General features: G+C 47.5%; 1 protein-coding gene across 1 annotated transcript; it reads right to left on the reverse strand.

Annotated features, from left to right (window-relative positions):
* Positions 1 to 21,216: 21,216 nt before the first annotated feature.
* Positions 21,217 to 51,464, reverse strand: LOC144166641 (solute carrier organic anion transporter family member 4A1-like). Its single transcript, XM_077696178.1, has 6 exons — positions 51,377 to 51,464; positions 49,618 to 49,813; positions 45,326 to 45,473; positions 36,780 to 36,985; positions 33,025 to 33,089; positions 21,217 to 21,473 (listed from the first exon to the last, which is right to left on the reverse strand). Exons 1-6 carry the CDS (start codon positions 51,462 to 51,464, stop codon positions 21,217 to 21,219), a joined length of 960 nt encoding a protein of 319 aa, XP_077552304.1.
* Between the last annotated feature and the right edge of the window lie 20,625 nt (positions 51,465 to 72,089).

Here is a 72,089-nt window from a genome sequence, read left to right on the forward strand (position 1 = left end):
ACGAAACTGCTCCGTAACTCAATGGGAGAGCTTCATATGCTGCGTTTGGGCGCCGCGTGGTGGCGCCACCCTCTCACTGAGGTCACTACTCGGGCGGCGTTGCGCTGGCTCGAACGGCGGAGCCGCGGCGAGTTGTGTTTGTTTTGTGCGGGGAAAAAATGTAACGTGCATATCGCGCTCTTGTGATGCGACTTAAGTAGTGCAACGACGATGCCGAACATGTGTTGCGTCCCGGGATGTCGTTCCGTGCACAACGATACCACAGAAAATGTTTCCTTGTTCTGTTGACCGAGCGACGGGCAGCTGTGTGAGAAATGGAGGGGCGCCATTCCAAGGCAAGGAACGGGAGATTTCATCTTCGATTATAAGTGTGCGACAGTGCGTGGAAATGCACTGTTTGTGAGAGCGGAATAGGCAATGTGCGCTTTTGAGAGCATCGTGGACCTAGAATTGTACAAGGCTTACTTAAAGCCGTATTTTTGTCATATCAGTCAGGTTGTAGCGGTGCTTCATTACCTGTTTGCAAACTTGTATTACCTTGCGCTCAGGCTCGCGTGTAAAGAAAGCTTTGGGACATCCTTGTGCTTTTATTTTTCATATTTCCGCGAATTATCCCTTAGGGTTCGTTTTGTTTGTTTTGTAACCGCGCGCGGCCGATTCTGGTTTCTTATCTGGCGTTTCAACCGGAGCGCCCGTTTGCTCTTTTTGTCGTACGTCCCGTCGGGCACTATTGTTTGATCTGGAAAGGGTGCCACCTTGTCGCTAACTTGATTTTTAGTTTCTTCGACAATGTTCTCGATCCAAGTTCCATGGATATGAAATTAACAACGTTCCAAGAGTAATGCATGCATAGCAAACGCCGCGCAACTCACTTTATCGACGTTCATCTGTTCACGTCACACTGCGGACTGCTTCTTCTACGTTTTTGTTTCATTCTAGTCTTTTGTAGTGCAGGAGATCGCTAGCTCGCTGCGTTCAGAAAAATTCCCCCGCATTTCCCCGAAGGGGAATATGAGGAAGTGCGAAGCACGGGGTGATGCTATGAGGGGGAGTTTGTTGAAGTTTGGTGGCATTGTGCCCGTTAGTTACATTAACACCCCCTCGTGATCACGTTCGGCTTAACACGCCTCGTTTGTCCCTCTGCGGAAATCTTGGTGAATTAACGTGTATGTTCGAGAGATGTTCGAGAGGGAATGTTCTCACGCACACACACAACACACACACACGCAAAGTAAAGTGAAACGACAGTATTTATTTAAGCACTTGTTTGTGTTGTCGTTGTATGCGACGGTCATTACGACCGCCTTGTGGTCGCTAAAGTGGACCGTTAAGGGTTGTTGCAGGACAGCCCTTACATTACAGTTCCTAGCAAAGGCCAGGTCTATATACCCGCCGACTGCCACGTGAGAGAATGCAGAACTAGCGGGTTTGTAGTATTACGTGTACACCACGCAGTTATCAAGCCGCTATAACGCCGCTGAGTCGCCAACGCACGCCGCTGACGACGTAGTTTGAATGCGTTAAAGATATAAGGCGCGTTACTAACACTGATTCCCGCGTCGCGTCCGTGGCTTAGTCGGTAGAGCGTCGCGCTGCGGCCGCAAAGTCCTCGGATCGAAACCTGGCGCTTGCTGCTGTTTTTTTTTTTGTATAGTGTAGTGGCCTGGCTGGCGCGCCGAGAGAGGGTGTTGCGAGCTGGAGAGTAGTAAAGGGGCTTTAGAAGAGTAGGCGAGGGGGGAGAGGAGGCGCTATGCGAGCACCCTCACGCGTCGGAAATCCGGCGCCGTTGCTAGGCACGGTAGCTAGCTCCGTTGCTAGGCTGCGGACGGAGGACGGCGGTGGAAGCAGGAGTAAGCCCGACTAAGAAGTGCTTCGCACTTAAAACTTTGCGTCGTTCTTGGGTACGTGGCAATATTCTGTTTCCTCCGTGTGCTGCACATTGCAGCGTGAAAAAATAAAGTTTTGTACGCTGGACCACGCTCTTTTGTCTCCCTTCGTAACATTGAATTTTTTTGTTGCGTGTGATAAAATCAGTTTCATTGTTCTTTTTTCGCTTCCTTTTTTTGCAAGGATTGCAAAACATGGAAGCAGAAAGACACATGGTGCATTAACATATATCTCTTCGTGTTTTGATCCTTCGCGTTTCTGCAGCGTTTTTAGATGTTCTCAAGTATGTACCCGCTCATCGAAACGACAATACTATTGGGCTATTTCTTTTAGCGTTCTGTGCATTTCAGAGCAATCAACGGATTCATTAAGCGTAGTCTGAACGACGCGTACTTGGTTTATTTCAGTTTTTTTATTGTATTATCGGTAGGACCGTAGCAGTACGTGACTACACAGCTACCGTATGTGTGGTATTTACAACTTTGCTTGAAGAAAAGAAGCAATATAGATTTAAAATCCGTAAACACGACGGCGCAGCGCTTGTGCCAGAGCACACAGAAGCCGTTGCCGTTCGCAACCGAAGTCTACGGTAACTTACTTCGAAAAATAAAACCCAATTTAAAGAAGGTGATAAACACAATAACTGGACTATTCATCGCTAACTACTACGAAAAAAACACACTTAATCAGCGCGCAGACACCAAAAGCAGTGAGCGTTTGCACGCCAAGAGCTGGCCAATACGCCGCACGCGCGGCGGCTGGATGACCTTCGTGCGGCGGTGGCGCCTGTAGTGGCGCGCGCGGTCCCTATATGAAGCGAGCGCCGAAGTTTCGTGACCAGTAAAGCATTGAAGGACTCTGCTAAAGCCCTGAACACGTACCTGTGCTGGCTTGGTGGTGTTAGGGGAGCTGCCCGTCAGTGTAACCAGGAAAACTGACCCGTGCTCAATCCTATTGCCATCCCTGTGGGTTAATGGCTTCAAGAGAACTTGTTTTTGCACGCCCATCGTGCGCTAAGAACGCTCCGAGCCAACTGTCATCGGGCATACTTCGGGAACAGGCGGAGAGAACCATTTCCTTAAATCGCGGTGAGCGGCTCTTGATAGATCCAAAAGCACGGTGCTTCCTAGAGATATTCAACAGATCAAGCGCTTCTGACTCCGGTGCAAGCTTTGAAAATTTTAGGGGCAATTTTAAAACCCGATTCTAAAGTGTACCAGCAAATCCCAATAGGTGTTTCCACAGCACTGCGCGTACGCGTTAAGCTACGTGCACACTAGTGTCGAACTTGCCGTGCCGCCCTGCCGACGGCCGCAGCCTTCACCCGCAGCGCGGCGCACGCCGCTTGCGGCCGTCGGCAGGGCGGTATCGGCAAGTTCGACACTAGTGTGCGCGTACCTTTTGTGTGCGTTCCGGCGGCGCCGGACCGCCGACGTTCCAGCCGTTCAATGTACAACTTCCACAAGAGCGATGAATTGCACGTGCGTTTCGAAACTCCCGCTCCATCAGTCGGTTCAAGCAATTCATGGTCACCCGTGCCTCCACACACCATGACGAGCGCGACTGGTGCTTTTCTCGCTTTTGCATTTGTGCGCTTTGGCTGCTTGAATTACCAAGTAGGTCGGGGCTAGTTACAGCTGACACCATTTTTTCCCGGGGAATAGCCTTTACGACACCCTGGTGAACAGCAGCGGTGACTGTGCGTTTCTTGCACGCTCTCCCCGACGCAGTCTCCGTCGGAAGGGCACTGCAGCGAGTTGTCACCGAGGGGAGTGTGCAGCACCAGGGTGGAGGCCGCGGAGCGCTTCAAGGTGTACCTCACCGGCGCCATCATCGCCGCGGTTGCACTCATCGTCTTCATCCTGACACTGCCACTGGGCGGCCGCCCGGACTGGGGCGATGGTGTCTGCGCCACCCCGGACTGCATTCGTCACGCCCTCGTGCTCGGTATTCTCGACGGAAGCCGGGATAACGACTCGGTTCCGGGACCGTGCGACGACTTCGGCACGTTTGTCTGTAAGGCGGCCAGGAACCGCTACGGCCGGCTAGCGGCAGACATCGTGTCCCAGATGATCCTCGACTGGGCCGCCAGGCTGAGAAACGAGACGTCTTGCCTGGGTACAAGTTCCGACAGCTTCTCGAAGCCAGCCGCACTGATGCAGGCTTGCATGTTGTGCACAGGCTGTGGAAAGGCGAGAGTAGAACGCCTCGTCGAATTCGTGGGCAACCGCAGCTTTGCTTGGCCCACTATTCGCGACTATCAGAAGGGGAATGCATTACTCAGATACAATTATGCGACGTCTTTGCGGGTAAGGATGCTCAAGTTGTCTCTTTCCTCTTCTAAAATGCTTCTGTCAGCTGATTTGAGAAGAAAATCTTGGAAAAGTGTCTCCACTAGCGCCCTAATATCCTAACTCTTCCCTTATACCTCTACCTGCACTACCCCATACTTAGTGCCTAAAAGCCTCAGATGGAGATGAACGACAAGACCCTTTCCCTTTGGCGCCAAATGCTTATTTCTGATTAATTATGCCCTTAATTCTGATGAATTATGCGCTTAAGACGAGGATGCGAGATAGTCGTATCCTCTGTGTGAGCGAAGGAGCTGGCCGAGAGAAAGTTCGCCTGCGGTGACGTCACGATCTCCCTCCGATTTCTCCGCTGAAAGGCTCCGTTGTGTGAAATCCGCTTGAACTCCAAAAACCAAATTTCAGGCGCTGCTCTTGGGCTCTCTGGCTGTTGTCGGTTCCCAAAAATGTGTACAAAACTATTTTTCCATCAAGGGGCTGCCAAAGTTCAGAAGCATTTGCTATAATCAAGAGATAATGATGGGAATCTGCAAATACATTTAGCTTAAAATTTGTGTACCTTCACTCGGCTTATCAGACCCAGACATACAATGCGATTCTGCGGCATAAATTTCTTTAGAGGCTGTGATGTGAAATTTATTTTGACTTCATTGGAATCAACGTGATGTTGCTAGGAATAACCAGCTGGTGCTCCCAGTGTTATTGAGTAAGCAAAGGAACGGACTGTCAGCAGGAGCAGAAAACTTACCTAATATCTTGTTTTCATCTGGGGTCTTCTGTCAAGACTCTTGCGTACGTCGTAAACCATCTGTATTTCGTTATAGCATGCACAACTGAATACCCTCTGTACAGGCTTCAGATCGGGTCAGCCGTCTATAACGATGTGTATCTGTTGGAGTTACAGTTGTTCACATGCACACTAGGCCGGTGACGTACCGCGTATTTGTCGTCATTCGGAATCATTCATTGTGGAGCATCTTCTCCAGTGGCTAAAGATGTCCGATTTGGTTTACCTGCATTGTCAAACAGCACGATAAAAACGAGGCTAAACGGTGCGTAGAAGTTCGAATTCTGCAGTTATACGTGTTTTTGTACTCATCTTACAGTGTATACTACAAGCACGCAAGTGCGTGGTGCCAACGGAGAAAAATAAGAATAAAAGAAAATTTTTCTTCTTTCCTTTCTGCTGTCCCCTGGCAGGCGGATAACTGAACCACATCCTCGCTTCGAGGCAGCCAATGTGGGAAAAAGCAAATAAAATCACTTCTGACGCACTTCGGTGCAGGGTATCACGTGGTGCCATTGTAACAATAAACCTCTCTTTGCAGGCACTTGTGGAGCTCTCCGTCGAGTGGGCCCTACCACTCTGGTTCCGGCTCGAGCTCTCACCCCCATCGCATCTCCGCGGTCGTCGCGTAGTCCGCATTCTTCCGTCGCCCATGCCACCACTTTGGGACGCCTTCCACCAAGACCTGCTGTCCGCCGCAGATGCGTACGTCTCCTACTTGTGGTGTTATAACGCCTCTATTCTGCGAATGCGAGAGCCATCCCAGCACTACTACAGATTCCTGGCCGAAAGAAGCGCAGACGTTCAACGTAACATCTTCGAAACCCTAAAAAACGCCACAGCAGTGGCAGTGCCGTTTCTTGTCCCATTGAGAAACTTGACTTCTTTCGTGCGAGGTGTGACGGTGGCCAACTGGTTGACGATTCTCCAGTCTGCGTATGCCGTCACTCCCAATGTCTCTGAACAGGATTTCGTCCTCTTAGCCAACGAGCGTTTCCTGGCTGCGATGGACAGGATCTTTACCACTCACGCACCGTGGGATATCTTCTACCACACGACCTGGTGGTTCCTGCAAGCTCTGGGTCCATTCGCGAGCGATGAGGTCTTCAGCTTCCTAAACAGCGACTCCGCGCGCAGGCTTTTCTTGCGGACTATGTGCACTGCCCAATCGGAGAGCGTATATTACGACTCGCTGGCAGCAATTAACAAAGACAAGTTCACCGAACAGCAGCGGCATGCAATCAGTATTCACCTTCGGAACGTTCGGACGGTCGCAGTTGAGAAAGTGAGTTCCCTTGAGAAAATCAGCAACGCCTCGAGAGACGCCTTGTCTGTCATGCGGGAGCAAACTATTGATTTCATCTGGCCTCAGAAAGATCTAGAACTAAAAGGTTCCCTCCGCATGACCAACGCCAGCACTGTAGATTACTTCAATGAATGGGTGGAGAGGAGGCGCCCCCTCCACGACCCCACCAACGCCAGCGAGTCACTTGCTGACGCCGCCAAGATTTTTCGGCTTGACGCCAGACACGTGACATCGTACGACCCGCTATCGAACGTCATCTCCGTGTCGGTCGCCGCCCTCGATTCGCCTCTCTTCTACTTGGGAGGCACCAGCGCCATGACCTATGGAGGTTTGGGGTTCATCTACGCCTCTGCAGTACTAAAAGCACTCGACACCGCAATGCTTATTGGAGGCGGCGACGGCGTCTTTGCGACCACAGATACAACCTCACGCGGAGGCTTACGGAACTTGTTACCATGCGTACACACCGACCTCGCCTTTCCTGAGCTTCCAGCGCTGCGCGTAGCGTACGAAGCGTACGCACGCTTTCGCAATGCTACCACGGACCTTCCTTTGAAAGGACTGGCTAACTACAGTGCCGAGCAAGTTTTTTTCCTCACGTTCTGTCACAGCACCTGCGAGTTCCGTGAATCCGGTTCTCCAGAGTCGCCGCGCTGCAACGAGGCTGTTACGAACTTCGAACCCTTCGAGAAGGCGTTCAACTGCCCGTCTGATTCGAAGATCAGCAATTCCACTAACTGCAGCCCTAACTTTTGAACGTATCGTGGGGTAAGGCTCCACACGTTCGAACAAATTTATTCCAATTAGTTTTCGTGGCGTGGGAGCATGTGGTTCACAGCCATCGTGCCGTATTTATTACGAGTGCTACAGTGTATGCTTTTATATTTTTGTGTTACGGGCTTCGTTTTTGTTGCTCATTTTCGTGCGTGCCTTGCAATTTGCATATCCAATAAATATACACGAAGGAAACCAATTGATGCTGTGGTCTTGGTATCAAGTGAACTTCCCCACTTCGTCGTCGTCATCATCATCATCAGCAGCAGCAGCAGCAGAAGCAGCAGCATATCTACGCCCACTGCAGGGCAAAGACCTTTCCCATTAATCTCTAATTATCCCGGTCCTGTGCTAACAGCGAACATTGTATCCCCGCAAACTTCTTGATCTCATGTGCCCATCAAACTTTCTGCCGCCCTCTGCCACGCTTGCCTTCTTTTGGGCTTCACTCTGTTACCCTTAATGACCAACGGTTATCTTGCCTTCGGAGAACATGCCCTGCCCACGTCCATTTCTCCTTAATTTCTACTAATATGTCCATAATATGTCCTGCCTTATTTATATGTATAAATGGAGTGCACTCTGCTAACAACCTCGATATGCGCAGATATCTCCTCCGGGGACGGGATGGATGGATGGATGGATGGATGGATGGACGGATGGACGGATGGACGGATGGATGGATGGATGGATGGATGGATGGATGGATGGATGGATGGATGGATGGATGGAGTTTCTCACTAGCTTACCTAGAGTGGAATCTGGCGCTAGCGTCAACGTGATTCGGCGGAAGCGCTCTACGCCTCCATGAGTGCCGCCATAGTGTGTAGTTCGGCCGGAAGTTCGGCATGGCATGGCCGGCAATGACTTCGTGGCTACGCAAATTGAGTTTTTGTTTAAAAAATTGCTGCCGAAAGTGCCGCTGTCAACAAATTTTGTTTTGTGTAAGGTACTGTGTTCGAGGTCTTATGCTGCAAAACAAATTAGAGGGTTACAAAGAAAAGAAAAAAGTAGAAGTCCTGCCTTTGGCTCGCGCTGCCAGATACAGCGGGCCGTCTCGGATATATTTTTAAGTTATTAGATTCTTCAAACTGGGTGAGGTTTTCTTTGATTTTTTTTGTAATATTTAGCTGAAAAAAAATTATTTATATTGTCTAAAGCTTTGTTCTTGCTCCCTCTCATTAGTCTCATTATCGTATGCTACGCGCCTTGGCAGGCGATGCAGCATTACAGATGCAAAAATGATATAATCCCGTTGTATTTATTTGTTTTGTCTAAGCAGGTATAAATTAACGTAGAAGTGAAGCCTGTTACCGCCAGTAAGTCAAGTACGCGCGCAAAGCATTATGAAATTGCATGAATGCTTCAAATGCAAATAAATACTGGCTTGTCGAGTTGCTATGTATGTTGCCCCATTGCGCCTGCCAAGGCAGTGCATGCTTCAAGGAGTAAGTAAACGCAGCGGCGGCGACGAGCGATGCGAAAGTCGTAACTGAATGTGTGCAGAAAATGGATAGTGTGGGCTAGCGTAGCTTATTTTGTGGCTGTAGTGCATAGGTCGGCAAAACAAAGAACTCACTCAAACTCAATCACATTTTTTTTATTTACGCTGTACTCAATCAAACTCAGACTCAAAAAGTTCGTCTGTTCACAAAATCACTCGTACTCACTCATCAAATACTCAGTTGTAATCGTACTCACTTGTACTCAAACTCATTTGTCCTCACGAGTATTCGTACTCAATCTGTACTCATGAGTACTCAATGAGTACTACTGCTCATGAGTACTACTAATGAGTACTACTCATTCTGCACTCACGAGTACTACTCATTCTGCACTCATGAGTACTACTCATTCTGCACTCATGAGTACTCAATCAGTACTCATGAGTACTCAATTTGTATTACTCACGAATAATCAACTTATCTGCACTGTTAGCTAGGTCGTAGCTCGAATGAAAGACTAAGTAGAAAAAATAAATTGTTTAATTGATTAGAAAAACACAGGTTACATATAAATCAGGACAGAGCAAGAAAACGTCTCTCGTTGGGCGACTTACTGTGCGAAGGCAAGTACACTGTACATGTGAGAAAGCGAAACGGAACGTAAGCACTCGCGTTGCGCCTGGCGTCTCGTCTTGTTCTGAGGCCGGGTCGGGCTCAGGGGAGCTCGGGGCTTGTCGGTGCGGCCGTGGCCGTAAACTGTTTTTCTGCGTGTCTTCGGGTGGCAGCTTTTGTCGCCCGTTTTCGTTTCCGGGCGCGCTGATACGTATCCTAATCGTGCTCTGAATCCGAAATGCGCCTGCCCCCTGGCACAATGAAGCGTTCGCGTAGATTGACGTCCGTTCGTATCCAGATCACTGTCCGCTTGTTCACAGATGCTCGATGCTGGCGTTTGTTTTTTGTTGTTCCAGATACTAGAAACTTCGTTAAGAGGGTGTTCGTCTCGTTGAGTTTCGGTGAATTTCAAATCTGCTTGATTTTATTGTGCCGTGGGATTCACTTCGTCAGACCTGAATTTGACAGTGTTTACGGCGTTGCGTTGGTTGCGCCGCTTCCGTCGGCGATTGTGTTCGTGTAGCTCGTCGCGTGCTTGATGCATGTGGGGGCGTAGACGTCTGGTTTGTCCGGTGGCGAGCTGCGCTGTGTAGGGATGGCATAGTTCGGCGCGTTGAGGACGTTGCTTGAATTGACGCGTGCGTTGCGTATGGTGCGGGAGCCGTTTGGCTTTTCGTTTAGTGTGCGGTAGCGGGGCGTTTTCGTAGGGTGGCATGGCTGATCGGTCAAAGTCGTTGCGGCTCCGTGCTCGCAGTCGCCGTGGTTGTTTCGGAAGTGAAACCGTTGTGGTGGGGAAGCGGGCGTAGTTCGTGCCGTCCGTTCGGTCCCACATTCCTCGGCGTCGCAAGCGTGACTTCATCGTCAGGGCATTCGATGCTTCGTCTGGATCGGGTTCATTCGTTGCCGTTCTTGCCGTGTCCGTGTCGTCGCTCAAGACCTCGTCTTTTGCCCGTTGTTTCGAGAATGCTATAATTGCTATCTCTCCCATACAAGCAGGATCCGTTTATCGCGAGTCCGCTTGCTCGCGGTTGCGTCCTCTTGTACGAAATGGTGTTTGTCATGTGAGTCTCGATCGGAGCGCGGGTGCCGGCGATCTTGTTAATTCTGGCTCGGACATGCCGCATGCGCTGGCCGTGTCGTTGCTCGTTGACGGACCCACTTGCACGAGTGTCATGTCGTTCGTCCGCTGGACTCGGGCCGGAGCAGCGGGTGTCGGAGAGCTCGTACTTTCCGGTAGGGTTGAACCGCGTGCGCTGGGTCTTTTGTTGCTTGTAGCCAGGTGATTTCTGCGCTTGTAACATTCGCTGGCCAAGTCCGGATAGCACATGCAGTGGGAGCGGAGGATGTCGCGAACAGCAGTTTCCTCCGTGTGTGCTGCGGCTTGGTGGCGTTCCGCGCGTTGTGCATTTCATTCTCCGTGGTCAGCTCCACTGGTTCAAGTTGGATGTCGTTCGTCACTTCTGGTGCGTTTCGTGCGCTGTGCGTCTCGTTTTATCTAGGAAACTCCCCTATAATTGGGGTGCGGTCGTTCGCCACGTATGGTGCATTTCGGGCGCCGTGCGTCTTGCTCGCTTGTCGTGGCCATATCCACCAATCCGGATGCGATGTCGTTGGTTGTGGTTGCGTGGACCCGCGACGAGACAGCACGTGCGGAAAATGTACGTACCGCCTCCGTTGCGTTCCGTGCTCTCAGCGTTCCGTTCGTGTACGTCTGTGGCGGAAGAGCGGGTGCCAGGAACGTGGTGCCTTCTGGCTCGTGCGCGCTGCGTACGTTGCGCGTCTCGTGGCTCGTTGCTGGAATGACCTGCGCGTGGGCGATGTAGCTCGTGGGCGATGTAGCAGAGCAACGTGTGTTCGTCATCTCGCCAGAAATGCGCTGACCTTCGATGCGTCTCCGTAATCGTGGCGATTACCTGGGAAAGGTCCGGTGAGCACGCAATCACAATTTTGCATGCGTCGTCTCGTTCATGTGCGTGCCTTTGTGCATTCTGCCTGTGCTCGGATCTCGTGCAGTCCAGGCACCGTGGAAAACGTGCGGCCGACTCTCGCCAGTTGTCTCAGAAAACTTTCTCGTTCATCACGCAGCCTTCTGCGCTCAAACAGCGCCGCTTGCATGGTCCTCTGCCGTTTGTTGTCGGAGGCAGCCTGAAGTAGCGTTGGCACATTCGTTCGTTTGGAGAGATGGCGACGTTCTTCGTTGTCCTCTAGAAGACGCAAGATGATGTCGTCCTTACGGCCAGAGCAGGGTAGCCCTCGTAATCGTAGTGCGCTCACGAACTGCTGTTTCTTCGTAGAGCATAGGACGTAGCGTTCCGTTGAAGTCAGCACTGTGTCGACCACCGCTGGCGTAGAGTGCGTCGGTGCCCCATGTCTGCGTGCTGCACTCTCGTAGTCATGGTGCGGTCCGTCCAGGTTGTTCGTCCTTTCGTCCTCCCGTGGCCTTAAATCATGATCCTGTTGACTGCAACATCTTAGCTAGGTCGTGGCTCGAATGAAAGGCTAAACATAAAAAAATAAAATTTTTAACTAATTAGAAATACTGAGATTACATATACATCAGGACAGAGGAGCCCGAGAAGAAAACGTCTTCCCACTGGCTTCCCAGTGGCTTCCCAAGGGCTTCCCACTGCGCGAAGGCACGTACACGGGAGAGAGCGAAACGGGACGTACGCACTCGCGTTTTGAATCGCGCGCTGAATCGCGGTTGAATCGCGGGGCAGTTGGCCAGTTGTAGAGAGGGCGCATTATGTACATGAAGCTACTTAACGGCGACCGCAGTAGCTCCCATGTGTACAGCGGGGCGTGATATTAAGTTGCAATAATGAATTATCTTTATGACGGACACAGACAGACAGACTGACAGGCCAACATTGTCGCGCTCAAGTGGCCGAAGAAAGACTATCGTCTTTAAAGGAGCCATGAAGACAAAATACAAGTTAGGTTTATTAGAAAGACGGCTTAGTCCCGATAACAATGATACCAATATCATCGCAATCTTCGAACAAATAACAGAGATATTAAAGAAAACGTGTGAAGCAGTCGCGACCCCCTAGCCAATTTCCCGCAACTTTTCTATGACGTTACGGAACCTTGTTTGTGCGATTGGCGGCCGCCTAACTGACCTGTTCTTCTTCTTCTTAGGTGGTTCGGGTGAAAAGGAACTGTCGCGACGACACATGACTGGACGTCTGTAATGGGGCCTCTAGTTCCATTTGAGCGCATCACTTGAATGCTAACGTGCAGTTAACGCACTGAAAATTGTTTTACTGTTGGCCCGTATGACGTCATTCTTGCTCATAACACGTCACTGTGGCGCAAAATTTGAAAGTTTTTAAATACTTCTTGCGTTTTTTTCGTTAAAAAAACATCTTTTGTGGCTGTAATGGAGCTGAGTGAGATACTGAATCCTAGTTCTTTCAAATTAAACGAAGTTGTATTTTCTCTTCATGGCTCCTTTAAAACCATCTGGAAAGAGACGCTGCCGCCGCTGTTCCGAATTCTGCGAACATTGCGCAACCGTACCCCTCACAACCGCCGCCAGCCCGCAAAGTAAGAGATAAACAGAAAGACAAAAACCGGCTAGCGCGCGAAAAGCCAAAGAGGGAGGTCCCGCCGCGAAAAAGGGACAGGACGGGCGCTACGCGTCTTTGTGTCTATTTCCGTTAACAGCTAGGCCAAAACCCACACGGGTCTGATCTTACTAATTTTTCTATGCGTGTGTGTGCGGTTAACCAGAGCACCTGACACAAATTTGCTGCACCTGGCGACGCGCCGACGATGGGCCCGATTCGCGCCTCGGTCAGCCAGCCCGCGGCAGACGTGCCGCAACTGGCGGCACACGGCGCCGCCGAGTCTACTCTCCTTTTCCCATCGAGACGGCCGCACCAAATCATGCTTGGGACGACCGGCCCGCAAAAGACACGCAGCGACGAGTAGACTCTGGAGACGGCGCCGCTGATTCGCCTCCCCTTTCCCATTCGTGGCTCGGCTGACGCAGTCACTTCGCCTGCATTCGCCGGATTCAAACTGCGGCCAGTGATAGTCCTGATTGGAAAGTTTCGAACTGCACGCGGCTGCGGCGGAACCCCGGGGGTATAAAACCAGCCTTGAAGCAGCGGCTGTGCGGCGGCATTTCATCGGAGGCCCTGAGTTGAGAAGTGCCTCTGCGCGAGCCATATAACGCTCTTGCTACCTTTGTATATATTGTATATGAATGCAGCCTAAAATCACCGTCGGCTCGACAACTTCATCGCTCTCCTCTGCGCCGCGTCGATGGCGGACTGAGCAGGGCAACGTCGCAACATCTATGCATCTGTATTGTTAACCTGTGGCTTTTGTATCTATGTTGTACAACGCGCCCCTTATGTAACACCCCCCTGTGGGGTCTTTAAGGAAATAAAGTGTAGTGAATCGAACAGTGGTGACTGAGCTAGAATGGCCCAGTCCCAACAGTGTGTGTGTGTGTGCGTGTTCGGGGGGGGGGGGGGGGAGAGGGTATCGGTCGCAGTCGAGGGCCGCAGGGCACCCAGTTGCTGCCGGTTCTTGGCAGCCGTTAAAGCAGTGTCGAACTGCTCTGCCGTGCTTCGTGTACTCGAGAACAAAGTTTGTAGACGCGTTTTTCGGAGGCGTGATAGCTTGCACTGACGTCACTGTATTGCCGTGTTGGTGGGTTGGTTGCACAGTGGAAATCTGCAGCTCTTATCTCGAGCAACGCGGATGAAGCTGGCAGCGATCGATCAAAAAGTGCGGTGACGTCGTTATGTGCAATTTAGATATTTTACGAGACGTTCCAAGATGAGAGCTTAAGCGACAATCCCGGCGTCTGGCGTTGGCGTTCATCAATAGTTGCTGGCGAGGGGTGGTCGCCCCGCCTGTAAACAGTAGTGAAGGTAGGGGAATAACAACCACCGAAATTCACCATCATCGTCAGCGCCCTCATTACACGGTGGCATAAACGAGAAGCGCCGAATCGGGTTGCCACTCGAAAGTAAAGCCATTCAAAAGCAAAACACTCCTCCAGCGGCAAGATGACAGAGCTCTTCGACAAAATATGTGAGGCTAAACAAGGCGCCGCACGCGTTGAACTGGATGTTATGATGTCCGATTCACAACTCACAAACGTGCTTAGGTGTACTCGGATATTTTATTTCCATTGCTGGGGCAAATTCCACCGCCGCGCGTGCACGCCGTAGTGCACGGTGGGGCTATATGCTCACTTGTAAATAGCACTACTCGAGACCATATTACTAGCGAACCTGAGCAAAATGTTTCAAAACGGGAACCTAATAAAACCATATGCGCGCACGTACATCAGCCAAACTGTCGCTCGAATACGCACAGTGAACGTTACAAACCACGCAGTCGGTTTGACGTGAGTTACGTAAATTAACTGCGACTGTTGAAATGAGCGGTTCGGCTCACGAAAATACTACTCAGCGTGACATGCGTCTACGGAAACTTCTGAAGACCGAAAAAGAGGGACTTCAGTGCGCCTAGTTCGTGCGTTGTTAGCAGCCTCCACCGCCTCTCCCCTAAAACAATTGCAAGGGAGCAAGCGCAATGAAGCCGCCACGCGTTCACAGGCCGCGTCAACAAAAATAACTGCGGCAGTCAACAAGTCCCATCAGAGAAGAGCAACTGAGGCCGCGTTTCCCGCCGGGCCCTCACCCCCTCCTTTTTCCCTCTTCACCGTGACCGACCCCTTTGCGAGCGACCGCCGAAAAACGCGCCCAACAGGGACCGGGAAAGGAGGGAGGTGCAGTTTTCGTTGTCTAATTTTACCATCCTTGACAGTTAAGCTGCATAGCGGCACCGCTAAATGTTTGCGACTCGTACACGCGCGTCCGGACTCGAGCTCGTGATAAAACTTGTTTGCACTACTGTACTCAGGAGTGCATATACTCATGAATACACAGTACTCATGAGTACACAGTATTCATGAGTATTGTACTCATGAGTGCTGTGTACTCATGAGTACTGTATACTCATGAGTACTGTCTATTCATGAGTACTGTGTACTCATGAGTACTGTGTACTCATGAGTACTCATACTGATTAGTACTCAAACTCATGAGTACTCATACTCATGAATACTGTACTCATGAGTACACATACTCACGAGTAGTGTACTCATGAGTACTGTACTCACGAGTAGTGGACTTACCCCTGTACTCACTCGTCATCGTACTCACTGTTTTTTTCTGGGTGTGTGATCACTCATCATCGTACTCACTCATGAGTTTGAGTACAAATGAGTACAAATGAGTGTACTCACGAGTGAGTACGCCGACCTATGCTGTAGTGTGGGCGGCGGCGGCAAGCGGTATGATGCGGTATATAACAGGCCGCTGGGACCCTCGAGCGCTTTTTTCTGGCCAGAAGCAGCCCACAAGCGAGCGGCAGCGGTGATACAGTGAACTGTAGCGACGAGCGACGAAGACATAGTACATTGGCGGCAGTGTATTATTTTTTTTTTGCTTGTCGCTGTCACCCAGTGCACTCTGCTGTTGTACCTTTTGAGTTACGTTATCGGAGTCGCTTGTCGCCGTCACTGCATGTGTCACCCCTTCATCTTAAGAAACTCGCCGCTAACGCGAGCACATGCGTTAAGTGCTAATCACGCTGTTATTTAGACATATCTGTGATAGCCATTGGATGCCAGAAAGCGGCATCCCGAAAACGGAAAAGCATAGCGAAAACAGAACTAAGCCACTTGCTGCCAATCCGATTCGCACACTACCCAGAATTCCCATGCCGGCGTGCGATCGCAGCGACACTTTCTAACATTGAGAAACTCGATGGATGGATGGATGGATGGATGGATGGGTGGGTGGGTGGGTGGATGGATGGATGGATGGATGGATGGATGGATGGATGGATGGATGGATGGATGGATGGATGGACGGACGGACGGACGGACGGACGGACGGACGGATGGATGGATGGATGGACGGATGGACGGACGGACGGACGGACGGACGGACGGACGGACGGATGGATGGATGGATGGATGGATGGATGGATGGATGGATGGATGGAAACTATTATTCATGGGATGGTGGGGCGAATCAGCCGCCTCGGTCAGGCAGCCGCTAAGGGCCACGATGATGTGGGCCGCCAGTTCCCGTTGCTGTTGGAGACTCGCCACAACAGCCAGCCACTCTGTTCGGTAAAGGTTCTGTTTTTAGGAGTCTCCCGAGACGTTCACACTAAACTTTCTTACATTTTTGCCCGACAAGGGTGTAAAAATCTTGTCTCATGGCTCACACCTTTAAAAGGTGTCTTGGATAAAAAACGGTGTACGGATGAAAAAAGGGTGCTCGCGTGAACACTATAAAAAAAGAGGTGTGGGCAGCGCAGCTACGCGTGACAATGTGGATCGGCCGAGCGCGCATCATGACATACAGACACATGAAACACGCACTAGTCATACCTTGGATCATAAATGAATTGAACAAGAAAGCCAACGGGATTCATTGGACAGCGAGTACGTACGTAGTTAATAATACATCTTATATTACTCTTATACCTAGCAGAGGAATGTCCTTTGGTAGAGTCGGTGGGCTGGTGGCAAAAGTTAGACATTTTAGTGCTAATTTTGGGATTACGGATTTTAATTTGAGCATATAGAAATCAGCATGCGGATTGGCAAAAACATTTTAATCGTGATGAGGTTATGTCCAAAAAGAGATGGAATTTAAACACCAAACACCTATTTGACATGATCTCAACACCCACCAAAAGGATGGTCAATATTTCAACACTATTTTCCCCAAAAAGGTGTACAATTGCAAATAAAGGTGTTGGAAACTAAGCAAAAGGGGGTAAAGAAAAGGGGTGTGAGAAAAAAGGTCTAAAAAAAGACCTCCAACCTTGGAGCTATTTTATACCCGTTTACACTGTACGACTGGACATTTTCTACATGGGCAGGATGTTATCCGCCACACGATGTTGAAAACAATACGACTTGGCACATTTTTTTTTACAAGTGAAGCTGGTTAAGTTTGAGCTAGGCTCGGTGGCGGTAGCAAAAGAATACCGAGAAAAAGAACAGCGCTGCCTTTAAATTGTGCACCGCCACAGATAGCGTTTCCTAACAGTGAAGCCAGCTTTCGAGCCTGAAGCCAGCTTTCGAGCCTGAAGCCAGCTTTTGAGCAAGTGGCGCATGCGTATGCACACCTCTTACTATACCATTCCAAAGGTACTAGTCTTTCGGGGATTTTAAAAGGCAATTAAAAATGGTGCGGCTTGCACTAGGGGTGCATGGCTGGAGAACCAGAAGAGCTGGGGGTCGATCTAGCTTGTGGGATCCGCTGTCAGTGAAAGGAACACACTGGAACAGCCCTGTAAAATGCAGCTATACTCGGCCTGACCCCTGAGCATTTAGGATATCCTAGCAAGAACATCGCAAAATCTAACAAAGCTTAGCAAAGCCTAGCAAAACTTAGCAAAACGTAGCAACAGTGCAACAGGCTAGGTCAACCCCCAGCTCGAGTGTTTTTGTCTTTGTGCAACTAAGCACCTTTTTAACACCATTTTAACTCCCTATAGAAAGTCAAGTTGTTGCGGTCGTCAACACCCCTTTGGCGACAGATTTTTTATTTTATTTTAAAAGTTCAAATTGATGTTTCACGTGCGAAAGCTAACCTTGACCCATGAGCCGCACTATATATGAAAACGAGCGATCATTGCAGACGAACAATTTTTTTGGCTTTTGCACATTTCTCACGAGGTGGAGAGCAGGTTGAGGGGATGTCTTGTACTTCACAGTGCAATTGTACATGCATACACAGTCTTAATCGATCAACAGCTGTACACCTTTTTCACACCATTTCAACACCCAACGAAAAAGCAATGGTGTGGGATTGGGTCAACCCCTTTTTTTCCGCACAAAAAGGGTGTGGAGCTACGAAAATGGTGTTGAGATTCATGGAAAAGGGTGTAAAGGGTGTAACACACAGTTTAGTGTGTTCTTCCATGAAGCCGAAGAAATAGAGGGTGGGGGTACGGGAGGCGACACAGGCGGCAATACATGGTGATCTCGTGGTAGCCCAAGAGGCTGTCGCGAGCTTACCTGGACGTGTTGGGACATCTTTCACCAACAGTTCCGTCGCTGTCCGCACGAGCATCTTCGATATGGCACTTTTCAAGCAAATCCTAGGGGAACTTCTGAAGGCTCATTTATTTCATCCCGACTCTCTACCCTTGTCATGAAGGAGCTCCCACAACTGCTCTAAAATATTCCACACCAACGGCATGCAGTTTCCGCGGACGACCTCATACCATAGACATCAACAGGCACCATTGCGGGTCAGCAAAACAATTTATGTAACGATCGACACCTCCCCAACGATGTCTCAAATCCAGAGGATTGAAGTTCACCCCTCAAAATATGGTTTGCTAATGCTCAGCAAGAAATCCCGCAAGACACAGAATACCAGAACTACAGCTTTAAATAAACAACCTCCCTGCTCCGATTGTCCCACACCTCCGAATATTGGGCCTCATGATATCGAAAGATTAATCTGGCTTACAGGCACTCTCCCAGCTTTCAGCGCCCCTCACCCAACTCATGCACGTTATCCAGGACGTCTCCGTTTTTGATTTCGCGAAGACGACAGTGCGAATCTTCAAAGCCATTACCATCAGGATGGCGTATGACACGCCAAACCTCGCCCTGAGCCAACCAGAACTACACACACTCAATGCCATCACACGTCGAGCATACAGGACTGCTATTGAACTCCCCGTTAGCATGACAACCAAAAATGTTGTGCTACAAGAGGTACAAACACATTGAAAGAAATACAAGAAGTCTACCATGCATATCAGTTTCAGCGACTCCACTGAAACCGCAACACTTCTCTATTTGCACTTGCTGCGCCACCACGACAAAACCAAGAAGTTCTAATTCTAGCGAACATTCCACAGCCCAATCTGCAGGACCCGTACCCCTAAATGTGCACTGTATTTTCAAAAAACGGCACACGCCAAGAGTTTTCATCATTCATTAGAACCATCATCGCGTATCAAGCTCTCGATACACAGTTACATCGCCCTGCCCAAACCAGAAAGATCACGCGGCTATACTCGGTGACAACTTAAGAACGGCACCGGAAGTTGCCGCTGTGCCTTATCACCGTAGCCGGATGTTTCTCCGAGCGGCGCAAGTAGGGCGTTACTGGGAATATTTTTAACATGGAGTGAGCCGTTCCCGTGATTTTTGGGACTTAATATGCTTAAAATGACTCCAGTGACTACAAACAAACTGCGTGAGACAAGGCAGACCATATCACGCATTCATAGTAAGCCCCTTTCAAAACGCACGCGCACTGACGTCACGGGTCCGGCGCTTTGGCGGAGTGATACACTACATGAGGTGGTACCGTTCTTGAGTTGTAACCGAGTATAGCGCCGGTATTACTCAAAGCAAGAAACTGGCAGCAGAAACCATTCTCACTACTTCCATCGAGGCTGCCTATGAAGCTGTCATCGCTCTTTCTGCCATAACCGGCCAGGAATTCTTATTACAGACTCAGACCAACTGCAGCTACTTTAACATCTCACAACCGGCACTGAACTCTCGGCGACAAGCAAATCCACTACCATAACTGCTATAGTATGTGGGCATATTCTGTTTCGCCATCCTCCATCTTCGTCGATATCAACTCAGCGCAGTTTTATAAGCACTAACGGAACTTCACATCACCTAATCACCGGGCCAAGGGTTCCCCGTTGAGGGAAACGGGGCGGAGACGGAGGACCAGAAAAACGCCAGGACTGTGCAACCTCAAAGCCAGTACCACACCCCACACAAATCGGTTTTCCAGCCCATCCAAAACTAACATAAAAAACAACCGTTTTCTGGCGCCTACAAACCAATTCGCCTACAATTCTGGCGCCTACAAACCACACATATGTACCTCACCCCAAAACCCACCACATGTAACTTCAGCTGTGTACCGCTAGTACGGTAATGCTAGCAAGCACCTACTCTCACACTTAATCTCAACCTTAACCTACGTGAACAACGGAAGCGCTGTACTGAAAGAGTAAATGTGAATGTTCTCACATCGTGTAAGTGGCCGCGGGCACTCCATGACGCACTGCTTTATGAATCGTTGGTTGGTTCAATTGCGCTGGTGAGAACAGCAGATGGAGTAAAAAGGACACATGCACTTGACGTATGGACTGCGCAATCTATAAGTCATGTGTATGCGTCTTTTTGTGTAACCAATGTGTCCTTTCGTATAAGCAACGATGTATACCCAAGTAGCCCGCCACCAGGCGTAGCTCAATTTTAATGAATCCTTCGCTCTTCATAGCTCTCACATTGTACTTGGAGACCATGAGGGAGAGCCACGTAAACTGGTTCATGAAAAGGATTCGAACTAACTTCACGAGAGCAATAAACACTGCCAGCACTGTCTAAGAAATTCTGAGAGCATTATTAAGCGTTTTCGAGTAAAACGTGGCCCACATGGAGCGAATTGCGCCGACAAACTTCGCCGAGCGACAGAAGCCGCCAGGAAGTGCTGCGAACCCTTTGCCCGCCTAGGCCTCCTATATTGCTGTACAGTCGACGACAGAGGAAAGAATGCTCGCCGCTGTGTATTAAGCAGAGCTATATAGCCGATGAGCTGTCTGGGCCGTCTCCGCGATCCTGCGTTTTTTCGCCGACTTCGAAACGTGTGGGCCACGCGTAACAATAGCTACGGCATCAGTGACAGGAGACTGACAAGAGGCCCAAACTTCAATCGTGCATGTGCTCGTTAATGTGAACACCATGAAGCATACACAGCTGCTATGTCGAAGTAGCTCAATATTAGCTATCCCCAATAGGTCATCGTTTCCCAGTGTGCAAGGCCCTCCTTACACGGTCAAACAGAGAAAGTGGCGACGCTGTACAGATGCTCCGCGCTTTCTCAAGCAAAGTTCCGGTTGTCACAGCTCGTGACTGAGACCATCTCAAAATTAATTATCGACACGGAAGTTTGTAGTGATTATATTGGTTTAATACGTCTACCATCAAGGGGTTTTCCCACCGGCGCGGCAGCGACCAAGCTGTTCCTAGCGTTTCCATTGCCAGGTGGCAGGCTATTTCGTGAGCTTCTGGCCCGTGCGTCCCGCCTTCCTCTCGGCCCGGATTCTGGCGTTGCGTTGGTAGGCAAGCATGGAGAGGTAGAACAGCACCGTGCTCGTGATTATTATGGACAGCAGACCGTAGAACAGGCCCCTGGCCATGCCCTCGTTTGCGTAGGCTACGCAGTTGCCCACCGAACCACAGGAGTGCTTCCACGTGAGGCAGGACTGGTCCACGATGCCGCCGAAGATCACTGGCGCGGGGATCGAACCTGCCGGGACAGTGCAAAAGTCCGAATCAGTATGATTCCGACGCATTGGCAGGAGGTTGCTGTATTTTAAGAACAGCTGATGCGGGAGAGTGCCTCATATACTGCCAGTGTGTATGCGGAAAACACTTTTATTCACCTAAAAGGGTGCTAAATGTGGCAACCACAGTAGTCACCCGGCCTCCTGGTATGTATCCCCGTTGTGTGGCACGTTTTGTACAATTCATTCATTCGAGAAAAAAACGGCCAACCCAACTGGAGCTTTATCAAACAGATGTTGCTCAAACAGAAAAGTTGGGTTATATCACATACGGAATTCCAAGCAGAGTTTGCAGCCTTCGCAGTACTAATCAGTGAAGAAATTAGGAGCAGGTCTTCATATACCATACAAATAAGTCTTTTTGAGTACAATGTGTTGAACAAAATAAGTTCTTTTAAACCAAGAAATATGCTTCTTCCTTTCAGGTTTAAGGTTATGTACTTGGAATCTTAATCATTATAAATATTGTCACGAGTAGATGAAAAGAAATAGATTTAATAAGCATATCCGTACCAGAAGGAACACGTTAAGCCACAGAGCACAGCTACTTAAAACCAAGACCGAACGGGAATCTCGCTCCTTCAGCTTTTCTTCTTCGACCATAGGTACCGTGGAACATACCCAAGTGGCAAAATGGCAAGATGATGACCCCACGATAGGTTTACACGATACAATCCCTGTGTCATTACCCTGCTCCTAGAAAGCATCGTCAGGATGCCTTCGAAACTCATGGGGTAGGCGGGCTCAAAGAGAGAAAAAAAGAGAGGCCGTATAACGAAATCACACCTTAGCACAGGGTCACATTCGTCCACATTGGAGTTCAACAAACGTAATACGGCTTCACCCGGGCGACATGCACAACCTCAGCATGCGTCGTCGTTCGAGGAGAGCGCACTCTTTCTTCAAGAATAACTTAAGTGGTCACAATGCTGATTCGATGGAAAACTTTGTATGGGCCAAAGTAGCGTCGCAATATCTTCTCGGAGTGACCTCGTCGGCACACTTAACCACACTTAAACATGCTCACCCGACCAGTACGTGACTGCTCGGTTCCGGACGTTGTACCGCTGCGCATGGAGCGCGCTAGTTGGCCTGTGGCTTCTGCACGCTGAGCGATTTCTTCCGCGTCCTTGTAACTTTAGCACACTGTTCAGGAAGTACCATCGAATCGAGCATAGCGATGTCATCTCAATCGTGGACTAAAGTGAAAGAACACTAACGCGCAGCTCCGTGCGTCGCGGTGTTATATGCAACTATTACATTCGGAAGTCTGTCATCCCAGTTAGAGTGGTCAACGTCGACGTTCATCGAGTGGTCTACGTCGACGTTCATACGTTATCATTTTGTTTATTTGTTCAGTGAGTCCGTTGGCTGGGGAATGTAAGACGTTGTTTTGTGGTGGGTGGTGCAACACAATTTTAGGATTACGTTAATTATTTGTGCCGTGAACGCAGTTCTTCTATCAGTGGTGACTACTGTCGGCGGAATATGGCGAAGTACAATGTTCTGAATGAAGAACTTGGCAACCCATACCGCAGTTCCCGGAGTAAGAGCCATGGTTTCGCAATAGCGAATGAGATAATCCGTAGGAACAATGATTCGCCTGTTGCCAGACGATGACAGTGGAAAAGAACCAAAAACGTTACATGCCTAGTTGTACCTTCTGTGGATCAATTGGCTGCGGAAGTCCGGCTGGTTTGGTAGGGGGCGTCTTGCGCCTCTGACAGTCTCGGCTAAGTCTGACGTACCGTTCCACACTCTCGGACAGCTTTGGCCCGTAGTACTTTTGGTGTCAGATAATGAATGGTAGCCTACCATTGTCCACGAAGAAGAAAGCGTATGACAGCTGCATCTTACCGGTACTCACCTACGGGGCGGAAACTTGGAGGCTTACTAAGAGGGTTCAACCTAAATTGAGCGGGCAATGGAGCGGAAGATGATAGGTGTAACATTAAGGGACACGAAGAGAGCGGAGTGGGTCAGGGAACAAACGCGTGTTAAGGACATATTAGTAGAAATTTAGAAGAAGAAATGGACGTGGGCGGGGCATGTAATGTGAAGGCACGATAACCGTCGGTCATTAAGGGTAACAGAGTGGATCCCTAGAGAAGGCAAGCGTTGCAGGAGCGGCAGAAAGTTAGATGGGCAGATGAAACCAACAAGTTTGCGGGGATAAATTGGTCGCAGTTAGCACAGGACCGGGGTAATTGGAGATTATTGGGAGAGGCCTTTGCCCTGCAGTGGGCGAATATAGGCTAGTGATGATGACGTTTGGCGTATGCGGGCCAGCATGCGAGAGAAGTCGGCATGCCCGGACGACGGCTCATCATGACATACGTGCAGAAGTTCTTCCCGAATGGGCCTTGGCCGCAACAAGTACGTATGTTTCTGAGGGACAAAAGGTTTTCTTGATGAGCACGTTATTAAAAAGACAAAACGATGCGCGGTGGCATGCAATAATTTGTGGCAATTCCGGGTTCGGAGTTCTATGTAAGCGATGAGTGGATGTAGCGCAATGTTTTCTCGCTGTTCCTAAGCGAGAGTCGATGCGGCAATGACACCCAGGAATCGCCCGTCATCGTCCATGTCGCTTGAGGTCTGAAAAAATGGGGCGCATGAAAGGCAGTCAGCATGGTTATATGTTTGCAACCCGGCTTTTTATACGCCTCGAGCGCGGCCTGTAGGGGCGCCACTGAAATCCCCCTAGCGGCCCGTTTCGAAAGCAGCCGCGGGAGTCCGCGCCCCGCTCCCCAGTGCCGCCGCCGCTTTTGCGGCACGTTCACGACTGAGATTTACCGTTTGCGGGCATTTGAAATCCATGTTTATGTGGACCAGTCACTCTGTTCGCAAATGGGGTGTGTGTACGAGAGTGTTAATGTTTCTGACGCGATATTAGTGTGGTATATTAGGTCTGTATAAGCGCCAGGTGTGTGTCACAGGCCAGCGTCGCGGAAACGGCGTGTGATGTAGCCGATTGTAGTTACACTGACCTGAATATACTAGCCGTGTCTCCGTAACCACCGGTTCCTCAGATGTTAATGCTGCGGCTATACAATACGATTTAAATCGGTTTTGTGCGCTTACATAATCAGCGGAGCACTCATACCTGACAGCCCGCCAGTGACGTTTGCCAATATTATACCTCAGATATTGATCACCACCATTTACAAGCTAGTCTGTTTTAATTTCGGGAATATTCAACAAAAGTACGATGGACAATGCATAATTATACTCGGGGATCAGCACACGACAGAGTCGTCTTGTCGTGAGGTGAGCGCACGCAAACATTCATCTGCTACATATATCCTCTGCGAGCAGCGCGGAGACGGGCTTACAAGATAATCCGCGTCCGCGACTAAATTCTTCTTCGAAATATCGTCATATGGCACAGGGAGCCTGCAGAATAAAGTAGAAACTTAAATCAGAGGGCCTTATCACATACCACACTCTTCCAACGACCCTTTTCCAATAGCCCTTTCTGTATAATATTTTTTCACACATTGTATACTTTGTTACGAATAATAAACTGGAACTGAACTGAACTGAACCTGTCATCGCTTGTTGAACAGCCTACCCTGTATACTACCAAAAATTTTTCCGCTCAGCTCTTCGTTGAAGTAGAAAAACAAAAGAAAAGTGAACGCGAGATTTGTGTGTGGGATTACTAAAACGTTCATTGCTTGATTCCGCTCCGCATTTGTACACAGCGTCCTACTCTCCTCCCCCCCACCGATGTCTCGCGAAATAGCAGTGCATTTCGCGTATAGTTGGTCTAGTGAATCCTACCTGGCTTAACTTTTGACGAACGTCTTTAGCATGTCAGAAGCTGCACTGTTTTATTTTTAATTTTGTTAGAGCTATTAAATTTCGAAATTCCGCACTTGCACAGCATATATTTTCCCGTGGTTTCATTAACTTGCTTTTTTGGATCTTGCTATATGGCGCGTGTGGGCACATATTTAGCGACGCACAGGCTTGGAATATACCTAACATTGTCGCATGGTTCTTATAAATTCTTATAAAATATTCTTATATAAGATATATTCTAATAAAACACATAAGTTATTGTCCGGGATTGGGTAATCACATCCGCGAAACGTATTTTTCTGCGACGTATATATTCGAAACGAAGCCGCATTCGTTGTCCACGCTGCAAAATGAAGCCAAACTCTCATTGTGCCAGTATTAGGTCTAAACGAGGCGAGAGTAGAATTAATTTGTGCCTGATGTTTTGGAGGTGACATGGGGGATATGTTGCTGCCGTCGCCGACTCCCGGACGAGCGGCGACGAAGCGCGCAGAACCGCGTTCCCGGGTAGCTCTTGCAGGCGATCGCGTACTCTACGAAGACGCATCTGCTTTTTAAGTGACCTAAACGTACTCTTTGCCAATAGACGTCACCCTAACAAGTTTTTTTTAGGGCGCGGAAATGCGAAAAGGAGTGAAACAGTATCAAAACACTGCACGAGCACCTATCAGCCACGCAGCGCGGATCCCTTAGAGTTAATACTACAGATCCCGTCAACGCCGCGGAGAAGCGGCGGCAGGCGGCGCAGCGATCGCGAAGCTCGAGGCGTATACTATGGTAACATCAAACTCCTGTAGTCTGACACTCCAGCGGGTGAGGCACCCTGATTGATCCTTGATATTTGCGAGCCAGCAGAAGGAGTGATGGTCGGCCACCACGTTGAAATGTCGTCCATACAAATATAACCTAAATTTCGTGATCGCCCAAACGACCGCTAAGCATTCTTTCTCCGTCGTGGAATAGTTATCTTAAGCGCGGGAAAGTGTACGGCTCGCATAAGCTATCACCTGTTCGACATCATCTAGCCACTCTACAAGCACAGCTTCCAGACCAATATTGCTTGCGGCTGTGTGGAATTTCGTGTCAGCGTCCTAATCGAAGTTGCCTAGGACATGAGAGTTCTGTAGCTCATTTTTGAGCTCCTAGAATGCAGCGTGCTCTTCGGCGCCCCAACGAAATTTGGTGCCATTTGTCGTCAAGTGGTTTAAGGGCTCTGCTGATTTTTAAAAGTTCAGGACAAAACGTCTATAATACGCGCACAGGCCCACAAAGCGGCGAGCAGCTCCTCTGTCAGGTGGAACTGCAAAAGCAGCTACGGCGGCTGTCTTCTCAGGATCGGGACGGATACCTTCGGCACTTACAACGTGGCCTAAAAATTTCCATTCGTCGTAGGGGATGTGACATTTCTCCGCTTTGAGGGAAAGTAGGGCCGAGTAAATAGCTCCGAGAACTGCGCGAAGGCGCTGCAAGTGGCCTTCGAATGGTTCAGAACATAGTAAGACGTCATCTCTTTAGACAAGGCGTAACTGCCATTTCAGTGCGGGTAAAACAGTGTTCATCATTCTTTTGAATGTGGCGGTGGTGGAACACAAACCGAAGTGGATGACTTTGAATTCATAAAGTCCACCTTGAGTAATAAAGGTCGTTTTTTCTCGATCCCGTTCCCCTACTTCTATTTGCGAGTAACCACCGCGCAAGTCAATCGAGGAGGAACCCAGGGTGGCGGAGTCGATCACAAGTGTCACCAATGCGGGGCAGCGGGTCTTTTTTTGTGACTTTGTTAATCTTCTTGCAATCCACGCAAAAACGAAGAATACCATCTTTCTTTTCGACTAGGAGAAGAGGTGATCCCCACAGGTTGGTTGATGGTTGTATTAGGTTGTCTAAGCATTTCTTTTACATGGCTACGAACATCCCGCTCCTTTGCCGGAACTCGGTAAGGACGCTGGTGAATGGGTCGCTTGTTTTCGTCGAATATGATGCGATGTTTAGCTAAGGTGGACTAACGTACTTTCGACGACATAGCAAAACTGCCGCTGGAAGGTTCTATCAACTTGAGAACCTTCTGTTGTTACGGCGCTGACAGTTTTGGGTTTACGTCGATTTTTTGGTTTTTCCGAGTTCTTTCGACGTGGACAACTGGACTCAACTGCCTAGCGTGTAGCCTTCGCCGACTTCTTTGAAATAGGCACCTACTGCATTGCACGATACATGCTCACGCTCCACACTGAAATTCGTTAGCACTATTTCGTGTAGCCCTTCACTGAGGTCAACAAGGCCACGGGCGGCACAGACTTGCCGAGCCAGGAGTCTCGAGACGTTGTGCTCTGCGATGCCGCAACTGGATCAGCATGGCTGACACCCGACGGTGACAAACATGCTGGCTTGGGGTGGTAGCCTAATGTTGTCTTCGCAGATGCGGAGGGCCGGTCTACGTTGGTCGGTCTGGTCGTCCAATGCCCGTGGTGTGTAAAATGTGACGACCACTTCCTGCAAATAAATCACGGCCCCGTACGCCCGAAGGAAGACCAGCCAGAGTATACGTTACCTCGAACACTCACGCAGCCCAGTGAAGGAACCAGGAAAGGTCGCACCAAGAATTTCAATAATTGGGGTACACACGCCAATCGGTGCCACAAGGGGACGGTCCGTTGTAGGGATAGGGGACCCATACCATGGAGTTGTCACGTTTCGAAGCTGTGCGGCGAGGCAGCCCTTCATAACTGAGTAATCAGGGACGGTGTCCACAAGAGTGGTTACTGGGTTATTATTGTCAAACACAGGAATATGGGCAGAAATAATTTTACTGCCTTCTAAACACGTCATCTGGATCGGTTGCTGTGGCGGTCGCCGTCGCGTCAATGCAGGTTCCTGATCGCTATACGGAGCGGCCTCACCCCCGCGGGCCGCTGGCTTCAGTCTTTTCGACGTGGGCTCCGGGTCCTGTTTCCAGTCTGGCCCGTAGATAGGACGGCTGGGGCAATGAGTAGCGGGTGAGTGACGAAAATTTGGGCTGATGCGTCTTTCGCGGAGTGAACGGTAGTTCATGAACGCACGGATACTCGTCAATTTCCGGTGGTTCTTCCCCATAGCGCAGTCTTGGATCATCCGGTGCAAACCCACGCAGTCCTATTCGGCGGTAACGGCAGTGTCGGAGTACATGACCGGGTTTTCCAGAGTGATAGCAGAGGGGCCTGTTGTGAGACATGCGCCGCACAGACGCCTTTCGTTCCGGCCGCATTTTTTCGCAACGCGTCACCGAGTTTAAGGAGCACTGAGACGGTGTGGGGCGGCAGGTGGGAGCACAGCGGCCAAAAAGGCAACAGACCGCAGGAAATCAGTTTATGGTGGAATGGGACGTTGCACAGGAGCCGTAATTGCAAGCACATCGGTGTAAGTCGCTACTGAACGCTCGACATAACATTCGACTTCGGGTAGTGTCACTGGCTCCACTGCTGGCTGCACTTCATCGCGGATGACTTCTCCGATGGGACAGACTGTTCGCCAATGGTCACCTCCTGTAGGAACTGAAGTTCTTGGCTGATCACGCTGAGCACAAGCTCCCGGAAGGCCCTCACAGCGTCAGAAGGCGACGTGAAGCAGCAAATTTGACCTGGCGGCCGTACTGCGGGGCGCGTTGCTGCAGTGAGCGCTCCATTGTTGACCCCTCATGCAAAAGCTCGGCTACGGTCGTTGGTGGGCTCCGAACAAGTCCTGCGAAAAAGCTGCTCTTTGACACCACGCATGAGGTGGCGCACCTTCTTTGCTTCACCCATGGTTGGGTCAGCAAGCCTAAACAAGAGCTTTATGTCTTCGACAAACATAGCCACGCTCTCCTCCGAGTTTTCAGCCCTACACCGGAGAACACGTTCCGACTTACCTTTCCTCCCATTGTGGCCTTAGGTCTCAAGCAACTCACGCACAATCTTTCAGGGTTCTGCGCCAGTTGCTTTTAGAAAGTTCTCGCGGTGCTTGATCCACCTCCTATCTGAGTTTTCCAGGGGAAAGTAACCATTGCGGAGATTCCGCATGTCGTCCCACTCGTTGCATGTGGCTACGCGATCGGAAAAGTCCAGCCAATCTTCGGCGCCTCTGTGAAAAGACCGCGGCGTGCGCGGTGAGTGAAAATTAGCGGTGAGGATGCCGCACTGCACTGACCGGTTTGGCTTGACGCAGTGGATATCACGGCCTTTGTTGCTGTAGCCAGAACGCCGAACTCGGGCTCAAGACGTCGCAGACACCGCATGCTCTCGTGTACGGGTGTAGTGTCCACGGCGTCAAAAGCAGCAGTGCGAAATTCTTCGGGAATAAAGTCTATGGGTTGCACACACCACCCTCCATGAAAATGTCACGAGTAGATGGAAATATTTGGATTTAATAGGCAGATCCGTTCCAGGAGAAACAGTGTCACGCGTCCTGCCCGGCAGAGAAGAAGGAAACGGGTGCAGGCTTCAGAAAAGACATTTATCATAAAGGAAAGAAACGAGAGAGAGCAGAGAAAAAGACACGCGAACACACTACAAAACTCTCCTAAGACAGTTCTGGCTAAGAACCTAAACAACGTCCTTGCAAGATATGGCATTACAGGTGAGGCTTACGAAGGTCATGCGTGTTGACGTAAGGAAATCGCCGGGCGCCGCGAAGAGCTGGTACCCGCGTGCTGTTATCGTGTTGTTGGCCGACTAACGTAGTGAGCCTGGGACTCCGGATAATGTTGCCGTTACCAGGGCCGTTGTAGCACAGGACAACGGTTAAATGCCGCTGACCGAAGAGGTGCGCCCGTCGTTGGTGGAGCCGCCAAGACGTGGGTTGGCGGAACGTCGAGAGGCTGAAGCCGATGCGTCGTCGGACCGCTCCCGCCCAGGCTTGTGTAGCGACGTCGGTTCCTCAGGTCGCGCCACCCTTGGTTTGGCTGTTGTGGAGCCTGGTCCCCTCGCAGCGCACCTGCCTCCATGCCTCCTCCTCTTCTTCCTTCCTTCTCCGTTTGCGTCGTTCCGGGGATTGTGCTTGACTCATGACACACAGTAAGCCACAGAGCAGAGCTACTTAAAACCAGGAGGGACCGGGAATCTCGCTCCTCGAGCTTCTTTTTTTCGACCGTAGGTACTGTGGAACATACCGAAGTGGCGAGATGGCAAGATAAGCAAAACACAATAGGTTTAAACGGTACAATCACTGTGTCAATATATAGTTTTTACTCTATTACAACACTATAAGGAGAGCCGTGGGGGAACCTCCACTGTATAACTTAATCGAGATGTAAAGTAGCATTTGAGAGGCGGACAAAGAGCATAGAGTGGTTTCTTGGGCGAGTTGGTCATTCATCGTGTAAGTAAGCGCGAAATGAACAAAGACGAACGAAGTGAACGGGACACGGGAAGCTCCGTGTCCCGTTCACTTCGTTCGGCCTTGTTCATTTCGCGCTTACTTACACGAACAAGCATAGGCTTCCACTGTCACCTGATCAAACAGGCAAAAAATAAAAATATAGTTGTATTACAAACTATATCCGCACTAACAACCCCTATAAATATATGATGCAAGAAACGCTTCTCTGCCTCAGCACTGTGTTGACTGAAATCTACGAATCCATAGAATAATGCGAGTATGTTCAATCAGTGTGGACGAACTGCGGAGCACACGTTCTCAAACTTATTTTCGCTCCTGGCCGAAGTTTGCGGCGAGTACCGACTGGTATATGGTTTCAGCTCGAAAATTTCCCAGTATCTCGCCGTGACGTCGACAACCAATGTGGTCAGTGGATGTTTCGCGAGGTCTCCTTGAGAACAAAGGGCATAGCAAACGACGCAGGAATGTCTTGCCGAGGCTAGGCGGTCGGACAGGAGTTCCCACCAAGACCTCACCCAAGACAAACACGACAGCGAAAAGGCATCATCGTCCAATTCTTTCAAGATATGCTTGATTTTGTAGGGTTCCGTCACACAAGGTTCAATGCGCTTGCACAAATCCATCACATATTTTATGTCACTCATAAATGTCTCACTGGCTTGTTAATTTTGTGCATTGAATCGTTCCCCGGCGCGAAGCTTGCGTACGGCCGGGTGACCGAAGACTGGGCGACCGAAAGACTTGCGTACGGCCGGGTGACCGCGGACCAGGTTCGGTTGTCTGATTCGTGATTAAGGTATGAGAGGTTGCCGCGCCGGATAGTAAGGATATGATGTCAGATAATTTGGTTCCGTCGTCCTATTTTTTGTGCGTACTCCCACATTCGTACGAAGAAAGTCCACCCTCTACATCATTCTCATTCACATCACTCAACCAGCCTCTAACCGGAGCAAATGACAAGTACTCGTGCAGACTCAAGGCTTGGCGGTTTGTGAGACATCTCAGGTAGCGTCCTGTAGTGTAGCTTTGGGTTTGAAGAAGATTGTTGCACCTCACCACTTGTAAAAGAGGTAGCCGTCATGTCGGTATCCGGTCGAGGTAGTTTACTTGTGGGCATTCCAGTCACGCAGCGCTGGCGAGCGCAGATACAGGTGAATTAAGCTCAGGCGCATAAACGTTAAAGGCGGTGCTTCGTTCTCTCCGGGGACATGCGAGAAGGGCATACTCAAGTGGGCAAATTGTGCTGCGGTAATTGTAAAAAGGGGCGAACTGTTCTCTGTTGTTTTACATAGCAGCGAGTGCGTTGTGACCCGAGTTATTATGTTGTTTGTATAAGTATGTCCTTGCCATGTCTTGTGACTATCTCTTACGCACATACAACAGTGTGTGCATAACTATGTCAAGATTGTATAGTATTGCCCATTGTATAGTCATTGTATAGTCAATCGATCTGTCTTTCTCCTCGGTGTTGTTTTTGTAAATGTTGTTACGCGTTTACCCACTCCTGCTTTAAAGCCTGGCATCAGGATAGCAGTATGTCCCTAAAGAAAAATTAAATAAATGAATAAATACAAATAAACGTGTTCCTTCACTCTGACGAAGGCAAATCCCGTGCCGATACGTAAGTAAACGTCCTTGTTATTTTTCTCGGTTTGTGAGACATCTCAGACAGTGTCCTGGTGTGTAACTTCAGGGCTGAAGAGGACTGTTGCACGTCCACCACTTGTAAACATAGCAGTCACGTCGTTACGTCGACATGGTGAATTCACTTGTAAAGAAGATAGGCATCACGTCGGTTCGTGGTCGTGGTGATTTAATTGTGGGGCTTAGCGTACCGGCGCGCCGGCAAGTGCAGACACAGGCGAACCCAGCTCAACCGCTAAAATGTCCAAGGCGGTGCTTCATCCTTTCCGGGGACACGTGAGAGGGGCATGCGGTAGTGATAATGACATCTAAATCTTTATCCTTACTCGGATGAAGGCAAATCCCGTGCTGATACGTAAGTAGGCATTCTTGTTATCTTTCTTCCCGCGTGCCGACTTTTCACTAATAACGTTTCTATGCGCTCTTTGGCAGCTTTCTTTTTCAGAGTCAGTCAATCTAAGATGTTTTCTTACAGGCAGAGATATATAGCTCTTTCAGGCAAAGGCAGCACTTTTACTGAAGGTAACAATCGGTGCAGGCGTTCCGATACAGGGATTGCAACCAGCTGAAAATTGACCCATAAGAAAGACTTTGCGAAGATAACATGTTCACAAACACGTCTTCACATGCACACAGGTGAATCTACTTTGAAAAAAAAACAGCCCTTTCACGCAGTTAAGCAAGAAGTGGAAGCATGAGAATTCAAACACTCACCCAGAAGACGGGTGCTGATGGTTTTAAGGCCCAGAGCGAGAGACCGTTCTGCGGCCTTGACGCACCTGAAAGCCAACCGTCGCTCTTGTCATATGTCTGCGACTTCCATTACTATTTGCTGCTTAGGCAGCAGCAATATCTCATTCTGAATTTTTGTGGTTCTCGCGTGCTCATCTCCGTGAATATTTCCGTAATTTTCGTTGCAGCCTCAAAGCACCAGGGAATACAGCCGGCGTGTTGGGTAGCGTGTTGGGCTGGCGTGTTGGGTAGCGATCATGTCGGCTTTCTTGATTTAGTAGCGCCAGTCTGGGACACATTTTTCTTGGCTTCGAAAAGAAATAAACAAAGACTCAGGCTCATGCGGAAACATGCCCGACTTAAAACGTTTTTATAAAAATGTTCACAACTTCCTTTACTTCGTTGGACAGAACAGTTATTACGCTCAGTAATCCGGAAACAACGAATTTAGGGGTGGGGTTCGTCACGAAAAAAGGGCCCGAGTAGTGTAGTTGATGCTTTTGTAGTTGAGTAGTGTAGTTGATGCGGGAATGGCTTGAAATGAAGTCGACAATTTTTATTATCACAAATATCCAAGAAAACATTTCTGATTTCCTGGGTACAAAGCAAATGTCTTGAATTGAATTGAGGGTACAAGGTAAGAGAAAATATTTTAAAAAGGTGAATTTTATTTTTTCTGCGGAATTAGTTGACTTCTTATGCACGTGTTTTATACACTTGTCTTACGAGGTTGTATTTTCGGCTCAAAAACATTTTTTTCCATGAGCAAGTAGTAAGTGACCACATCCAAATCTTAAATCCAGATAAAAAGGCTGTTCTAGAACCAGCTGTATTAAGAAACTGTTTGGCGACCATTTCATCACTGATTTTTTAGCCAAGGCCATCCAAAGACGCTCTGCAGTTTCTTCCACATTTCTTCTTCGGAGCCAAGCGCCAAAAAAATGAGTTTTTTTGGCTTCACACCCCCAAGATTGCAAGATTGTATGCTGTATTTTATTAAATAATGGTAGCATCCTACGAGTCAGCATTTCGAAATAATTCTGATTGAACCCTGGGCGCAACACCACTATCAAGTAGCTAGAACCGGTTCACCACAAGCAAAGACAGTTTGCTAACAGAGGTGCATGGCAGCTCACAAAATAGGCAAGGAAGGGCAGACGACAAACTGAAAAGCGAAAATATGACATCGACGATTATTAGGAATCTGGTGGTTACCAAATAAATGACTCCAGTGGTGTTTATGGCAAAAACGTATTGTTTTTCACCACATTTCTTACTTTAAACTCAATTACCTCAAAACTGTATTTAAGGCAAAGCTTTCTACCATTATCAGCCAACGTTAGTTTCGCGGCATGCAGGACAATAAACTCCCAACACGGCGGAGGCGGCGATGGGGAGGGCGCGGAGGGTTTCATTCACGGCGCACAGTGTAGATGGCGCGGCGAATTTATCCAGCATTTCCCGCGCGGAGATGCCTGTTCGCCGACTGACGCATCGGCGGTAAGGCTGTGTCGTCTGCTTTAGCAACGGCTGTTTTGGGTCTGTTTTGGCGCAGCTTCGCGTCCCTTACGCGCTTCCTTCGCACGACTTCATTAACTCGTTCGGAAGTATCTCCTGGCTAAACCGGACCCGACGGAATTAAGTGGTCGTACCGGAAGGATACATTAAGCATTGGTTCAAAAGGGCGGGAAAACAAAATGTAGAGACCGCATACAGACATCTTACCGCTAGAGAAACGCTACCTTCTGCGCACTGCTTGCCATGAATGGGACTCAGTTTTCAAATTTGATGAATAGTACTTCGGTTGTGTTTAAGAGGCACTACAAGAGGCGGAGGAGTAACTGGTCCCCATCAAAGCGATTATAAACGTTCCCCAGCTTTCTCGCAATTCTCAAACTTAGTAAACTAGTTTAGATTGGTATAAATGGGAATCACTAAGCTCGCATGCCGAATTGTTTCGGTGTTTAAGTTCGCGTGGTGGTGTATCCCCGAGCTAGCCCATCAGGATGGCTAGTTTCCGCTGTTCCACCCTTCTAAAGACGCTACTCTCCGTTTCCTTTCTGCCGTCACACAGCCGGGCTACGGCGGCGACGTCCACCGCTCTAGCCCGGCCATAGCCGATACTGCTGTGTTCGGGACGCCGCCCCCGCGAATTCTAAGTAACAGCTAGCAGAATCGCTTATTTGACTCTTTGTAGAGCCACGTGTGTGAATCGAAGTGACGTCGCAGGGCAATTGCTGTGGGTGTCGTTTAAAACTTTGCTTACTAACCACCTTCCCAGCGTGGATTGACACCATTTTTATTACATAGGTACATTATTTAGTATGTCTTCCAGGATAACCGACTTATTCTTTTTTACTGTCATCAACTTAAGTTTATTGATTGATTGTGGGGTTTAACGCGCCGACGCAACGCAGGCGATGAAGCGCACAGTTGGAGGGCTCCGGATTAATTTTGACCACCTGGGGATCTTTAACGTGCGCCGAAATCTCGAACACACCGGTGTTTTTGCTTTTCGCCTCCATCAGAAAAGCGGCCGCCGCGGCCGAGAATCTAACCCGCGACCTCGTGCTCGGCAGCGCAACGCCTTAGCCACTGAGCCACCGTGGCGGGTGTCATCTAGTAACATCTACTGTGCCACAATTGAAAATATGCGGATAAGGGTTTTTTGTTACAAACTTATCAATGCGTAAATTATGCCAAAATTTGCGTACTGACGGAACAAAATATTGCGACATTTCATTTTAGCCTCATTTCAATAATTCTGGTAGAGTTAAAAGAGCCCGAAATCTAAAAGAAAATGACGTATGCATTGTGTAGATGCCTTTAGTAGATGCCGAGAAAAATGTACTTCAAAATGGCCAAAAATGCATGGGAAGTATAGGGCTTACCCTGTGCCCTTAACTTTGCAATCAGTTGAAGTGGCTGAGATAACTCGACTTCCTTGAAGACGTGGAGTTTCAGTTTTGTTTTCGATATTTTTAGTTGCTCCTTATTTTCAGTGATTGGCGTGTTCATTTCTTCACCGCTCATAATAGGGCGTCTTAAAAGTACATTTGCGTGACTGTTCCCAGCTGTTCCTGCACTGCAAGCAGTGCAAGTGAGCTGTATAATTCCAGGCAGGTAAAAGCTGCCCATTCGATAGCGCAGTCTTTTAACTTTCTGTTGTAACGTTCTAACGTCATGCTATGCAAACAACTCAGAGTGGGGTGAGGGATTCCATGCTTATACTATTACGTGGGGAGCTGAAATCTATCCACCACACCCAGAAGCAGCCCTAGGCTGTGTAAAAGTCACGGCGTAGGACTGCCAACGCACGCAAGAACACAGTGACCATATTAGACTACCAAATTGACATCACCTGCGTGAAACAGGTGTGTTGTGAATGCTGAGGCTCTCACGACACGCGAATATTGCGCAGAATTATAGTACCAAGTGGAATTATGAACTATAATAGGAATAATGTTTTTTTTTATTTTCTTTTATGAACACGAAATTGGTAATGTAGGTTGCATTCAAGTTTCAGTCAATCTATGAAGCTCATTCTAGACGCCACATGCATGATCTTCCTGATGCTCATGTGACCCTCGATTTCCCAGGGTGCACTGTATAACACGGTTGCAGCTACACCGATCCTATGATCCTACACCGATCCTACGATCCTACGATCCTACGATCCTACACCGATCCTACACCGATCCTACACCGATCCTGCATCGATCCCCCAGCCAGCTTACCTGATGGCAGCAGCGGTGGCGGGCGCCGCGTTGAGAAAGGAGGAGCTCAACGAGAGAAAGACGCCCAGCAGGAGCGGGTAGAGGAGGGCGCAGTCTACGGGGCAGCGCGACCGTGTGGCCTGCACGCCCGCCAGCAGGACCTGGTCGTCGCTCACGCCCGAAACGTTGACCATGGTCTCGTTCAGGCACAGGCACTCGCTGTACATCTGCGCCGCACTCAGTGGAAGGAGAAACAAAAGAACCCCGTTACGTGCGCTATGGCGACCATAAGCCCAAGTTTCTGTTTTGTGCTTGGACCAGAACGGGGCTCAAGGTGAGGCCCCCTGGCACGGCAGCGTTGAAAATATCATGCCGTCGGGTTACGAGGAACGAAAAGAACACTTTGGTGTTTCGTTTTCAAAACGGGATAGAAAATGAGGCAGATGACATTGCGTTGAGGCAGTCATCGAGTGTGAGAAATCGACTCTTCCACCCAGTTAGCCAGCGCGCGAACAAGCAAGCAAGCTCCTAAGCCAGCCAGAAAGCTAATGAACTGCTTCTTGATGGCCTGTACGCTACAGGCAAGATCAAAAACAAGGCACTGAAGCACCAGAAATCTGCGAACAAAGCAAGTTCGATTTAGAAAACAAATCGAAGTACGGCCACATAACCACAGAAACTATATCAAAATAAAGTGATTATGCGATAAAAAGGAGCACGGGGTGGGCTGCTAGAGAGCGGCTTAGATTTCGCTAACCAACGTCGCAATGCGGAGAAGGTTCTGACGTGAGCGCCAGCGGCTGCTGTTCCTCTGCGCTGTTGGCATCCTGAGCTTCGCCATCCAAGTCGAGGGCTTCTACATCTCTTGCGCACCGTAACTACACCCACTAGTAACCCAGGCCTACCCAAGCACGGCCCATAACGCACCCCAGCCTTGAATTAGACACTCATCAGCGGTAAAAATTCCTAAGCATCATCGGAGCTTTTCTTGTGAGCGTCTGCATTAGAAGCCCACCCATCCAACACACACCTACGCACGTGGAAGAGTTGGCAGTTGGTTGAAGCTTTAGGGAATGGGTTTTGTAAGTACGTTATAAATATTTCCCCTTCGAACGACTCAGGAATGCTTGAACCAAAAGGCCAAGAGCAACAATTATCACGTACGCTGCGCAGATTATTTTAAGTACGTGAACCTAAGAGTCACCCCAGCGGCGAGTCTTTACACCTGTCGGAAGCAACACAGCAGCTGTCCCAACACATTGAACACAGGGATTGTATTTGGGATAGTGCAACCCCTTCCCCAATTCTTCCTCATTTTCGTTCCGTACCACCACGTTCTACGAATCAAGGGAGGACTAGAGCAGCGGATACCAGACAGCGAGGACTTGAGAGTCCGCTGGCGTGTTCAGGCTAACTTGCTAACGCTGCCTACGGACCAGGATGCGGTATGGTGAACATGGCCCTCATGCGCAGCGTCATTATCTCTGTGTACCTTTGCTGAAGCTGTGGGTGCTGTGCATTGAATGAGTGACCTAAATTCGCGCTGTGGGCTTTCTGCTTACGGGCAGAGCAGGAGCGGATGGCTTGTTAGAGCGATAATAAGTATCTCCGCAAACACTGCTCCCGGGTGTACGTTCAGGGGAGTCTGCTTCTTTATTCGCAGATGCCCGCGCCGTAACCTTGTCAGTAATAAGCCATGGAAGTTTGTGAAACGGAGTGCAGCCCATTTCGGCCGATGGGTGTCGCCACGCTGACTTCTGTAAACTATCGCTATGGGGAATACAGGTCGGGGAGAGCCGGCTGTGGCGAAAGGGAACCAGAAAACCAGGCGTCCGACTATCACCGAAGCCTACGAACGACTGCCGCGTGAGCCGCGCTCGTGGAGCAAGCTCCCGCTCCCTGCACTCGTGGCACTCTTCCTTCTCTCTATTCAACACACTTCTGTGGCCCCAAATTGATCAGGGGCTTGCTTCAAAAATTGGCCGCGTATCTGCTCCTTTCGTTGCAAATGTCGCCAAAAGACGATAGTCTTTGTAGACATTTGCCAAGGAAATGCCCCTCTTCGCTTTCCCGCTCACCTCTCATGCTGTTCCTGTTCCGTCGCGCTCATCCCAAAATAAACACACTAAAGGTTAGCGCAAGGCGATTTGAATTTACCGCATTCCACTGCTACAGGCCGGGTTCCTCGATGTCAGCGCTGCAGTACGGCGGAGACGCGCGTGAATCGAGGCGGCCGACTTCAAGGTTTATAGAACCGTGTTGCCGTGCTCCACGTGCGTTCCAAGTAGAACATGAAACCTAGCTATAGAAACCTTTGCTGTTGCCGCGTGATTTCTCATATGTCGCCAGGAGGTGGCGCGGGCAACTGCAGGCGGTACGCGTTGTTCTGCAGTAGATGAATAATATCATTTGCTATCGAAAAACCAAGCATCTAGGAATTTTTTAATAAAGGAACAGTGTACATATTCCTTGTGTACTAATCTCCTGTCTTATATTCGCGTAATGTCTTGTTCTTGTTCAACAAAGTTGACAAGTGTGAACATAAAGACCGGGCTTAGACGTTTACAGTTGGTTGTGAGTATATATGACTATTGCGCAGTAAGCGTTTTACTTTGGCCGGGTGGCTGAATCGAGTTACAGACAGACAGACGGACAGACAGACAGACAGACATACAGACCGACATACAGACAGACCAAAATTTCTGGGTTTAAGTAGCCCAAGAAAGGCTATCGTCTTTAAAAAAGCACAGCCACTGCACTGGACGACGTATTTCCCGTCCCGATGATAGGAGCAGGGAACACGAGCGCAAAACTCCGTCGTGTCCGGGAAGTAGCTGAAGAATGCGCTCAAGTTGTCAGGAGGCTGGGGGCGAATTGTCCTGTACAAGAACTACGTCCCCCACTTGGAGCCTGGAGGGAAGCTCCGCTGTTGCCTTTGCAACTTCGCTATTCCCGTCCTCAATTCGCATGTCCCTCCATTACTTAGTTTTTCTCTACGGAGTGTACGTTTTATTTACTGGCGAGGCAGGCATGCAAGCCACCATTACTGGTTACGTCGGCAAGCGTCGGCAGGCATGCAAGCACTATTACTGGTTACGTCGGGCTCCGCGGCATGGCGGTACTTGTCAGTGCTAAGCACATGATGTGTGTTGGGCGTCCCAAACTATAACATCGAACGCAAAGTAAGGCCTCGAGTCCAAGGTGAGTGCGAATAATAACTTCATAATTTCATCGCAAGCGGGATGACATGCTCGCCGCTGATGTTCTTCCAGATTATACTCATCGGTGTTTTCACCGGCTGGGCTCCCTGGTCTTCGCAACGGGTCTTCATCGCCTCGTCGTAACAGACGTGCCTGTTTCGCCAACTTTTATCACCCCCAGTGCCATCATCTGGCAACTAGGGACGAGAAGCAGTGCCGACCCCACTGGCGTGGGAGATAAAAAATTAACAGTGGCCTAGCTCGGCTATGCCAGGATATACGTAGCGTGAACTAAGGTTCAGCTGGTTATTCTTTGGTTTCCTGGTGATCATGATTAGCCGATTATCACGATTATTGCTGCTAAAACGATTTCCAATCAAATCCAATCCAATCCAATCCAGTGCAGTCCAGTTCAGTCCAATCCAATCCAGGCCAATCCTGTCCTGTCCAGTCCAGTCACTGCTCCTCGCGCATGCGTAGCACGGCTTTCCAGGAGCCATGCGAAACGGCTATTAAGCGGCTCCAGTCTCCAGCGCACCGTTAGACTTGGCTACTGCGCAAAGGAGGCGCACAGCTGAGCACGCGTCGGGGCCAGTGCATCGGCCGTGACTATGACGTCACTCCTCTGGAATGGCAGACCGGCGAATGTGCAGACACAATTCTGTACACACCCGTACTCCAATTGAATTGGATTTCCAATCCAATCCAATCCTATCCAATCCAATTCAATCCAAGCCAATACAATTCAATCTAATCCAATGCTCCCCGCGCTTGCGTAGCACGGCCCTTCAAGGTCCACGCGAAACTGCTCAACCTCGGCCAGTGTAGCTTACGCTACAAAAGCTGCAAGCAACGTTCCTCCGCTGGCACTTCACGGCAAGCAAGAAGGCATGCTCACCGCTCCTCTTTTTACAAATTAGATATATGAACTTAGCTGCTTGTGCTAGAAGTAGTGATTACTGTTTGGTAACGGTGCCGTGCCCAGGTAAGTTTGTGATCAAGTGAAAGTGTAGTGTTGTTGTGCTTGCCTTCACGGATAGGTTCACAATTTGTTGACTTCTTGCAGTTGTTGCTGTCAGGGGACGTGGAAACGAATCCCGGACCCCCTAAGAAGGCTCCTAGTCTTGATAAGGATAGTTCTTCTGACACCCTCACCTCTGTGTTAGAAATTGCTCCGAATCGAAGCAGGGAAGCAGGTGATACTGAGCTAACTTAAGTATTTAAAGGAAAAAGTAAGCGACAACCGACAATGAAGTAAAGGCCTCACTGAAAGAATTGATGCGCTCCAAGCTAGTGTCGCCTCTGAAAACAGTTCAGCATAAGGCACTCCTCTGAATATTTTACGAACAATAACAAATCAGTTGCAGACAGTTACGATAAGGTGCGATGACGCCGAAAATAGACTACGATGTTTTAACCTACTAATATATGGGATTGATGATGATGTGAACGAAAATTGGGCTGCATCAGAAGAAAAAATGATCAAACGTTGCACTGACAATCCTGAGGTGCCTAGCCCAAGCAGTCACTTCGAACGAGTGCATAAGATTGGCCGTTATTCCCCTGACAAACAGAGGCCAATAATTGCTAAATTCACCCTCCACACGAATAAGCAGAAAGTTCTTTCATTACGGTTGACCCTTCAAGGGTCAACCGTATCCATTGGCGAAGATTTTTCACTATCTACAAGACTGGCAAGGCGCAAAGTGGTCCAGTTTGCGAAAACACACAAAAAAAGAAATTTAACTTGTGGGTTGACAAACTGCGCATCGGTAAACAACAATCCCGATTCTGACACTGTTATCGACTACATAGCTGAAAAAGAGGAGACGTTCGCGTGTCCCCAAGCCGCCCCGGACACGTTCTACAAATCCTTCTTTGTAATTATAATTCACTAACATCCGAAGCCTGCTGCCTAAACCAGATTATGTCTGTTCTTTTCTTGAGGAAAGCGACACCTATATTTTGTCGTTAACCGAGACGTGGCTACATGACCAAATAAGCAATACTGAGATCCTTCCTTATAAATATAATATATACCGACGCGGCCGCCACCGAAAAAGGGGTGGTGGCGTTCTTCGTGCTGTCAAAAAGACAATCTTATTCTTCATCAGCGCAACTGAGTCGCCTATAGAAATAATCTGAGCCCCTTGCATGACCTCAACTAGCAACATCGTAAATGGATTTTACTACCATCCCCCCGATGCTTCCCCTTCAATTATTGACGACTTGCACGACAGTATTACCTACTTCTAGACTTCAATTACCCGCAAATATATTGGCCCTTGTTGTCGTCTACCTGCAGCAGCTCAACCGATTTCTTAAATTTAACTCTGGACTTCAATTTCTTGCAAATTATAAACCAGCAAACCTGACGCTCTAATGTTCTAAATTTAATTTTAACTACTGCACTTGAAACCATAAACCCGTTGTCTTTTTTGGTGGATTTGGTGACCACAAACTAATCCAGTTCACCGTTAAAATTCCTACTCTGAAAACAGGAATCAGTAACCGAAAAATTCGCGATTACAACAGAGGAAATTATGATGGCATGAATACTAATTTGGATGTCTTTCTTAATGAAGTATTTTGCCTACGTTTAACGTTCGTACAGTAGAATCCAACTGGCTGGTTTTCAAGCATATTTTGCGCAGGTTAGTGTTTAAATACATACATATAATTACTATTAGTAACCATAAAACTAAAGCATGGTTTCATAAAAATCTTCGAACATTCAAAAATAAACAGGAACGATCGTACAAAAACGCAAAAAAAGCACCTTGCACATGTGAAAAATACACCGCCTTTCTGAAAGTATATTAGCTCAAGTTGGACAGGGCAAAAAACTAGTACTTGTCTTCCTTCTATTCTGAAAAACAATTCTAGAAATTTCTGGTGAATTTCACGTGGTGCTGATGACAATAAAGTCTGCTCGTTTTACGACAACACACCGCTCTCTGAAAAACAGTGCGTATCCGCATTCAATTAATTTTTCACATCTATTTTCACCAGGCAAGATCATTCCAATGTGCCCGTGGTTATGGACCTTGATTACCCTTATATGGAAGAAATAGAAATCACTCCTGAAATAATCGCTTCTCTCATTAATAATCTAAAAGTATCCACTTTTGGTGGCGTTGATAATATCAACACTAAGATACTAAAAACGCAGTACACGTCTAGTCAAATATTATTCATATTTTCAAGCAGTCCAATTTCAGGCCAGGTACCAACAGATTCCCGCAGTCATTCCAGTATTCAAAGATTATAATAAAGCCTCTCGAGAGAATTGTCGACCCATTTCACTAACATGCATTTGCTGCAAGTTACTTGAGCACATCATCGCATGGGACATTGTCACACATCGAGAAAAAAAAGTGCTTTACAAAAATCAGCATGGCTCCAGAAAAGGTTTGCCTTCTGATACCAGTTGCTTGAGTTTTCCTCCGAGGTACATTTCAACTTAAATAATACCCAACAAATCGACTGCCTATTCATCGACTTTTCCAAGACATTTGATCGGGTAGCGCATTGTCGCGTAACTTGTAATTTATCAGCTCTCCGCATAGATTCGTTAACTTATAGTGGTTGAACAATTTCTTGTCACCTCGCCAACAGTTCACCATCGTTAATGATTCTTCATCAACAATAACTGACATCACATCTAAGATACCTCAAGGCAGAGTTCTTTGGCCATTACTGTTTTTAATTTATATTAACGACTTTCCAAATAACACTTCATACCCGCCGCGGGGGCTGAGTGGCTAAGGCGTTGTGCTGCTAAGCACGAGGACATGGGTTCGATTCCAAGGCCGCGGCGGCCGCTTTTCTGGTGGAGGCGAAAAGCAAAAACGCCCGTGCGTAAGAGATTTCGAGGCACGTTAGGATACCCAGGTGGTCAAAATTAATCCGGAGCTCTCCACTATGGCGCGCCTCATCGTCTGCGTTGCGTCGGCGCGTTAAACCCCCACCATCAATCAATCCAATAACATTTTATTATGTGTGCAGCTTTGTGAGGGCGACTGTATCATTTATCGCGTCATCAACACTGCCCCGGATCACATTACGTTGCAAAACGACCTTGACCAAATTTATACCTGGTGGAGAACTTGACAAATGATCTTAAACTCAACAAAGTGCAAAGTAATCTCTTACTAGTAGCATGCTCACTAATTTCACTTGCTGTATATATTAACTCAGCAATACATCGAGCCACTACCTAGAAATATTAAGGTGTCAATTTCACTTGTACTCTTTCCTGGTCCACTAACGTTACTTCAATCTGCGCAAAAGCACCTAAAACCTTAGGATACCTGCGGCGAAACCTGCGAATGGCATCTACAGCTATGCGTAAATTGTCATATTGCACATTCGTCCGCCCGCAGCTAGAATTCGCTTAATCTATATGGTCACCCCATCAAAATTACTTAGTTAATCTGCTCGAATCCATCCAAATATGAGTCAACCGTTCTCTCTCGCAACTATAATCGCAATTCAAGCATCACACAGATAAAACTTGTCAGTTCATTACAACCATTGCAAATTCGTCGAGCGGTCGCTCCTTTGTGGCTTTTTCACAAATACGCCCATAGTGATAACCCATTCCCCGTCCCCCTCGAACGCCCTTCACATATGCCACGTTTACACTATCAATTCAGCGTATCTATGGAAACACCCTTGCATTCAGTTCATCGGCTTATCTCATTGGAACGGTCTTCCTGACGCTATCACTTCTATATCGAACCTTGACAGATTCTGTGAACAACTAAATGCGCATTTTCCTAATATTTTTGTTTGATATTTGTCCTTACAACATACTTGATAACGATGCCTTTGTATCTCTGTTGCTTCCTTGAATTTGGCTCTTATTTGATTGCTTATAAATTTTTCATTGTATTTTTTCTTAAGGAATGCACGATGATGTTCTTATAATCTTTAAATTTTTCTTTCCCGCATGTTGGCTATGTGACTCCCTGTTCCCCTTCTTTGTATAGCCCCCTACACTCCATGCTCCAACTGCAGCCTTTAAGGTTTTAATAAATAAATAAATAACACCTCTGTTGACACCACTGTTGAGAGTCGGGTTGAAATGGTGGAAAACGCCAATGTTTTTTTCCCCGCTGCATGAGGGCGCAATGGCCCAAGCCGCGCCATGTCCGTGGCGCTTTGGCCATGCCCCTGGCCATTTCCTGTATTTTCAAGCGAAGAAATTAACAGCTAGACTTTTCAGTGAATAGTACCCCTATACATTGTTCGGATCCCGGTGGTAAAATTTGTGCTACATAAAATCACCCAAAGGATCCAACATTGCGATGGACACAGAGCACCAGATGGACTCGCTCTGCAGATGGAGTGGTGTCACTGTACCTTGATGCCCTTGATCTGTATCTCTCTGCGGCATCCCGCCATACAGGGTGACAGGTACACCACGTTGTCTGCGCCGCAGATGGGGTTCAGGCCACTCTGAGTGCAGTTGCACTGCAGGTTGCAGTTGAAGTCGAAGGCCGTAGACCTCCTGCAGAAGGAAAGCAAACGTGAATAAGGAAGTTAACAAGAATTGACATTACGATGAATGATGATTCTGCCTAAGGCCGACTACGGGCACAAGGCGCCAAAAAGAGTTATTTCATCACAGTGTTGTGAACTAAATATAGAAACATGTCAGCAAGAAAAAATGGGACATAAATTAAAAGGCAATTAGAATGGCTGGTGTGAATGGCAAGGTTGTTATTACGAGTGTTATGAAATGAGGGGTAAAAAGTGAATTTCCGATGAATTGAAAAAAAAAACACGCGTAATGGAGACAATGGTTTCGTCTGGTATGATTGGCGTAGTGGAATATGTTGTCTGTAAAGCTCTGTAAAACATTTGCGTCGCGTTGTGTCAAGTGCTTTACATCCAGTGCTTCAAGTGCTTTACACCTCCTCACAAGGGCCCAGTGAGGAGGTGTGAGTGCGTTGCATGAGCGTGGCGTATCCATATTCTGGCTACGGGTACTTTTTTGTGCCTGTTGCGTGAGTTAGCTGAGTAACGTCCCAAGTGTGGTTTTATTACGTGTAGTTGGTTGTTTGACTGTGTGCTCCAGTCTATTCGCCATGTTTTACGAAGTTGGGGTCTGATGTGTGGCTTGATGTTGGTGTAGCGTACTGTTATTGTTCACTGTGTTTTTGAGTGCAACGCCAGCTGCCATACTACATCCGCGACCTCTTTCCCGGGAATCCCCGAGTGGCCTGGAACCCAGAACATAGTTCTATCGTTATCTGAGGAATATGTGGACATATGATACCTTTAACAATAAGATTCGATAAACAGTTTTTAGAAGGCTTTCTGGATGACAGTGCGCACACAATGCTTCATGAATCGGTGTACACAGTGTCAAATATCACAATTCACCTCTTGTATTGGCAATAAATGACTAATTTTTTACCAAGTAGCCTAGCGGATCAAACAGACGCCTTTCCTTTTCAAACTGCAGTCCTCGCACTTTTAGCGATTCGAAATACCGTAACTTTTCTTTATCGTGCTTATCTTTTCTAGGCTGCAAATGTGTGTTCCTGCTTTAATATACCAGATTTTTTGTCTGTTTAACAAGTCTTTGTTTTAGATACATTGTTTAACACTGTACGTTTCAATTTTATTGTATACTTCTTGCGCTTTTGTAGTAGTCCAATATAACTTTGTTTTATGGATTCTTTTTTTTTTTGCAGTAGTGTATGTTTCGTCAGTTTTCAACTCATTTCAACCTCGCTGTAATGCCCACTTGGGCCATTGGGGTACCTAAATAAAAAAAAGTACTTTGGAGTTTGGTGTTGGGCAATGTGATGTGAGCAAATAAGATGCAGTACGCTTCTTCCATGAAAATAAACACTAAAGTTTGGTCTGTATGCAGCTCAAAACACAATGGAAGTAGTTTTTGACGCATCGGTGCAGAATGCTGCCCCACCCCAATATTTGTACTGCAAAAAATGAAGCGCTGCAGGATCGCACTTCTTGGTAACCTAGCTAGCTTTCTTTATTCGCATAAAACAGGCCGCAAGACACTGGGCGAGCTTACAGGCTGTAATAAAATAAATGATAGGTGTCCTGTAGGTGTCTGAAAAGAGGTCCTTGAAATTAGAAGCTTCTTCTCTCACACGGAGAGAGGTAGGCAAGGAAATAAATGAGGAGTTTAAGAAGCTTTGCAATTTTGAAGTGTCGTTAATGATGTGCTTAAAAGTATGGTTGGTGGAATAGAAGTTTAGACGAAGAGATCAAATCTACTTCCTCTTATCCCTAGGTTGTCGCACTCTGTATCGACTCTGGACAGAGCTAGTGCGGAAAGCGCCACACGCAACTCGAAGCACCAAGTTCATCATTGTGTCGCATTTTGAGAACTGTTTTCGTTGCCGAACCGTACACCACACTCCGATATTTCAAGCCAGGCCCTATCACGGCGGTATAAGGGCGCAAGAGGAGCAGTTTACTGGCACCATAAGACAGGTGTGACAGGATTTTAAGCATGTTGATTGTTTTCGGGGATTTATATTTAAGAATAATGTGAGGAGCAAATATAAGTTTCTGCCTGACACAACACCTAAAAACGTCGGTTCCTTTCATAGATGAATGAAGTCACCGTTGCGTAAAACGTCAAGGTCCGCTGGATTCCCCTCCTCTTGAGGATCACAAGTCAGGTACTTTTGCAGGATTAAGTTTACAATCATTTTGATGTGCCCAGCGAGCTGTTTTATTAACCCCAAGCTGGATCTGGCGTTCACAGATGGGCCGATTACAAAATTTGAACTGTAATGTCACATCGTGAACATAATAGAATAAGAGATTGTTGGCACCGGTTCCTTTCCCGGTGTATTCATTTTTACAATACACAATGTGCAGCTCGAAACTCCTCCCTGAGGTACACCGTTTTCTTGCACATCACCCTACAAAGTACACAACCTACGATCACCTGAAATGTTCTTTTGACATGTAACTAGCAACAGTGCTCAAGATGTTGCCCGATAATTCCAATGATTTAAGGTCTCTAAGAATGCCGTAGCGCCATACCGTATCATGTGCCTTTTAGATACCAAAAATATCAATCAATCAATCAATCAATCAATCAATCAATCAATCAATCAATCAATCAATCAATCAATCAATCAATCAATCAATCAATCAATCAATCAATCAATCAATCAATCAATCAATCATTGCTTTATTTCAAGCATAGTACATAATATTTGCAAACAGTGTTTGGACCCATAGCCAAAGGCTAGTGGTAGGTGTAAATTAGAAAATGAATAGTTATAAGCAGTCTCATTGTTAACAGTGCAGAACATACTGTTGTAATACAGTCATTACCAATACAACGTCATGCATAACACGTAATGACTATTTGAAAAAAAAAGAAAGGCCGCGAACTTGGCGATTGTACGCAAATGATCGTGCTGCGATCGAAACGAAAAAACAACAAGTACGCTTCTAGTCTAGGGGACACCCGTGGACATATTACAAAACATTGTTTTTCAGTTTTTTGCAGAAGTTATAATCATTCCTCAGGTTAACAGGGATTTTATTTTACATTTTCGCACCAGCGTACTGTATAAGTCGCTCACCATAAACATTATGAGGAAGGAGAAGATTGACATTTTTGAGGCTGAAATTTCTTGTGTGCCGTAATGGACTGTTAAATAAGAAGACAGGAAATGGATGATTGTTTCTTACTATGCTGTATGTGACTCGAGCCGTTTTATCTTCACGCTTGTGATCAAAAGGTAATTGTCGAGGCTGAGTAAACAAAGGCTTACTGTGTTCATTGTATTAGGCGAAATTTATAATTTTAATCCCACGTTTTTGCAATCATCTGATGAGGATAAGTTGCGTAGTGAACGTCCAGCCCCAGGACTCCAAAAAATACGTCAGTTCGCTGCTTATAAAGGCATGGTAAAGTATAAGTAAGATGTTAGCGTCAAAACAATCACGAGCTTGTAAAAGGGCGTAGCATCCGGAGGCTATCAGAACAAACATGCGTAATTTGGTTCTTCCAATTTAAATTGCTGCCAAAGACAATGCAGATATCAAGGGAACTGGTTTGGTGAAGTGCATTATCGTTAATAGTCGGCTTAATTATGCTGTAATTTCCAAGTTATTCAGGAGTGAAAAATCATGTATTTAGTATTCCTTGTGTTGATTGTCAATTTGTTTGTCGAAAACCAGTTTGATATTTTAGCTAGCTCTATGATCAGTTTATCCTGAAGTTCATCCTCATTATCGGCTGTGAATGTGATAGCAGTGTCATCGGCATACATGACCATATCAGAAGAAATTATGGCCCAGCAGTACGGCTTACGTATACAGGCGTCGTTAATGTACGATTGAAGGGCTACTAGCTGATCGTTCCTGTATCGCTCCGCCCTGAAATCTGCCTGGCAACCGTCGAAAAGGCCGTGTATTCTAAGAAGTGCACAAATCTTCTGTTTGTCATCTTCTCGAGCAGCTTGCACGCGCAGATAGTCAGGGCAACAGGGCCATAACTTCGGTGCTCTAAAAGGACAAAGGGATACCCACGGTTCTTGCCACACAAAAAAAGTTGGCATGTTTTCAATGTCATGTTCCGGCAGACAGTGAACATAATAAACACTCTTCGGCGCCACTCAACGTGCATAGAAGCATCCTGCACTCACGGCGCGCCGACGAATCCCTCGTGCGTGGCGTAGGTGTTGTCTTTGCAGTAGAAGAGGAAGGTGAGCACGCCGACGAGCGAGAAGCAGCAGTTGTACATGCAGAGCCGCATGATGCCCAAGTAGTCCAGGTTCCAGCGGCTCACCAAAGCGCCGCCCATGATGGCGCCAAAGCCCCCGCCCACGAATATGATGGACCCTGCGGCAGAAGAGGCCGCACAAATGTGGTTTTATGAGAGAGGTGTTGCCATCTAGGCGACGGTCAAACTTTTTTATAACCATAATTTTTATCGCCATTATAACCCTTACAACTCGTAGTCGTATACTAAATGAAAAACTATCTCATCGTTCTCTTCCAGCTACTGCAAATGTTTCGAAACGGTCTAAATTCAGCATTATTTATGGGGAAAAACTTCTTGTGGCAGTCATTTCTGCCGAAAAGGCGGTGAATCACCTCACAATTTTATCGCAGACACGTACAATTGGTTCCCATCGATCTACGTTGAAATTTTATTCAACACCTGAAGCTTTATTCGAAATGTCATCTGCAGTTTTTTCTGTGTCCAAATGCGTCCGTGCTCTCTTGTTTCGATCAGTTTCAATGCAGCTTACGACGCCGGCTAACTTAATTTTCTTTAACCCACTTAGGACTAGATAACGATGGCGAAAGCGCATGAGCCCTCACCAGTATAAAGCACATTCTCGAATCGGCTTGTATATGACTGGGTCAGCTTCGTCTCATTACCCCGCTTTCTTTTGAAATTTGAAATATCCTTTAAATAACTACGGTTGAAGCTCTGGATAGTTGGTTGAATTTTATTATGACTTCACCAGAAGGACATTAAGAAAAAAAGACTGCTTGTCTTTGTTAGCCCTCTTGAACTAAAACGACATGTCCTTGCGGTGTAAAAAACCAACTGCGGCCTTCTAAAAAGTAAGCAGCAGCATGATACTGAATGGTGCAAGACTCGCACACGGGATACTCGAGGACCGGTTTAATGAGGATGCAACTTCTTGGAGAGGCCGTTGACAAAAAAGATGATAAATGAAGGTGAGAGACTAGGTGCTGAAGAAGATTGTGTGGTGCATGCGGTTGAGTTTTTATGTGGGAATGACCAGGCAAGTATAGCAGATAGGAGCAAACGACAACGGCGGTTCTCACAATACGCGTATACATTCTTTGACAGTTTCTCGTGATTTATTAGTTATGCATGCAATACTTATTCCCGCCTTTTCACGCACAGGTTGCACACCCAAGCTGTCCTGCTATTGCGGATCCAACAGCTCACTGTAGTGCAAAAATCTGCAACTTCACTGCTTTTTCCCTTGTATAGATTTGAGACTTCCATAACTATTAGACTTCGCATAGACTTTTCGTTTTCCCAGATGAATAGTACATCAAATATTTTCGGCTGTAATGTTCGTAACTCCCGAACATTTTGAAGCCATATTCAAAATAGTGTCCGTGCATTTTTAAAGGAGGTTGGTACCAAACGCTAATGAGCATACTCAGAATAAATAGTTGAGAACTCACCTATTACGACATCCATAACCCTCATCTTGTCGCAATTACAAATTGCTACATTACTCACAGCAGCTCATCCGCTTTGCTCGGCAACAAAAAAGACAGTGTCGCACACACATAGAACGAAGCAAAATTAATGACCCGATTGAGGTGAAGTACTCTATGATAGTGGTACCATGTCCTAGTTACCATAACAGGTGAACGTGGAGCTAAGGCAAGCAACCCCCATAAACTCACCGGTCAAGAAGGCCACCCTGGATGAGGGCATTCCGAACTGCGACTGGAAAAACTTGTTCATCATGGAGTTGATGCCGACGGCGAACATCTCTGCGTGCGTAAAGTAAAAAGGAAGTTAGAAAAGATCGCCTCACATGTAGCTCGTCATTTTGGGTACTTATCTGCTGTGTATTGTGGGGCCTCAAAGGTCGCCCATGCACACTGATTGCGAAATCGCTAAAGGATGGTGAGCACATCGAAAGCTGGCCAGGGCCCACACGTGGAGCTACATGGGGTACGATTACGTCCCTTCCCGGACCCTGAGGCAGTGGGAGATAGTCTTAGGGAATTATAGATGTTTTGATCCGTTTGTACCACATCCCACCGACAGCAATTGCGCCCAAAAACACCGGGGATTCCGTCCTGATATTGATTCCTGTGCCTTTTCTCGTGCATCGTGCATGATGCTTTTTTGGTCGCTGAAGCAGCCACCCAGTTTTTTTTTTCTTAAAAACAACCCTTAGGCCATGGCACTAAGCAGCTGTCTTAACTTTATGGGGCACCTGGTGGACAAAGACCGTTGCTGGGGCCTTACAGTTTATTTTTTCGTGGTGATCGCTTCAATAAATCTTATTGAAACCTATTGCCTGCAGTTTAATCATTACCACTCATTAATCATTAAAGCACTCATTTGTTTTGGGGCAATTTGAGTTTCGATACGTCACACACACGCAAACAAACGCTACAAATACAGCCAAAGCTGCGAATAACACAAAGTGTATACAGGAGGAAGCCCTAGTGATAAAGAAAATGAGACTGAAATTTTATAAAACACGACGAATTTAAAGTAAGCACAAGTGGCTACGCAGCAGGAAAATTAGGTTAGCAAGTGATATATGCAATCATTTTCCTACCACAAACAAGGCAATGTAATTTTCTAGCATAAAACACACGTAATAGTATCTGTGCGGCAAAAGTATCTGCATCATTACAGTCAAATCTGGTTGCTACAAACACCGCAAAACCGAATTTCTCATATGTACGAATATTTTAGGAACAACCACCAGATTGCCTATATTTGAAATATAAATTTTCATTATAAAAATATTTCTGCACACCGTACTTGTACTCACGACACTCTTGTCAACGAACACGCCAACTAGCTTTTAGAATTACGAATTTTAATATAGCGCATATGTCAGAATAACGCACGTAATTTATTTTTCCCGTTATAATTGAGGAGCATCAGTATGAGGAATTCGGCTAAAAGTAACATATCCGCAACTCTCGCGTCAAACAGAAAACGCCATTTCTCTGTATTCCCTGAGTGCAGTAGCTATCATCATCACCATGTCCAGTGCCAGCAGCAGCTTCATCATAAAGCTGTGGTTAATGTGCCGTAGCCTAGCACATAGTTTCTTACTAATGTAAACTAGAGGAAAATCTGGCACTGCAATCACGGACCGTCGTGGGCGCCGCCCTTGTACCCGTGACGTTACTTGCATACTTGGCTTGGCTAACCACAAGGCTTCGTTCTTGTCTCGGAAATAAAATTAACATAAAAAGGGTAACATTTTTATTGTTCATCTTGTATGAAGCTTCTAAATAATACCTGACAAAAAAATTGAGCTTCACTTTTATAGCAACAACACAAGCTTGCTTAATCTTCTGCAGTAATATTGGCGCTTTTGCGCAGCAAGAGGCAACTTTTCAGCCTGTTCATAAGCCGTGCGCGGTACATGACGGAACGCTCGCTGAAGCGCTCTTCGCCTAGGCAGTTGGCAAGTTAAGGACGGCAATAGCTCACGTAGTGTATCACTCCGCCGAAGCAAGGGACCCGGATATCAACGCGCGCGTGTTTAAAAACGAGAATGCGCTTAATGCGTATCATCGCCTTGTTTTCACACGTAGTCTCTTTGCAGTCGCTGCATGAATTCAAAAGCAGAATAAGCGTGGGAATCACGCAAACGACTCGTGTCCCGCTCAAAATACTCGCAGTAAGCCACTTCTTCTGCCGCGCGGAGTAATAGCCGGCTGCGGTGATCAGGCGCAGGGGCAACTTCCGTTCAAGCAGAAAAGCGAACAATGGATGGCAGAAATACGGAAGAAGGACAAAAGCGCATCCAAGAAGTTTTGGAACCATGTAAAATCACTAAGCTCAAAAAACGATAACCATCAAAAATTCCTGATTGATGAGGAGGGGGAACATTTAGAAGGAGAGCACGCGTTGGCGCATATTCATAGAGTGATTAGTGAGAAGTTTAGGACAATAGTGTTAGGGAAACCTGCACCGATAACATCAGCGCCACAAAAGACTGCAGAAAGGGAAATAAGTTTGAGCAACCTTGATTGGAAAAAAGCAGAGCAAAAGGTTTCCCCCCAGACAGCAGTGGGCCCGGACGGAATACCAATGGAACTGATAAACCTACTTGGACCTAAAAGTAAGGAATCGTTTATGAGGGCAATAGATAAGGTGATAGAAACCAAACAAATACCAGAGGACTGGTTAGAAAGTAGGATGAATTTAATATATAAAGGCAGAGGAGACAAAGCCAGTATTGATTCATACAGACCACTCACAGTAACGTCAGTGATGTATAGATTCGTAATGCAGGCGATAAAATCAGAAATTCAAGCATGGATGGAAGAAAATGAAATACTTGGGGAACTGCAGAATGGATTTAGACAAGACAGGCGACTGGATGACAATCTGTTCGTGATAACGCAATGCATTGAAATTGCGAAAGCACAGAATAGACCACTATGGATTACGTTCTTGGACATTAGAGGGGCATATGACAACGTAAACAGAGAACGGCTGTGGAGAATGCTGAAACTCCAGGGATTAGATGACGAGTTAGTACAGTTCCTTATAGCAATCTATAAAGACAATAGAGTGCACCTTACTTGGGAAGGACAGAAATGCGCCCAGCAGGTCAACATCCATCGGGGACTGAAACAGGGATGCCCTTTGAGCCCAATACTGTTCATGCTTTACATGGCAGGGTTAGAAAAGAAACTGGAAGAAAGTCAAGTAGGGTTTAGCCTAACCCATATGCTGCAAGGCGAAGTGGTACAACAGCATATTCCGGGAATGTTATACGCAGACGACATTGTTCTTTTAGCTGATAACCAAACCGATATGCAGCGGCTAATAAATATTTGCGGCCAGGAAGCCACTGACCTCGGGTTAAATTTCAGTGCAGAAAAATCAGGAATAATGGTTTTCAATGACGCTACCACCGACGTAGTGTCTATCCAGCAAGGCGAATTACCTAGAGTGAAGGAATATAAATATTTGGGAGTGTGGATAAACGAAGGGGATAACTACTTAAGTACTCACGAGGAGCAACTTAAGGTTAAGGGAAAGCAAAACGCAGCTATAATGAAGCATAGAGCTCTGTGGGGGTATAACAAATATGAAGTAGTAAGAGGAATGTGGAAAGGAGTAATGGTTCCGGGCCTCACGTTTGCGAATGCTGTACTCTGCTTAAAATCAGACGTTCTATCAGGCCTTGAAGTAAACCAGAGAACGGTAGGACGTTTGGCCTTAGGCGCGCATGGAAAAACAACTAACGAAGCAGTTCAGGGAGATATGGGCTGGGCGTCGTTTGAAGTTAGAGAAGCTCAAAGTAAAATATGCTTTGAGATGAGGTTGAGGGCAATGGATCAACGAAGGTGGGCAGCTAAGGTTTTTAGGTACCTATACTTGAAAAGCGTGGACACGCAGTGGTTAAGGAAGACTAGACGGCTAACGATGAAATACGGAAAGAACAGTGGGGAATCCAAAACAGCCAAGGTAACCAAAAAAGAGGCAAGGCAGATTGAAACGAATAAATGGAGGGAAAAAATGGAAGCTAAAACGTCGTTAGAGATGTACAGGGCTGAGAAGATGAACATCAGAAAGGAAAATTTCTAGGATAATTCCCAGGGCAGTGCTTTGCTTCTTGAGGCTAGAGCAGGTTGCCTGCGAACTAAGAGTTTTGTGGGGAAGTATTCACAAAATGATGGGGTATGTGTGGTCTGCGGAAAAGAAACAGAAACTATGCGGCACACAGTGTTAGAATGTGAGGGCATCCATCCAAATCTACATGAAGGGAATATTGGGCTTTCAGAAGCCCTAGGATTTAAGGGTATCAGAGAGGAAGTTAACTTCAAGGCTGTCGAGGGGACGAAAAGAAGATTAGAATGCTGGTGGACGAAAAGCAGAGAGGGGAATATTGCCTAGGACAGTTACCACCTGTAACAGGGAAAAGAAAGTATTTCGGGCCTAATAAGCTTTAGGGCCTGCCATAAGCAGCGCTAGTATTAAACCAAGAGTGTAAAACATGGTTATATTAGTCCTTTTTGGTAAGATGACATGTCATCACCCCGCTTCAAAGGGGAAACCAATAGGAATCATCATTGTTGCCGTTCTCTAAGTTGTAAACGCGTAGTATATATATTTTAGTATGAAACTGTATGGCCCAGCAGGCCTAGCCGCGTTTGCCTCTTTTCTCCCTCGTGTTGAGCGTTGGTGACCGGTCAGTTGTTCGACCAGCCAATCACATTTGCGGGCAGGTATTTTTTTGTTGGGGGTGATTTTGCTGCGTAGTTTGTGCGAGATACTAAGATGATTGCAGCTAGAGACAAAGCAAAGAAGAAGCGAGAGCAGCCATCATCTTTAGTGGCGATGACGACTGTGGTTCACCGAACACAAAAGAAGATGAGATCGCTTCGAACATTGATGTTTTAGGCCAGATCAAAGTCCGCACTTTCATTGCTCGGCGCTGTGACTTATCCGATGAGGTGTCGTGCAAGGTGAAATATGTAAAGGCATTCACAATCGGTCAGGCGCGCTGCACGCGCCAGGAGAAAAAAAGCTAATTTCTTCAAATAAAGTACATTTGAAGTGAGCGCAACATTTTATTTTGAGAGTTTGCCTGTCTGCAGACGCATCCACGGCTAACGTACGTCATTTCCATTGCCAGGTTTGAGCAGTGCCTGATAACCCACCAGTTTTTTAGAACAACGATATTTCAAAATAAACAATTTTGGGCACCCCCGCGTGATTTGTTAAGTCGAGATTTGACTGTACTTCACATTTTATGAGTTGCTCTATATGCCTCTCAATAGCTCAGTATAGGGACCGGGCAGCTAGACGGGTGCCGCCACCACTGGGCGCCTCCTCGTTAATTTAATGAGCCGGTGCATTGGATGACACAGCCTCCCGTTGTTTTTTCCGTGTTTGCTTCGGTGCTTAGAATGTTTTGGCGGTGTTGTGAGCGTATATGTGCGGTGAAACGGCACAGATTCGTTTGGTTCTTAGGTGCAGTAACGGCTACGTAAAGTTGTCGGACGCTTCAAAAGTTGGGTATCGGCTGCAATGACATGAGTGCTTTTTGCAGCGATCTACGCTTGGCTCCACCCCTTCTGAGCATGAGTAAAACTATTATTATTTGTATTCATTTCTTCTTAAATGCACTAACGGTTACGTAAACTAATTTGACGCTTGTAAGTTTGGGAATGGGCTACACTGACATGAGCGCTTTTTGCACCACTGTGCGCATGGCTCCACATGAAACTATTAATATTACTATTCATTTCTACCACTTCAAATTACCTTAATTGGTTTCAATGACTACGGTTTCCACGCCAGCCCACCTGGGATACCTCTATAAGTGTGATTGAAGAGAAAGGCACTTGCGGAAGAGATCGATTACCATAAAGCCGTGGAAATGTCTGGTAGTTTACACTGTCGCAGCGTGAGAGCCTGAGAGCCGAGGTGGAACTCTCCCGTTTGTAGTGGTCATTTTATCAGGAGCTAAAGTTATCCAAACACCCAACAGGCCAAGATACAAACCATTCCTCCTTTTCCCGTTTTACAATTTGCGTGTAATAAAGGCTGGTGCGGATAGTTAAAAAATGTGGCAGGGTTAACGTCAGCCCGTGTTTTTTAATCGTATTTTTTACAGAGAACCAACCAAATCGTGTAATGCCTTGTGAAGACGCCAAAAACGCGCGATTAGGTGCCTCAAATATGGATGCATCAGCCTGAGCCCTCCAGCGCAGACACATTTCCGACACGATGGAAGCAGTTTGGATTTGGGGAGAGGGGCATGGAACTTCAAAATTAACAGCAAAATCATCCAGCCCTCCGTCTAACGATTGCGATGGTTAAAGGCGAAGCTTTCTTCGCGCGAATTTGAATGGGAATTGGGCACAGTCAAAGACGCTGCGATCAAAAGACCAAACTGTGGGCTGGTCAAATGCAATGCCCGACTAGTCAAAGTTTATATGCAGAAGGCAATCGAGGAAACCCGCACGAGAACGCTTTGCTATAAACCATCATCGTGGTTAGACGCAGGAGGGCATGATTTTTCGAGCGTAGGTGGCAGCTGGTAAACCAGCCGCAGCATTCAGTCGTGAGACTGAGTGCAGGTTTCCCCAGCCTCCTGTCTGGCGTCCTTCAGCCACTCAGGAATTCGGTTTTGAAAAACCATTAACCATAGAGTTTCATACTAATATACACTAGAGGGGACACTGGCGCTAGTGTCTATGCGAGCCGTTGATCGTCTGCTTCAACCCCCATGAGGGCGGCCATGCCAGATAGACGTGTGATTTTCGAACTTGGCTTGACTATGCCAACATCTTGACTTGACTCGAAATATCTTTTTTAAATTGAAAAGCTACAACTAATGTTTATTACAGTATAAATTATTAGTCGCATAAACAACTTGTACTATACGTTAAGTTTTAATTAAGGTTTAGAAGTACTCTTTTATAAGAGGGAAAGTGATTTGTGAACGGCATACGCGGCTGAGTTTAGCGGAGCCGGTGATTCGGCGGCGAAGCGTATTTTTTTTTTTGTTTTTTTTTTTTTTGCTTGCGAGTCGGCGGTCATGGTCAGCGGTGGCATCGGTGGCATGTGTCTGCTGAAGGGCCGCTGCACAGCGTTAAATTTCGTTCTGGAAGACTACGAGTAGCGGAGCGACGCGTCATATAACCCCAAGTAAGTATATACGGTTGTTGTTCATGCCTTACCCGACGTGCGGTCGGCATGCTGACAAAATCGTGAAAGGACGCTGAGTAACAGCTGATCGTTTGCTTTGGTGCCTTAAACAAGCCATAACGGCCAACTCGACCATATCACCTCTGTTCGTCGCTAACACGCAGACGATGTTTTATTGACCGGATGGTTAATCGGGTTCTTTCTTTGTTGTACTATTCGTGTATTCTTGATGTCTTGACGCACTGTAGAGCTGTTTCTGTGAGCAAATGTTAATTTTATATGTTGAGAGCGACAAACGTAGGAAACAGGGTATCTTATCAGGCCACACAGCGAAAAAATTCTCGTACTTCATTCGTGTTAACCTTCCAGAAGACGGCCTCGTCTTGCTAAGAGCGGCAGGCATGCAGGGCGTTCTGGAGCAGTGGGCTGCATTTTACGGGAGTTCCTAATTTTGTGAAAATTCCCGTGTAGAATGTTTCTATTAGATGACCAATAACGCGCACTGATATATCTAAGCACCGTGTGTGTACATTACACGCCCACAAGTACCAATCATCACCTGTCTAACCGAGGTCTCACGCCCAGATATAACCAGGTACGCGTGTGAAATTGAAGGCTCTCTATTTTTTCCAGTGCCTCTATACAAGCGTGCCGAAGTGCAGGAACAGTTTGAAATTACGTGCGAAGGTGTCAAACAGCGTAAATGTTGCTGATCAGACGGTGCTTGCCTAAATAGCAACTAAATAGTGCCTCTGGGGTACCATTTCCATAATACACAAGCTGCCTTCATGCATTCGTTGTTCCGTAGCTGTTCCACAATAAGTTCAAAACATTTACTCATTTTGTGTGGTTGTTCAGTCTTGAATAATCCAACTGCTAAAGTCATGTCTTGTTAAAGCACGACCTCTGAAAACATTGTTGGCGTCCTGTGAGTTCATTGTATGTGCCTTCTCTTTGGTTTAAGTAATGACTTCAGTGTCAACACGGCAGCGCGCAGCTGATCGTAACTGTGTGTTTTTATGAGAAAGCCAGAGTCATTGAATATGTTATGTTGCTGGAACCCTTTTTGTAAATAAGCATGCTGGTGTGCTGGATTTTAAGAGTACATACTTGTGCTCTAAATATCTGTACAAAAGCCTTGCAAAACCTTCAATGATGCCATCCATTTCGATACAGGTCCCAGCTGTGTCAGCAGTGCAAGGAGCAGACCAGCAGGCAACACAAGAAGCTGCACCAGGCATGCAACCAGTTTCCAAGTCAGGGTCATTGGATGGATCATCAGCAGCGCAAGACAAGGCAGGCATGCCGCCAAGCTGCCAAAAACACAAAAATTCTAGCAAGGGCCACCGTTGAAAAAGCAAAAGGGCTTGGGGAGAGGTTGATTGCAGCCTACGATATGTAAATAGTAAAAACAATCCTGTACATTCAGCTGCACAATAAAGAGAAAAACAAGTGGTGAGGAAAGTGCCTTGTAGTGCATGGAAGATGTTCTTTGAATCTTGCTTGTTAGGCACTCAAGATTCAAACTATTTTTCTCGGGTGCAAGAAAATTAGTTGTTCAAAACCATCCATTGTATGCATAAATGTGACTTATAGCAGTGGCTTCATTTGCGATAGCCTTGGCACAGCATGAAACCAACTTCATTTAACTACCATGAGCAGCCATTTGAAGACTTGTGTACGTGCTTATTGAACTGAAAGAATGAAGTGGAAGTATTCTGCGTGGTATTTTAGCCCACTGTGTTCCAAAGTGGTATTCACTTGAGGGACCCTGCTGAGGAGGACTGTGTGTGGTGCCAATGACTGTGAGAGAGCTGGCACGTCCTCACTGCCCATGTAAACCTCTATTGAAGCCAGGTTCTATTGTGCACCTTTCACAAACTTTTTTGTGACGCCGCCACCTCCTCCAGCAACATATTCATGAAGGTGTGACGTAGGGGATCAGCTTTCACCACGTGAATGTCAGTTAAAACTTACATTATACGTTGTGGCTGCAGTTTTTTGTTTATGCACCATTGATGTCTGCCCAAACAATGGATTGAAAAATGTTAAGCTGCCCTTTCCCATCTTGCACTGTCAGTACGGCTCAAAAGGTTCTGATCAGTGGGGTAGAAGGCTGCCTCACCTACTTCTGGCTGTTATCAAGTTGCAGATTGTATCCACCCACTGCTGTTCACTGTGGCTGTATATTGTCATGCCGAGTGTACGCTGTTATAAGACCCTTGTTTTGTTCGTTGATCAGATATTGTTGCCCTGCTTCTACTGTGCTGGCAGATGCTGATCGAAACACTTTTGCTCTAGGGTTTTTTTTTTCTAGCTAAGCTTTTCTAGGGTTCCTTTCATGCAATCTTTTTACCGTAACCTAACGTCGCATTTGTTCACCACTTACAGTAACCATTTTGTTGATTCCTGCATAAAGCAGCCTGCGTACGTCAGTATGCTGGTTGCGAAAATGGCAATGCTGGTAGGTAGCTACAAACTAAATCCTGGTACCAATATGTTCACAGTGGCTCTTGGATGGGACACTAAATACATTGATGAGACATGCTTATGCCTTCACTCATTTTCACTGCATAGTTTGCATGTTTGCTGTTCACCAGCCTTCAAAATGTCAAAACAACTTCCTCAAGGTAAGCTTGCACTCTTGCTTTTGTTGTATTAAGCAATGCTGGCTCTTGCATGGGACAATAAATACATTGATGCGACATGCTTATGCCTTCACTCATTTTCGCTGCATAGTTTGCATGTTTGCTGTTTACCAGCCTTCAAAAGTTCAAAACAACTTCATCAAGGTAACCTTGCACTCTTGCTTTCGATGTATTAAGCAATGATGTGCTTTTTTTATTAGTGTTACAGAGTATGACTGTGGTGAGGGCTTTTTTATAAATGAGTGAAACGGAATTCTGCACTTTGCTGTTGGCACAATAAATTCACACAGTACTCGCCTAGTGCAGTCGCCAACTTTTTCTCTGTGCTCAATATGCCTGTCTCCAGGCGCTGAGCCAGGGTTCCACTAACGCAAACAGTTGCTACAGCAACACCTGCCACTGGATGGGGAACACTGTGACCAATGTAGAATCACAGCGACTTCATTGAATATCAAGCATGCATGCCGGTGATCGCCTCATATGGCTTCACCAGTACAGCCGGTAAAAGGCTTGTCTATAACACAGCTTTCGTACTCAGCCCTATCGTGCCCCGCCGGTGGAAGATTTCAATAAAACTACTGCGGAATTCTGAAGTCTTAGCCCTTAACTTTTGCCTCCGACATGTTTGGAACGAGTATGTTTCGGCAGTTTTCGGATGTAGCTGGTTGAAGTTGAAATCGCTGTTATAGACAAGCGATTTACCGACTGTACATAGCTATGTAAGCCATAGTTTATGGCCCAAAAGTACTGGTAGGCCCCAGGCAATCATTTGGCCACGTTCTGTTGCAATAGGTAAAGCCATTCTACCGTTGCAGAGGTACGTTTTCTTCCCCTGTCTGATACTGCACTGCATATACAGAGTATTCATTTAATTACATTGTTTTTACCTTCAGCTTCAAACACCCCATATGCGTCCATGGTTGCGGGCGGTCACAGCGATTGCGCGTGAGCCTTGGTTACACCGGTGAATACACGCAGCTGATTAGCAACGGAAAGGGACTGTGTCGGCTGTGTTGTGCTTGCGGGAACAGCCTAGCAGACGACGGTTGCACTGGCGGAATCGTCCTATGCAAGCGGCCTACCCTCACTTGTTTCGCCGCTTTCTCCCACGATAAGGTGCCGACCCACCCGCTGGTGGACGCTCCCGCAACATTAAAAAAAAAATCACCGGCTGTGCACACATACTTACTGCTGATAAAAGATTTTTATTTGTCTTCGGCGCTACCGTGCTCGTGACGTTATAATCGCAAGCGTAGTCATGAACGTGGCTAGGATGGAACGCACTACCCGGCGCGGAGTGCTTCCCGTATCCATTCATTCCAGCCGTGCAGTATTTGCGCACTGCAGCTGCTGGAATCGAACGCCAACAGCAATTCTGCCCCGGAATGACCCACCGACGCTTTCGACGCCGAAACCGAAACTGACGGAGCGGAAAAGTACGAAGCCTAGTACATATAACAATCGTCAAGCCTCAAGTTAAGCCAAGTTCGAAAATCACGAGTCTACGTCACACAATCAGCTCCATGGGGGTTGAACGATTGCAGCGCCAGTGTCCCCTCTAGTTTCATTAGTATGAAACTCTATGCCATTAACCAACTAGCCAGCAACCATTGCAATTCTGGTAAAGCAATGCTTTTCCACGACAAGCAATAACATTCTACTATCATGCGGTATTTATTCTGTAAACGATTCCCGATGACTGTAGTAAGAGAGTTTCTGTGAAATTAAACACGTTTCGACCGTAGTTAATGTCGTTACGGAAGAGTCGTCCATCGCAATTTAGTTTTTGAGGTAAACCTTACAAGGCACCCCTTCCCCCAACTTTGTCCTTCGCTTGTGCACGACGCCGTTTCGTCATCCACTTTCAAAGGCCAGCGCTGCAGCATTCCTGGATCGGTTGCACACGCCAGACTTGTGGGAGCATTTAGCTGCAAAATATTCCTCGATACACCAAACTGCATGCAGGCATGAAAAAATTGCATGAAGGAACGGACTTTCACTTCCAGCTTGACTTGCAGCTTGGCGCAGTGACCATCGTCTGCTATTTGTAATTACTGAGTGTGGGCGTAAATCACACACATGGCATGCCTCGTTAAGGTCACCTCCACGCTCACGACTTGCTGATTTGAAAAAAAAAAATCCTTGCGGGCATTGAACGAAGTCTTTATTCCATTTGTGGTTATGTACGCTTTGTAAGCTGAACCGGGGCAGAACGACAGAAAGCCATGCATAATAACGCCGCCCTGACCGCCACCGGCAATCCATTGACGAGAGATTCGCCACGGGCGGCGCTGTTCGCAGAAGCGACGGTGGTGCCATACAACGGCCGCCTGGTCCCTATAGTATTGATGCGCATGTGCTGGTCATTCGCGCTGGATAATGAATACTTGTATGCATGATTGAAATAATGGCTAGATCCCAATGAACGGGGTTTATTTTATTGCTTTATAGCACAATTTTTTTGTACCACGGGCTGTAACACGAAAATAAAGGCGTTTAGCGAGGCTTGAAAGACAAAGCTTTAAATAAATATATTCGAAATTTGAAGTTCCCTCCTTTACCTCCAAAAAAATTTCAGAGAATTCTCACACGCATAATTAGGCAAAGAAGTGCCGAAATCGCCAACGTTGGGGCACATCTCACTGCAGTTGGACGAGCTGGCCAATCCATGTCGGGCATGCACTTTCAGTCCATCGTGCAATGACCGTAACGGGTAGTTGCCGTTTCGTCCTGCCATATGTGGCTAGATTTCAGGGACGACGCACCTTAAGAACTAGGGCTGTCGGCGTGTCCTGTCGTCGTATTGTGTAGTCCCGGTATTAAAACACCGGGACACCCATTTATGAACGCATCGCGTTAGAATGCTTAGGGCTTCAAAAACACGGCACTTCTACAGCAAAGTCGCATACCTCTATCCCACAAAGGTTTCATCTCCGTGGGCGAAATTAGAGCTAGCCTATCCCTTTTTTAATTGCTTAAATCTAGTTCAATGCAAGACAGGTTGACACCGCCTCAGCAAGCGCACGATTGCTCATACGACCGGCGCTTCTCAGGCGCCCAACCAGCATGCGCTGTGTGGCAAGGGAGAAACAATCTTTGAATGCACTTATACACGGCATGTTTCCCCCCCTCACCAGGTTTCATGTTAGTGGAGGTGACACGGGATTTTTGTTTCTTTTTTCCTCATGGTTGTTATTTTACGAATAGATCTGCAAAATGGCATTTGAGGGTTTCGTAAGGGGACATTGACACCTTTCCTTCGCGAACTTTGCAGAGACATTTGATTGGCACAGTTTTGTGAGGTATACATGGCGGTTAAAAAAGCACAATCTGTCCTTAGTTGTAAATCTCAAGAAATCGAAAAAAAGTAGCCCTTCTATTCTGACCGTGGATAACTAGCGAAGCTGTTCAGCTCACGACACTGAAGTGACGCGGAATTCTGAAGAAAGGTACAAGAGGAATTATTTTGATTTCACAAGAAGTAAATTAAACTCACTCTAATCGTAGAGTAATCTCTGCGGCCAATTGTCATATATGCTTTGTTGTAAATTACCGGTAAAAGAACCGTTACGGCCGTTTTTAACAACCATTTGGCGTTCTGCAACCCTTAGATACCCGTGCATTAACAACAGACGAGCTAATGAGACTCAGCGTAATAACAGTGTCAGCGGTAGTAAGACACTATTGACAGAGTAGGAGTCGTTCCCTATATAGTCTGGGAATCCAAGTGATGACCGCGCGACCGATGCCCTAGATGCCGGAAGTTCCTGGATGTACTGTGTCATCTTAACGGCCAGCTGACATACTGTTTTGGGGAAAGTTTTGATAAATCAGGAGATACAGCCGTTTCCTGCTGAGCATTGGTGTAAAGTTCGCTTTGATGAATGGTGTTTTTGCTCGCGCATGTGAAGGGTGCATGGAATGTAAGCCATATAAAAGTGCTCGTTAAGAAGTGGGCTACTTTACAAGTGATGTGCAAGGCGGAGGCTGGGATGTCATGTTTAATTGTTCAGCACGGTGGGTAATGGCGGCTACTTGCACAATCTGCATTTTGGAACTGCAGACGGAACGGAGGAGAAGCCCACTACTCACGGTTGAAGGATATGGCGAGGTTGAGGAGCATGAAGGGCTTGTTGGTGAGCAGCCGCCCGATAGCCTCAGGCATGTCGGTGATGCGGCGGCCAAATTCCGCCGTCGGAAGCATGCTCACCACAGAGTAGAGCGACGCGTCCGATTTCTTCTCGGCACGCACGGCCGCATAAGCTGCGCAAGAGTTCATAACTGAAAACCTGTACAGCACATCGATCGGGCGGCAACCACAAGGCACCGCTCCTCACAATGACCCCAAGGAAGTGCTTACGGCTGCGTTAGATGTCCCAGCGGTTCATGATCTTAAAGGGACCCAGAAAAGCTTTGTGAAGGTGGCAATCAAATGCATTCAGGTGGTAGAACACATAACGGGGGATTTTTGAGCCAAGTGTGAGCCTTATACGTTGTACGGATAATTTGTAAACAATTTTTGAAGATCGCCTTTCTCAGCCGATGAGCGCGGCGCCGCAGCCAGCCGACCGCGGCTGACGCAACGCCGACCGCGGCTGACGCAACGGCGATCGCGGCTGACGCAACGGCGAGGCGCCCCCCTGATTCGGCTGATCGTCGGTCGCCGGCAACGTCACTGCCGTTGGCTTCCTGTTGCTCTTCCTCCTTCTTGCGCGATCCCGGGGCAAAGGCGGGTCAGCAGCGATTGACGCGTGCCTAGGCGCAGGAATGTAGCTAGCGGAGAACGGAAGTCGAGCGTCGCGATGTCACATGGCTATTCCCAGTGTTTCCAGCTGCTTTGAAAGAAGCCGAGAGGGAGGAGGAATCGATCGGCAAGGGGGGAGAGGAGCACTTAATTGCTTCTGGCGCAGCTAATACTGAATGTAGAACAATAATTCCAACGGCATTGCATCGCTATATTGGCACTACGCGACAATAAAGGCCTTTTGTAACTTTTACAAAACGCTTTTCTGGGTCCCTTTAAGAAAAAAATTACCAGCGTGGGCAAATGACCTCGTTTATTTGACCCGCAGCAGCACATTGATCGGGCGCTATCTGGACGGCAACCACAAGGCACCACTCCTCACAATGACCCCAAGGAAGTGCTCACGGCTGCGTTAGATGTCTACGCGGTTCATTGTCTTTAGAAAAAAATTACCAGAGGGGGAGAATGCCCTGCGTTTATCTGACCCTCGCAGCACATCGATCGGGCGCTATCTGGAAGGAAACCACAAAGCAGCACTCCTCACAATTACCACAAGGAAGTGCTTACAGCTGCGTTAGATGTCCCAGCGCTTCATGGTCTTTAGACGAAAAATACCAGCGAGGGAAAATTCCCTGCGTTTATCTGACCTGCAAAAGCACATCGATCGGGCGCCATCTGGACGGCAATCACAAGGCACCGCTCCTCACAGTGACCACAAGCAAGTACTTATGGCTGCGCTAGATGTCTATGCGGTTCATTGTCTTTAGAAAAAAATTACCAGCGGGGGCGAATGTCCTGCGTTTATCTGATCCGCAGCAGCACATTGATCGGGCGCTATCTGGAAGGCAACCACAAGGCACCACTCCTCGCAATGACCACAAGGAAATACTTACGGCTGCGTTAGATGCCTCAGTGGTTCATGGTCTTTATAAAAAAATTACCAGTGGGGACAAATGCCCTGCGTTCATCTGACCTGCAGCCCTGCTTAGCCACTCGACTCCACTAGCTTGTGTAAAATTGTTACGCGGGCCGGTAACTTCTCAGCATGACGAAGCCTGCTTAAATCCATTCTGGAATTCGTAGGAGGCCTATGTGGGTATCTAATAACAAAAGAACGCTCATTTACAACTGTTTTGTGAAAAATGACAAGACTTTGACCTGGCCATCAGTGTACGGGAGGTCAGCTGGCGTCACCTGTTATCAGAACTGCTATTGAGACGTCGCACGCTTTTCATGACAAGGGGAAGCTAAAGAGAAGGTACAATTCCCCACTGTTTCTCGGAGTGGCGCTGCGTATGCACCCCATATGCGTATAGAATGTACCAACACCAAGCATACGACGAACGGCGGTGAATGCGAATGAAGATAACCATCTTTCGTGGGCAAAAACGCGCTATAGCGCGACCGAATACATGACTTTTGGATCGCGAATCCGATGCCTCATCAACTCGCAAACTGGGCTGATGTTTAATTTGCCACTTCTGTGCTTCGTGAAACATAAGAAATTTTTGGAAGACATCGTCTGTATTTGTCCTTCAATGTCTTTATAGGACAAATAGTTGCACAAAAGATGTCTTACTAACATTTACGTTTCCCGAAGCACAGAAGGGACAAATTAAATATCCTCCGCGTTTGCGAGTTGATGAGGCATCGGACGCACGATCCCAAAGTCATGTATTCGGTCCCACTATAGCGCCTTTTTGCCCACTAAAAATGGTTATCTTCATTCGTATTCCCCGCCGTTTATCGTATGCTTGATGTTGGTACATTCTATACGCGTATGGAGGGAATACTTGCCACCATCTCCTGTTACGCCTATCCCGGACTACAGACTACACGGGAAGGCGAAATCCTGATCTGGAAAGGGCATACAGCTATGCAAAGTGGAAGCTGCAATTGCAAAGCTTAGACGCAACACCACTCATGGACGAGATGAGATTACCAACAAAGTTCTAGCGAACCTAGAGCCTTCCTCGGTGACTGCTCTCACCGCATACGTGAACTGCTGGAAGAGCGGTACCCTCCCACCGGAATGGAAGACCGCAAAAGTGCGATTCATTCCTAAACCTGGCAAGGAACCAGACATTGAAAACCTCCGTCCCATCTCTTTGACTTCTTGCGTAGGGAAGCTCATGGAACACATAGTCCTCACGAGGATGCAGAAATACATAGAAAGCACCGCAAAACTGCCATCCACCATGTTTGGCTTTAGGCTGCATCTTTCAACTCCTGATATTCTCTTACAACTGACAGAAGATATCATGATGCAAGCCAACAGCTACACGCCAAAAGCCATACTGGTCCTCGACCTAAAGGGGGCATTTTATAATGTCACCCACCAGGCTATCTTAGGAAACCTCAGCGGTCTAGACTGTGGGAACCGGACTTACAACTATGTGTGAGACTTTCTGTCTGGACGGAAAGCCGTTATCAAGATCGGAGACATTGCGTCGGACCCCATCGACCTCAGCGGGAGGGGTCCACTACAAGGAGCGGTTTTGTCACCCCTACTGTTCAATATCGCCCTTATTGGCCTCCCCGCTAAACTAGCGGTCATACAAGATCTGCACCATGGCTTGTACGCCTACGATATAACGGTGTGGACTGCCAAGGGCCCGGTGGGAGAAATGCAGGACCGCTTACTACTTACCGTCGACGTAGTCAATAAATACGCTAAGAGCTGTGGCCTCTCTTGCTTACCGCAAAAATCAGAGCTCCTCATGGGGCACAGGAGAAGGCGGCAAGCCCCAAGCATCGAGATCGTCCTGAATGGCCATACCATCAGGCCTTCCCGTCAGATCAAGATCTTGGGAATGTTCTTTCAGGCTGACAGCAGAAACACAGTTCTTATCAGCTGGCTCAAGCGCACTGCCGAACAAGTCACACATATGCTCCGAAGAATAACGACAAAGTTTACTGGCATGAAAGAGGCGGACACACTTCGGCTCGTTGAAGCCTTTGTCATGTCCCGACTGGCTTACTCCCTTCCATCTGCGATACTCAACAAGACTGAAACAGCTAAATTGGAGGCATTAATAAGAAAGGCATATAAGCAGGCTCTGGGGCTCCCGGAACGCACCTCGAATGAAAAACTTTTAAATCTGGGTATTCACAACACAGTGGCTGAAATCATCGAGGCTCATCTATCAAACCAGTGACAAAGATTGGTGTCAAGTATTACTGGGAGAAGCCACCTAGGCAGACCAGGAGTGACGTCCCCTGTAGAGATACAGTATCGGGATGCGCCAATCTAACTGCGAGAGAAGATTGCAGTAGCGCCCATGCCGCGCAAAATGCATCCAGCACACAATGCAGACAGGAGAGAGGCAAGAGCTCGTGCAATCGGAAGGGACAATGACAACAGGGCCCGCACGGTCTTTACTGATGTGGCAGACTACGCCAGAACGGGTTCAATGAATGCTGTTGTTGCAACTGCAACGTCGCATATTACCAGCATCACCCTGCCCTGCACGACCACTGACCAAGCAGAAGAGGCTGCCATTGCCGTGGCCATCTCTCAGACGACCGCAGATACCATTATAACAGATTCGCAACAGGCATGCCGAAATCACCTTCATGGAAGAATATCCAAATGTGTCTTAAACATTTTTCTTCAACGTCCGCTTCACCGACGAGTCAAAGTACTCTTCGATCCTCCAGGGCAACAACAGCGCCTATAATACTGCCCGAGAGCTATCCCGCCGGGCATCATGAGGGATAGAGGCTGCGAGCCCATTGCTCACCTACCACGAGATCAGTCAGCATTACAGGCTCGAGCGCAGAATTTACCCCCCGGCCCATGAATCCTTAACGGAAGCCCAGGAGAGAATACTTAGGTTGCTTGAAACGAATACATTTCCCCACTTGACGAAATTACGCCTAATGTATCCGACCGAGTACCACGATCTGTGTCAGTTTTGTAGTGAACCTGGCACGCTCTAACATATGGTGTGGGGTTGTCAGAAAAAGCCCTAGTTAGACAGAATTCCTCGTTCGTCTTATGAGCAGTGGGAGAGCGTGTTGTCCAGTTCCAGTCCGGACGACCAGCTTCGGTTGGTTGAAAGGGCTGTCGCAGCTGGCACCACGAATGGGGTCCTGAAATGAGTACACCACTCCACATTTTTTGCTAATAAAGATGTTTATCCCCTCTATCTCTCTCTCTCTCTCTATCTCTCTCTCTCTCTCTCTCTCTCTCTCGTCTGTGTAACCGACTCATGGGTGTGCATCAGTGCGTGCGTATTGTGACGTGCATGACCTATTGGACGCCCTGCTACTGTTGCCCTCTTATTCAAAATTACAGGGACACCCTCGGTCTTGCGGGTCATCGTCAAAGCTGTACACACATGCATTTGTTTCACGTACAAGGCAGCTGCTTGGGGAATGAGCTTGCGAGGGCCCCCAAGGTGACGCCCATCATGGAAGCTATCAGGAACCCCAGCCACCAGGCGCCGATCCAAGAGGGGCTCTTGCTGGTCAGGCCGAGGCTGCGATGACGCAGGCCAAAAGAGAGCAGCATTTTTTACAATATACGATGAAGCCGAAAGAACACGCGCTGTTATGAGTAAACTTCGCCTCTTTTGGACAAATATTTTGTAATAAAGATATGCATTCCGGTAAAGAGAACCGGAACGCAAAACTAGATTTTACACTCTCTCGCCGGCTGCCGTGTCTTGAACCGACCCGCCCCTGTCCATATCACTCTGGTAAAGGAATCCTTACATCGGATATCGACGTATTCACAACAAAGAAAACTGCCCAAAACTAAGCCCGAAAGGTGGTGTGTGTCGCCCAAGAGAACAAACATCCATCGTGATTCCGGCAGAAACATTTCTATGCGCTCTGCACTCTTTATGAGAAAGGTAATACATGTCTACAGAGATCGGCTGCCTGTACGGATGCATTAAAATTATGGAGGAGAAAGAAAGCAGTAGGAACACTGATTCATCAATCGTACTCTCGTTTACAAATAGTGTCAAAACTTCCCAATATTTTGAGGAATAATGAACCGGGTTCGGCTAAAAACCGCATTGACTCCCGATAGTACAAAAACAGAGTGCTAACTAAATATCGAGCTGGAAACGAAGACTTACGAAGAGACATCAGTAGTAATGTCGACGTAATGTGTCAGCGTGTAGCCGCCAACCATGAATCCGACTGCAGGACCAATGATGGCCATGCTGTTGAAGATGCCTGCACGCAGTGGGAAGGGAACAGGAGCAGTGCCTTTTACTACGGGTTTTCAAATCCAGATAAGCATTTTAAACAAAACAGTGTCTTCTAGACAAGAACGATGATTTCTTTGAGGTCAAGACATCCCTACCCATCGCAGACGCGAGATTAGACGGGGCAATATTAAAGGTTTTTTTTATCGAGGAGGCATTGGTTGTGAAAGCGGCTGTTCTTAATTTCTGCGAAGGTATTTTTGTTGCGTCGCTTCTGCCCGTTTAGATGCGGCGAAAGTTTCAATTCAGCATTTTTACAGCGAATGCTGTAGCGTATGGGATAAACGGGGGTGTGACAGGTAGTCCAACGGCGGAACGTGCGCGGAATTTCTTGGAGAAGGCTTTCAAATAGTATAGTACACGTCATCGGGCTGTTCTGTGCTCGAACAGCCCCACAGATGGGTTCTTGTGTTAAAACACTCTTAATGAGCCTTTCTGGTTTACGTCACCTGTCCGGTGACCCTTCATGTTGGTAGGTTTTTGTCATTGCGTACTACACATTGCAAAAAAAAAGCATTCGTTAGAAAATGTTTTCGTATCAACGGTGCACCGCGAAATGCTGTGATGTGGCCTCGCACGTGTGAGTGTCGAGACAAAAAAGAAGTAGCACGGAAGACAAGTGGGCGTCTGCTCCCTGACGAAATTAACGTGAGAGGATCCTTAAACTAAAAATTCAGCAAAAACACTTTTTTCGTAAGGAAATTTGTTCATCCTCCAGTGCGACGAAATGGTATATCAGCGGTAGGAGCAGGAGGAGGAATAAACGTCAATCTAAAGTTGTCAGCCATGGGGAAGTGTCCTCATTCCAGGACCCCTTGAGTCCGTCCGGCTTGTTGGGCTCCCTGCACCAGCCAAAGCTGGTCGTCAGGGTTCGAGCTGGACAGTGCTCTTTCCCAGTGCTCAGGGGAGGGGAAAGGGAGGGGTGGTAGGTGGGGGTTCTTATCACAGCCCCACATGATATGGTAGAGGGTGTCCGGAGCCTCTCAGGAGTGGCATTGCGGGGAGTACAGGGTGGGGCCCAGAATGTGGGCTCTAGTGGGGTGGGGAAATGTGTTTGTTTGAATGCCTCGGAGGTGGCGCTCTTGTTCTTTGGTGAGGTTTTCATGCGCAGAGAGAGAGAGAGAATCAA

Source organism: Haemaphysalis longicornis, unplaced genomic scaffold (assembly GCF_048455015.1).
Source record: "Haemaphysalis longicornis isolate Haplotype H1 unplaced genomic scaffold, Haemaphysalis longicornis Haplotype H1 scaffold_18, whole genome shotgun sequence".
In the NCBI taxonomy this organism is placed as follows: domain Eukaryota; kingdom Metazoa; phylum Arthropoda; class Arachnida; order Ixodida; family Ixodidae; genus Haemaphysalis; species Haemaphysalis longicornis.

What these genes read in the sequence shown, in the direction of transcription:
- LOC144166641 (XM_077696178.1), bottom strand. Translation starts at nt 51,464, where the DNA reads ATGTTCGCCGTCGGCATCAACTCCATGATGAACAAGTTTTTCCAGTCG. An exon ending in CAGGGTGGCCTTCTTGACCG is followed by an intron (nt 49,814 to 51,376) that starts GTGAGTTTATGG and finishes CTTCTGCCGCAG; the next exon opens with GGTCCATCATATTCGTGGGC. An exon ending in TACAGATCAAGGGCATCAAG is followed by an intron (nt 36,986 to 45,325) that starts GTACAGTGACAC and finishes AGTGCGGCGCAG; the next exon opens with ATGTACAGCGAGTGCCTGTG.